General features: G+C 44.2%; 1 protein-coding gene and 1 pseudogene across 1 annotated transcript; both read left to right on the top strand.

The window, feature by feature from the left end:
- Positions 1-22,351: 22,351 nt before the first annotated feature.
- MC1R (melanocortin 1 receptor) lies at positions 22,352-61,237 on the top strand. Its single transcript, XM_056525975.1, has 2 exons — positions 22,352-22,851; positions 59,636-61,237. Exon 2 carries the CDS (start codon positions 59,647-59,649, stop codon positions 60,598-60,600), a length of 954 nt encoding a protein of 317 aa, XP_056381950.1. The 5' UTR covers positions 22,352-22,851; positions 59,636-59,646; the 3' UTR covers positions 60,601-61,237.
- LOC130277917 (U2 spliceosomal RNA) lies at positions 57,616-57,760 on the top strand (annotated as a pseudogene).
- Positions 61,238-72,089: the final 10,852 nt, after the last annotated feature.

Below are 72,089 nucleotides of genomic sequence, written 5' to 3'. Positions count from 1 at the left end.
TTATTATTTCTCCTCCATTTTATCCCCTTGTGTTATTATTCCACCTCCATCTTAATCCCCTTGTGTTATTATTCCCCCTCCATCTTAATCCCCTTGTCCAATTATTCCCCCTCCATCTTAATACCCTTGTACTATTATCCCCCCCCCTCCATCTTTATCCCCTTGTGCTATTATTCCCCCTCCCTCTGATCCCCTTGTGTTATTATTCATCCTCCATCTTTATCCCCCTTGTGTTATTATTCCTCCTCCATCTTTATCCCCTTGTACTATTATTCCTCCTCCATCTTTATCCCCTTGTACTATTATTCCTGCTCCATCTTTATCCCCTTGTGTTATTATTCCTCCTCCATCTTTATCCCTTTGTTATTATTCCTCCTCCATCTTTATCCCCTTGTGTTATTATTCCTCCTCCATCTTTATCCCCTTGTGTTATTATTCCTCCTCCATCTTTATCCCCTTGTGTTATTATTCCTCCTCCATCTTTATCCATTTGTTATTATTCCTCCTCCATCTTTATCCCCTTGTGTTATTATTCCTCCTCCATCTTTATCCCCTTGTGTTATTATTCCTTTTCCATCTTTATCCCCTTGTGTTATTATTCCTCCTCCATCCTTATCCCTTTGTGTTATTATTCCTCCTCCATCTTTATCCCCTTGTGTTATTATTCCTCCTCCATCTTTATCCCCTTGTGTTATTATTCCTCCTCCATCTTTATCCCCTTGCGCAATGATTCCCCCCTCCATCTTTATCCCCTTGTGTTATTATTCCCCCTCCATCTTTATCCCCTTGTGTTATTATTCCTCCTCCATTTTTATCCCCTTGTGTTATTATTTCTCCTCCATTTTATCCCCTTGTGTTATTATTCCACCTCCATCTTAATCCCCTTGTGCTATTATTCCCCCTCCATCTTAATCCCCTTGTGCCATTATTATCCAATATGGCAAAAGGGGATCAGAGGGAGGGGGAAATAATAGCACAAGGGGATTAAGATGGAGGGGGGTAATCAACCCTCCCCCTCCATATTAATCCCCTTGTGCCATCATTCCCCCTCCTCTGATCCCCTTTTGCCATATTGGACAATAATGGCAGGCACAAGGGGATTAATATGGAGGGGTGGGGGGTTGATTATCCCTCCCTCCATCTTAATCCCCATGTGTCATTATTCCTCCCTCTCTCTGATCCCCTTTTGCCATTTCCCCCCCTCCATATTAATCCCCTTCTGCCATTATTATCCGATATGGCAAAAGGGGATCATAGGAAGGGGGAATGGCTCAAGGGGATTAAGATGGAAGGGGAGAGGGATAATGGCGGAGGGGGGATGGGGAGTAATAAAGCACAAGGCATACATCCCCCCTCCGTCCCATATAGTCCCCCTCCGTCCCATACAGTCCCCCTCCGTGCCATACAGTTGTGTCTAACTTTTTGTTTTTCACAATTGAAAAAAGGAGAAAAAGACTGGCAACCACAAAAAATGCACGCCACCATATGTACAAATGAATATAAATATTACTTTATTAAAAAAACCACAAAGGGAGAGACCGTCTTAAAAACACTTAAAAACACAAATAAATGTTCAGAGAGAAGGGATGTAACCCTACCTCAACCCCCTAACCGACGCTAAATAGCGTGTCGGTGGAAAACTGTCCACAAGATCAATACAAATAAACCCTGCCAAGTCCACAAAAAATAAATACTGCAATATAAATAGCGAATAGATGTTATATAAGCAATGCCCTCACACAAAAAATACCAAGAATGTGACCAAAAGAGAAAGTGTATATATATATATATAATATTTAAATAATGATCCTGAACAATAATTAATGCAGTGCCACTATATACTTAACAACATAACACCAGAGTGCTGAAGGCACCGGAAAATATGTATATATGACAAGCCTATACTCCTAACCAAAGAAGAAATGTGTAGTATTTAAACAAAGAAAATAACTGAAAAAATATACTCAAGGACTTGGACCCATAGAAGAAATATAAGGGTGCACAGACATGGGACAGTTTCCACCGCAAGATAGGGGGACAGCTTGCTCCACGCATTCTGCCACCCACTACGGCGGCTTCCTCAGGAGTACATCCCCCCTCCGTCCCATATAGTCCCCCTCCGTTCCATACAGTCCCCCTCAGTGCCATACAGTTGTGTCTAACTTTTTGTTTTTATCATTTACCTGGCGTCCTGCGGTCCCCTGTGGCCTGTCCCTGGATGCAGCGCGCCATGTTCGGCGGGGCCGCACTGATGTGTGACCTCCTCCTGTGCAGCAGGTCCGCACAAGGTCAAGGGAGGTCACACGTCTCCCCAGCAACCACGCAGCTCACTCACAGTAGTGAGTAGCTTGGGCCGCGGCTACTGTACAGTGAGCTGTCGCCGTTCTCCGCTATGAGATGTCAAATACTGGCCAATGCATTGCCGGTATATGACAGCGCTTTTGCGTACCCCCTGACAGCCCCTGGCATACCCCTAGGGGTACACCTACCCCAGGTTGAGAACCCAGGCCTTAGGAGACCATCCGCCACCTCATCAGGAGCATGCCCAGGAATTGTAGGGAGGTCATACGGGCACGTGGAGGCCACACACACTACTGAGCCTCATTTTGACTTGTTTTAAGGACATTACATCAAAGTTGGATCAGCCTGTATTGTGGTTTTCCACTTTGATTTTGAGTGTGACTCCATATCCAGACCTCCATGGGTTGATAAATTAGATTTCTGTCACGATTCGGCTGGCTGGAGGTGGATCCTCTGTGCCAGAGAGGGATTGGCGTGGACCGTGTCGGTGGACCGGTTCTAAGTTGCTACTGGTATTCACCAGAGCCCGCCGCAAAGCGGGATGGTCTTGCAGCGGCGGTAGCAACCAGGTCGTATCCACCGGCAACGGCTCAACCTCTCTGACTGCTGAGATAAGCGCGGTACAAGGGAGTAGACAAGAGCAAGGTCGGACGTAGCAGAAGGTCAGGGCAGGCAGCAAGGATCGTAGTCAGGGGCAACGGCAGGAGGTGTGGAACACAGGCTAAGAACACACAAGGAAACGCTTTCACTGGCACAATGGCAACAAGATCCGGCGAGGGAGTGCAGGGGAAGTGAGGTATAAGTAGGGAAGTGCACAGGTGAAGGTACTGATTAAAACCTGATGCGCCAATCAGTGGCGCACCGGCCCTTTAAATCGCAAAGAGCTGGCGCGCGCGCCCTAAGAAGCGGGGCCGCGCACGCCGGGACAGCACAGACGGGGAACGGGTCTGGTAAGGGAATCGAGATGCGCATCGCGAGGGGGGCGCGTCCCGCATCGCAAATCGCATCCCAGCTGGGAACATTATCGCGGCGTACCCGGTCAGCAGGTCTGACCGGGGCGCTGTGAATAAGAGAACGCTGTGAGCGCTCCGGGGAGGAGCGGGGACCCGGAGCGCTCGGCGTAACTGTACCCCCCCCCCCCTTGGGTCTCCCCCTCTTCTTGGAACCTGAGAACCTGAGGATAAGACTCTTGTCCAGGATGTTGTCCTTAGGTTCCCATGATCTCTCCTCTGGGCCGCAATTCTCCCAGTCAACCAAAAATAATTTTTTACCTCTGACCGTCTTGGATGCCAGAATTTCCTTCACCGAAAAAATGTCAGAGGACCCGGAAACTGGAGTGGGAGAAACAACTTTGGGAGAGAAGCGGTTAAGTAAGGAGAGAGACATGGAAAGCATTGGGAATACGGAGAGAAGGAGGAAGAAGGAGTTTGTAAGAGACAGGGTTGATCTGGCACTTGACTTTGAAAGGACCAAGATAACGTGGTCCCAGTTTATAACTGGGGACACGAAAGCGGACATACTTGGCGGAGAGCCATACCTTGTCTCCGGGAGAAAAAATGGGGGGAATTCTTCTTTTCTTATCGGCATATTTTTTCATCCGGGATGAAGCCTGTAAAAGAGAATTTTGAGTCTCTTTCCATATGGTGGAGAGGTCCCGAGTCACTTCATCAACAGCGGGCAAACCAGAGGGCATGGGAGTGGGGAGGGGGGGAAGAGGGTGACGGCCGTACACCACGAAGAATGGGGATTTAGCAGAGGATTCGGAGACTCTGAAATTGTACGAGAATTCGGCCCATGGTAGAAGATCTGCCCAGTCATCCTGGCGGGAGGAAACAAAATGTCGCAAATAGTCACCCAGAACCTGATTAATTCTTTCTACTTGCCCATTGGATTGGGGATGATAAGAAGATGAGAAGTTTAATTTGATTTTGAGCTGATTACAGAGGGCCCTCCAGAATTTAGACACAAATTGAACGCCTCTATCCGAGACGATATGCGTGGGCAACCCGTGAAGGCGAAAAATGTGTATAAAAAATTGCTTCGCCAACTGAGGTGCCGAAGGAAGACCTGGAAGAGGGATAAAATGTGCCATCTTGGAGAATCGATCAACGACCACCCAAACAACTGTGTTGCCATGGGATAAAGGTAAGTCAGTAATAAAGTCCATACCAATCTGAGACCAAGGTCGTTCAGGAACAGGCAGAGGATGGAGGAGACCAGCAGGCTTCTGGCGAGGGGTCTTGTCCCAGGCACAGACTGTACAAGCCTGCACGAAATCAACAACATCAGTTTCCAGGGTAGGCCACCAATAAAATTGAGAAATGAGTTGGATGGATTTTTTGATGCCAGCATGGCCTGCGAGGTGAGAGGAGTGTCCCCACTTGAGAATCCTGAGGCGCTGGCGTGGAGAGACGAAGGTCTTCCCTGGAGGAGTTTGTCTGATGGAAGCTGGAGAAGTGGAGATCAGACAGTCCGGAGGAATAATGTGTTGCGGGGAAGCTTCCACTTCAGAGGCATCTGATGAACGAGAGAGGGCATCAGCCCTAATGTTCTTGTCAGCAGGGCGAAAATGAATTTCAAAGTTAAAACGGGCAAAGAACAACGACCACCTAGCCTGGCGAGGGTTCAGCCGTTGGGCAGACTGAAGATAAGAGAGATTCTTGTGGTCAGTGTATATAATAACTGGATATTTGGATCCCTCCAGCAGGTGCCTCCATTCCTCAAGCGACAATTTTATGGTCAGTAGTTCTCGATCACCAATGGAGTAGTTTTTCTCCGCCGGAGAGAAGGTCCTAGAAAAAAACCCACAAGTAACAGCATGCCCGGAAGAATTTTTTTGTAGGAGAACTGCTCCAGCTCACACCGAGGAGGCGTCTACCTCCAATGAGAAGGGTTTAGATGGGTCAGGTCTGGAGAGTACGGGAGCAGAAGAAAAGCCAGTCTTGAGATGTTTGAAGGCGTCTTCCGCTTGAGGAGGCCAGGACTTAGGGTTGGCGTTTTTCTTGGTTAGGGCCACGATAGGAGCCACAATAGTGGAAAAGTGTGGGATAAATTGTCTGTAATAATTGGCGAACCCCAAAAAACGTTGGATAGCACGGAGTCCGGAGGGGCGTGGCCAATCCAATACGGCAGATAGTTTATCTGGGTCCATTTGTAGTCCCTGGCCAGAGACTAAGTATCCTAGGAAGGGAAGAGACTGACATTCAAAGAGAGATTTTTCCATTTTGGCATATAATTGATTGTCCCGAAGTCTCTGAAGAACCATGCGGACATGCTGGCGGTGTTCTTCTAGGTTAGCAGAAAAAATCTGAATATCGTCTAGGTAAACCACAACACAGGTATATAGAAGATCACGAAAAATGTCATTTACAAAGTCTTGGAAGACGGCAGGGGCGTTGCAAAGGCCAAAGGGCATAACCAGATATTCAAAGTGTCCATCTCTGGTGTTAAATGCAGTCTTCCACTCGTCCCCCTCCCTGATGCGGATGAGATTATAAGCACCTCTTAAGTCCAGCTTGGTAAAGATGTGGGTGCCTCGTAGGTGGTCAAAGAGTTCCGAGATAAGAGGTAGGGGATAGCGGTTTTTTACAGTGATTTTATTAAGTCCGCGGTAATCAATGCAAGGGGGTAGGGAGCCGTCTTTTTTGGAAACGAAAAAAAATCCAGCTCCGGCAGGGGAGGAGGACTTGCGGATAAACCCCTTTTTTAAATTTTCTTGGATGTACTCCGACACGGCTTGAGTTTCCTGAGCAGACAGAGGATAGATTCTTCCCCGGGATGGAGTAGTACCAGGGAGGAGGTCAATAGGACAGTCATAAGGCCTGTGAGGAGGCAAAGTCTCTGCTTGTTTTTTGCAAAAAACATCAGCATAATCCAGATAGGTCTTGGGGAGACCAGATAACGGGGGAACCACAGGGTCTTGACTGACAGTACAGGGAGCAGGCTTAAGACAGTCCTTGTGGCAAGAAGTACCCCAGTTCTTGATTTCCCCAGTGGTCCAATCAAGGGTTGAGGAATGGCGTTGAAGCCACGGTAATCCAAAAGAATTTCTGAAGTGCAGTTAGAGAGGACCAGAAATTCAATTTTTTCGTGATGGGGTCCGATGCACATTAAGAGGGGTTCCGTGCGGTAACGCACAGTACAGTCCAATCTTTCATTATTAACAGAGTCGATGTAGAGGGGTCTGGCGAGACTGGTCACCGGGATGTTGAACCTGTTGATGAAAGAGGCCAAAATAAAATTTCCTGCAGATCCGGAATCCAGGAAGGCCATAGCTGAGAAGGAGAAGGTAGAAGAAGAAATCCGCACAGGCACAGTAAGACGTGGAGAAGCAGAGTTCACATCAAGAGCTGTCTCACCTTTGTGCGGAGTCAGCGTGCGTCTTTCCTGGCGTGGAGGTTGGATAGGACAATCCTTCAAATGTTCGGTACTGGCACAGTACAGGCAAAGGTTCTCCATGTGGCGTTGTGCCTCTCTTGAGGTGTCAAGCGAGACCGGTCAACTTGCATAGCCTCCACGGCGGAAGGCACAGGAACGGATTGCAGTGGACCAGAGGAGAGAGGAGCCGGGGAGAGAAACCACCTCGTGCGAACAAAGTCCATATCCTGGCGGAGCTCCTGACGCCTTTCGGAAAAACGCATGTCAATGCGGGTGGCAAGATGAATAAGTTCATGCAGGTTAGCAGGGATTTCTCGTGCGGCCAGCACATCTTTAATGTTACTGGATAGGCCTTTTTTAAAGGTCGCGCAGAGGGCCTCGTTATTCCAGGACAGTTCGGAGGCGAGAGTACGGAATTGGATGGCGTACTCGCCAACAGAAGAATTACCCTGGACCAGGTTCAGCAGGGCAGTCTCGGCAGAAGAGGCTCGGGCAGGTTCCTCAAAGACACTTCGAAAGAGTGTACAGAGGCAGTGACAGGATCATTGCGGTCCCAGAGCGGTGTGGCCCATGACAGGGCTTTCCCAGACAGAAGGCTGACTACGAAAGCCACCTTTGACCTTTCAGTTGGAAACTGGTCCGACATCATCTCCAAATGCAGGGAACATTGCGAAAGAAAACCACGGCAAAATTTAGAGTCCCCATCAAATTTATCCGGCAAAGATAATCGGAGGCTGGATGCGGCCACTCGCTGCGGAGGAGGTGCAGGAGCTGGCGGAGGAGATGATTGTTGAAGCTGTGGTAGTAGCTGCTGTAGCATCACGGTCAGTTGAGACAGCTGGTGGCCTTGTTGCGCTATCTGTTGCGACCGCTGGGCGACCACCGTGGTGAGGTCGGCGACAACTGGCAGCGGGACCTCAGCGGGATGCATGGCCGGATCTACTGTCACGATTCGGCTGGCTGGAGGTGGATCCTCTGTGCCAGAGAGGGATTGGCGTGGACCATGTCGGTGGACCGGTTCTAAGTTGCTACTGGTATTCACCAGAGCCCGCCGCAAAGCGGGATGGTCTTGCAGCGGCGGTAGCAACCAGGTCGTATCCACCGGCAACGGCTCAACCTCTCTGACTGCTGAGATAAGCGCGGTACAAGGGAGTAGACAAGAGCAAGGTCGGACGTAGCAGAAGGTCAGGGTAGGCAGCAAGGATCGTAGTCAGGGGCAACGGTAGGAGGTCTGGAACACAGGCTAAGAACACACAAGGAAACGCTTTCACTGGCACAATGGCAACAAGATCCGGCGAGGGAGTGCAGGGGAAGTGAGGTATAAGTAGGGAAGTGCACAGGTGAAGGTACTGATTAAAACCTGATGCGCCAATCAGTGGCGCACCGGCCCTTTAAATCGCAAAGACCCGGCGCGCGCGCGCCGGGACAGCACAGACGGGGAACGGGTCTGGTAAGGGAATCGAGATGCGCATCGCGAGCGGGCGCGTCCCGCATCGCGAATCGCATCCCGGCTGGGAACATTATCGCGGCGCACCCGGTCGGCAGGTCTGACCGGGGCGCTGTGAATAAGAGAACGCTGTGAGCGCTCCGGGGAGGAGCGGGGACCCGGAGCGCTCGGCGTAACAATTTCCATTGATAATTTTTGTATGATTTTGTTGTCAGCACATTCCACTATGTAAAGATGAAAGTATTTTATACATTCAGAACTAGGATGTGTTATCTTAGTGTTCCCTTTATTTTTTTGAGCAGTGTATATACCCAAGGCTACCTATTAACTCTCCCTGCTGGAAGCAGTGGTAAACTTAGTAGTTCAGGTTCTTTAATGTTAATCAATTCAGACACACATGAAACCCTTTGTTCAGAGGGAGGGAGAGGATGCACATGACATAAGCTAGTACATCAATAACCAGTATGGGGCTTTAACATCCAGTACCTGCAAGAATAGGAATGTCCACACAGCAAGGGCCTGATATTCTCTATTAGTCATGCAGAATTCTAGAAGCTATACATTGAATGTATTACTGTTTATGGGTGAACTATAATCAAGACAAAAATAACACAGTGGAAGTTAGATTTTTTTCTCTGTATAACTGCATGAAGTGACAATACCCATTTACAATCCACATATGGAAAGTTTATATTTATTGTGTGTTTATATTTTTTTTAGGAAAAAAGCTAATCTGTAGGCTTCATTTTTGCACTACATAGATCAGAATATCAGCACCTTGTGCCACAGTGTAGGGTCTATACTAAAATGAAACTAACAGAAAACACATCTAACTTCTTTTGTGGATTCATCCTTACCATTCATTTTATCACTGGCCATCCATTTAAATGGCTGTTGGGTGCAGTTGGGTCATTTGGTCCACTGTGGTAAGTTGTTGCTAAAATACCAAACAAGCCCCCTGACCCTTGATCAACCATATGTGGCCCACCACTGTGCGATCTTTAGGAGTTCTGTTTCAGAAATACTTGAACCATTCCTCTGGGCCCCAATAGTTTGCCTGTAGTTAAAGACACTAAGGTCACGACATTTACCCAACAGTCTTTATACTTTTTATCTTTCTCTTTAAATTTTCAATAAATCAAGACTATATTTCCACAGGCAAATGGATAAAATAAGCTGTTGCTCTAAGCCCACTATAAATAATTACCTATTTTAGTCTTCTTGTATCCTGTGAAGACAGAAGCCTCTTGTTTTAACTACAGTCTTCTATTTTAAGTGAACAGTAAACTTAAGAAGTCCAAGATACAATGTATAAATGGAAAAATGTGATCAGTAGGAGGTCGCTGTCACGATGCCGGCTGGCAGGAGGTGGATCCTCTGTGCCAGAGAGGGATTGGCGAGGACCGTGCTAGTGGACCGGTTCTAAGTCACTACTGGTTTTCACCAGAGCCCGCCGCAAAGCGGGATGGTCTTGCTGCGGCGGTAGTGACCAGGTCGTATCCACTAGCAACGGCTCAACCTCCTTGACTGCTGAAGATAGGCGCGGTACAAGGGAGTAGACAGAAGCAAGGTCGGACGTAGCAGAAGGTCGGGGGCAGGCGGCAAGGTTCGTAGTCAGGGTGGATAGCAAAAGTTCTGGTACACAGGCTTTGGACACACAAAACGCTTTCACTGGCACAAGGCAACAAGATCCGGCAAGGGAGTGCAAGGGAGGAGATCAGATATAGCCAGGGAGCAGGTGGAAGCCAAATAAGCTAATTGGGCCAGGCACCAATCATTGGTGCACTGGCCCTTTAAGTCTCAGGGAGCTGGCGCGCGCGCGCTCTAGAGAGCGGAGCCGCACGCGCCAGCACATGACAGCAGGGGACGGGAACGGGTAAGTGACCTGGGATGCGATTCGCGAGCGGGCGCGTCCCGCTGTGCGAATCGCATCCCCGACGGCCATGACAGTGCAGCGCTCCCGGTCAGCGGGACCGACCGGGGCGCTGCGGAGAGAGAGACGCCGTACGCGCTCCGGGGAGGAGCGGGGACCCGGAGCGCTAGGCGTAACAGTACCCCCCCCCCCTTAGGTCTCCCCTTCTCTTTGTCCGGTAACTGCCTCCGCTGGGATGAGGACACCGGGAAAGGATGGAGGGATTCCTCAACGGCAGGCAGTACAGCAGGAGTGGGAATGGGGAGGGAGGGCAGAGGGCGAGGCCTGGCACGGGGCAGTGTGACACCAGGACGAGGGCCATGAGGAGGCACCGAGGCTTGCCTGACTGGACTGGGAGGGGGGGAGAGGCACTTCTTATGGCAGGCAGAGTCCATAAAGACCTTAGGGAGACCGGATACAGGGGGAACCACAGGGTCACGGCAGGGAGTACTGGGAACCGGTTTAAGGCAGTCCTTGAAGCAAGAGGTACCCCAGCTCTTGATCTCCCCTGTGGACCAATCCAGGGTTGGGGAATGGTGTTGAAGCCAGGGTAGTCCAAGGAGAATTTCGGAAGTGCAATTGGAGAGGACCAAAAACTAAATTTTTTCGTGATGAGTTCCGATGCACATTAGGAGGGGCTCCGTGCGGTAACGCACGGTGCAATCCAACCTGGCTCCGTTGACCGCGGAAATGTGGAATGGCTTGACGAGACGGGTCACCGGGATGCGGAATTTATTCACCAAGGACTCCCGAATAAAATTCCCAGTGGCACCAGAGTCCAGGCAGGCCACGGCTGAGAGGGAAGAGCTGGCTGAAGGAGAAATCCGTACAGGCACCGTGAGACGTGGAGAAGCCGACTTAGCATCAAGAGACGCCACACCCACGAGAGCTGGGTGCGAGCGTGCGTTTCCCAGACGTGGAGGACGGATAGGGCAATCCACCAAAAAATGTTCGGTACTGGCACAGTACAGACAAAGATTCTCTTCCTTACGGCGATTCCTCTCTTCCAGGGTCAGGCGAGACCGATCCACTTGCATGGCCTCCTCGGCGGGAGGCCTAGGCGCAGATTGCAATGGAGACTGTGGGAGAGGTGTCCAGAGATCTAAGTCTTTTTCCTGGCGGAGCTCTTGATGCCTCTCAGAAAAACGCATGTCAATGCGAGTGGCTAGATGAATGAGTTCATGCAGGTTAGCAGGAGTTTCTCGTGCGGCCAGAACATCTTTAATGTTGCTGGATAGGCCTTTTTTAAAGGTCGCGCAGAGGGCCTCATTATTCCAGGATAGTTCAGAAGCAAGAGTACGGAATTGTATGGCGTACTCGCCAACGGAAGAATTACCCTGGACCAGGTTCAGCAGGGCAGTCTCAGCAGAAGAGGCTCGGGCAGGTTCCTCAAAGACACTTCGAATTTCCGAGAAGAAGGAGTGTACAGAGGCAGTAACGGGGTCATTACGGTCCCAGAGCGGTGTGGCCCATGACAGGGCTTTTCCAGACAGAAGGCTGACTACGAAAGCCACCTTAGACCTTTCAGTAGGAAACTGGTCCGACATCATCTCCAAGTGCAGGGAACATTGCGAAAGAAAGCCACGGCAAAACTTAGAGTCCCCATTAAATTTGTCCGGCAAGGACAGGCGGAGGCTAGGAGTGGCCACTCGCTGCGGAAGGGGTGCAGGAGCTGGCGGAGGAGATGGTTGCTGCTGTAGCAGAGGCAGAAGTTGCGACTGAAGTTGCTGCACCATGGTGGACACTTCTGACAGCTGGTGGGTTAGATGGGCGATCTGTCGGGATTGCTGGGCGACCACCGTGGTGATATTAGAGATATAAGGCAGAGGGACCTCAGCGGGATCCATGGCCGGATCTACTGTCACGATGCCGGCTGGCAGGAGGTGGATCCTCTGTGCCAGAGAGGGATTGGCGAGGACCGTGCTAGTGGACCGGTTCTAAGTCACTACTGGTTTTCACCAGAGCCCGCCGCAAAGCGGGATGGTCTTGCTGCGGCGGTAGTGACCAGGTCGTATCCACTAGCAACGGCTCAACCTCTCTGACTGCTGAAGATAGGCGCGGTACAAGGGAGTAGACAGAAGCAAGGTCGGACGTAGCAGAAGGTCGGGGGCAGGCGGCAAGGTTCGTAGTCAGGGTGGATAGCAGAAGTTCTGGTACACAGGCTTTGGACACACAAAACGCTTTCACTGGCACAAGGCAACAAGATCCGGCAAGGGAGTGCAAGGGAGGAGATCAGATATAGCCAGGGAGCAGGTGGAAGCCAATTAAGCTAATTGGGCCAGGCACCAATCATTGGTGCACTGGCCCTTTAAGTCTCAGGGAGCTGGCGCGCGCGCGCCCTAGAGAGCGGAGCCGCGCGCACCAGCACATGACAGCAGGGGACGGGAACGGGTAAGTGACCTGGGATGCGATTCGCGAGCGGGCGCGTCCCGCTGTGCGAATCGCATCCCCGACGGCCATGACAGTGCAGCGCTCCCGGTCAGCGGGACCGACCGGGGCGCTGCGGAGAGAGAGACGCCGTACGCGCTCCGGGAGGAGCGGGGACCCGGAGCGCTAGGCGTAACAGTCGCAGTCTTCAGATCTCCCCTGATCAAACATTCATGGAGCCATTACAGCATTGACCGCTATTTGCTGCTAAGAGCTGCAGACACTGTTGGACAGCTTTAAAGGGATTATCCAGGAATAAGAAAACAGGGATAATTTCTTTCAATGACCGCTCCCTGTCTTTCTCCAGTTTGGGTGTGGTTCTGCAGCTCAGTTGCATTGAAGTGAATGGAACCAAGTTGTAATACCACACCCAACCTAGAGACAGACAGGGAGCAGTCTTTGAAATAAATTATACCTGTTTTTTTATTCCTGCATAACCCCTTTAAGGGTATAGAAGCAAACTCTACCTTTCCTTGAGCTGATGGTGGTTGCCAAAGTTATAAAATTTCCTTTTTATTCCTCAGTCAAGTGTCAAGGAGCTGGTACCAGGTTGCTGAAGTGCCATAGTTTGACACACCTCTTAGCTTGCCCTCACCATATTAACTGAGGAATGCCCCAACTGAGGAGTGCCCACTCCAAACGGCAAGGAGAGAAAGAGACAGCACTGTTCTTTATTCTCTCTTCTTGCCTGCTTGATTTCTGCTGTGGCTATGTACAGTGCAGCTCTTTGATCTGATGGGAAAGTCTGGTGTATACAGTACATGATCTGTATATATTTGTATGTATATATATATATATATATATATATATATATATATATATATATATATACACAACAACCAAGTAGACGCAGCAGCACTCCAGCGTAGTGAAAATAGTGACTTTTATTTATCACCAAGATGCAATAGCGACGTTTCAACCACCTCACGTGGCCGTCCTCAAGCCTTGAGCTTGAGGACGGCCACGTGAGGTGGTTGAAACGTCGCTATTGCATCTTGGTGATAAATAAAAGTCACTATTTTCACTACGCTGGAGTGCTGCTGCGTCAACTTGGTTTCTGTATCTAATTGGGGCTCGAGGACCAGGGCCCATCCACAGCCTGCACCCACTGCACCTATTCCTGTTTGAGAGTGCTGCTCCACCTGCTTTTCTATATATATATATATATATATATATATATATATATATATATATATATATACATATATTTGTGGTCGTTGCTACATGACTGAAATGCGTAAAACCCTAATACTAACCTAACAACCAACTGTAACCAATAATCTATCAACCTCAACTAAGCAGTTTGGAGTGTGCCATAACTGCGGCATAAAGAATATGCCTGGAAAAGAGGGCATACCCTGTGGTAAGAGTGATGGAATGAAAAGAAGGGGGGGCGGGTGGGAGCGAAGAACCCACGGCGTCATTGAAGGGAGGAGAGCCGTGAGTTTTATAGTCATCCCGCTCCTCCCACAATTACAGGCCAGCTGCGCAGGCCTTTCCATTTGTGGTCGTTGCTACATGACTGAAATGCGTAAAACCCTAATACTAACCTAACAACCAACTGTAACCAATAATCTATCAACCTCAACTAAGCAGTTTGGAGTGTGCCATAACTGCGGCGTAAAGAATATGCCTGGAAAAGAGGGCAAAACCCGGATTTAAACAAACATTTGTTTATTGCGGATTACAACACAAGAGACTGGAATGCGCTAGCCATTTCTTTGCGAGGGTTAGGGAAATACTGCATGTAGCATCCGCATTTCCAACATCCTAATTACATGATTACGTGGGCTGGGACCCCGTGCTTAGAATTGGCTGTAGCTGCGCCAATACGGAAGGAGTGACCGGATAATGAAGTCGGGACTCCTCCCAGCGACCTGACCGAAATGCGTAAATGTTTGATGAACTGAGAAGTAGTTAGCGGGTTGAACCTGAAATGGAGTAAAAGGTCGTCAGCTGATAGGTTACACAGGCATTCAACAATTCACGGAGGACTGTGACAGGACACCATTTGTGCACGGTGGGGAAAACCGAACAACCACAGTTTGACCCGGTGACGAGGTCTTGGTCTGACTGAGGGACAGCTGGAAATGATCAGAGACATGTGACAGCTGACTGACCTTAGGAAAGGGCGCGTTAATGGTCCGAGTTGTACACTCACCCGGTCTGAGAAACCCATAACAGGCAAGGTACATGGCCGCTTTTAATGTGAGGCTATCACGGATACCCAATGGTGTGGAGTCTAACAAGTCGGACAACTGCCTGAACACGTTGCCTGTGATTGGTTGTCTGACTGGGCTGCGAGGGACTTCCTTCTCAAGGATGCCCTTCAGAGCGGACTTCACCAAGCGAGAAGAGAGTAATGAGTAACTACGGGTATTGGTCAAGGATAAATGGTGTTGGATACCGGCTAGATAACTCTTAATAGTATTGTGGGATAAATGCAGTGTGGAATGGCAAAACCCGACATATGCTAATAGGAAGGGAACTGAAATCTTGTCGCCCTCGGCGTGCTTGGATCTGGATTTGGAAAACGAGTTCCACGCCGTACCATAAATTTTTGCGTATTTGCGGACAAGGCATCTGCTGCAATATACTGGACTCCTTCAACGTGAGCACATGTGAAAGTAAATGTATGTAGTAGGGACAGCCAAACTAACCGTCTAGCCAAGCTCATTTATCTATAACATAGCTGACCGTCTAACACCAGGACAGAGAGAGAGTATCCGAAGACTTGACGGATGAGAATTGTATACGTGACTGGACCTAGACAAGTATGTGCCCGGTGACAAGAGCGAAACGTTATACAAGTACCTTAACAACCTAGAACACCCTGAAAAGCATCTTTAGGAACGAGACTACACGGAGAAAGGAGCGCATCGACAACGCAAGCAATCACAACCTGAAAGCGTGTCAGGTTCATGAGGTGATTACTTGGACAACAATAATCAACTCTTTAAACCAGGACAGAGGGAAAGTATCCGAAGACGTGTTGGACGAGAATCGTATGCGTAACCGGGCCTAGACGAGTATGCGCCCGGTGACAAGTGCGAAACGTTATACAAGTATCATATCAACCTAGAACACCATGAAGCACATTTTTGGGACATGACTACACATAGAAAGGAGCGCATCGACAACGCAAGCAATCACAACCTGAAAGCGTGTCAAGTTCATGAGGTGATTACTTGGAGAACAATGTACGACACTTTAAACCAGAACAGAGGGAAAGTATGCGAAGACGTGTCGGACGAGAATCGTATGCGTAACCGGGACTAAACGAGTATGCGCCCGGTGACAAATGCGAAACGTTAAACGAGTACCATATCAACCTAGAACACCATGAAGCACATTTTTGGGACATGACTACACATAGAAAGGAGCGCATCGACAACGCAAGCAATCACGACCTGAAAGCGTGTCAGGTTCATGAGGTGATTACTTGGACAACAATAAGAAACTCTTTAAACCAGGAGAGAGGGAAAGTATGCGAAGACGTGTCGGACGAGAATTATATGCGTAACTGAGTCTAGATAAGTGTGTGCCCAGTGGTAAGTGCGAAAGTTCATACGAGTACCATTACAACCCAAAACATCGTGAATTCCGTTTTTGAGAACGTGACTAAATCATAAAAGAGGTGCACCGACGACACAAGTAAACACAACCTGAAGACGTGTCAGGTTCATGAGGTGATTACTTGGATACTAAAACAAATCTTATCACCTACGTGTGGCGTTATTGCTGTTCTGAAGGTGTGTCAGTAACAACCGTGCAACGTACTCCCTGCAGGCGTGGGAGGCATGATGGGTATACATCACCTATGTGTGGCGTGTCAGTCATAACAATTATGCGACGTACCCTTTCTGTAACATGACAGGCTTAACAGGTAAATACCACCTATGCGTAGTGTCAGTGTCGTTCAGAAGGCATGTCAGTACCAACGATAATGAGACTTACCCCGTCTGCAACGGTTTACTGGGTCAGCCCCGCCTGTGCGTCGTGTAATAGTCGTTCTGAATATGTGTCAGCAGCGACAACTGCTATGTATCACCCTGCCTATATAAAGATGCGTGCAGAACGACTACGTGTGAAACTGTCGTGAACCGCTAAGCATGGCTATACCACCAACTTGATGAACCTATACTCGGGCCAACCATAAACGCGTATAGGCCACCAGTGAATGCCTGAAGCTAACCACGACCTGATGGCAGAGAATATGCCGGCAAGTAGTAACTATTATAACCACATACCTGCGTACAGGGCCACACCCCATGTGCTGTATGAGCATGTGCGCTGCACAAAACTGCGGGCGTACGAACTTCACAAATAGCGCAAGTGCATGTACAGAACCCATGCCACGAGTGCACACGCAGCCTGATTCCCGCGTGCACCCGAGTAATATAACCCTCCAAACACGCGTGATACAGGTCCTGCGAGCGGGTGTGCAGCACAAACCTTATGAGTGCATGCTCAGTAGTAATTCTATGAGCGTGGGCCATGTAATACTATAAACGTGCGTACAGTGTGACTCGTATGAGCGTGTACAAAGTATGAATCCTATGAGTGTGTACAACATGACTCCTACAAGAGTGTGTGTAGTATGAACCCTGCAGGCGAGTACAAGCGTGTATACCACGTAAACCTACGAGCAAGTGTACAGAATGGATGCTACATTGATATGCACCGCATGAACTTTATGAATTATGCAAGCGAGTGTACCGTATAAAAGCTACCGCGAATGTACTGCATAATCCTAACGCGTGTAAAGTAAGAATCCAACAAGCGTGTGTACAGTGTGTACTGTGTACAGCATGAATCTTATAAGTGTGTACGCAGCATAATGCTACAAGTATGTATAAGCGTGTGTATAGAGTAAATGCTACAAGCATGCACCCCCGAACTATGCGCAAGTGTGAGTGCAGTATGAATGCTACAAGCAAGCGTACAGCATGAACCCTAAGGGTGAATGTACAATATAATCCTACAAGCGAGTGTACAGTATGAAACCTGTAGGCAAGTAAACGGTATAAACTCTACAAGTGTGTACTGTATGAATCTTACAAGCGTGTGTGCAGTATAAACCTTACAAAGGGGGTGTACAGTATGACCCTAAAAGCGTGTGTACGGTATAAAACTACAAGCGCGTAGAGAACGAATGAACCCTATAAGCGTGTGTGGCGTATAAATGTTACCGGCATGAATCCTACCAACGTGTATGGGTACCAGGATGTGTACAGCATGAACCCTACGGCATGATTCCTATAAGTGAGAATCGTAGCTTCACAACAGCTGGAGGCACACCGCCCGGAAACACAGAAATATAAATAAATGAAAAGTAAACTGTGAGGAAGTTAGTTAAGAGACAAAGATTGGAAGTGAGCGCAGCTGTTGGTGTAGCGTGCCTTACACTGACCAGATTGGCAGCTGTGGGGGTGAAGCATAAGGCCACAGGGTGGGGCGGAGCGGTGAGTCCAATTGAGTGTAAAGGTGTGCGAGTCTCAGTATACCGGAGACACATATAGATCCTCCCAGCAGCACAGAACTAAAAAATGTGATAATGAAATATATGTGCAGGAGGCTGTTCACATAGAGCGGTAATGATATGCATGTGCAGGAGACTGTTCACATAGTGCGGTGATGATAAACATGTGCAAGAAGCCTAACACATAGTGCGGTAATCATATACATGTGCAAGAAGCCTAACACATAGTGCGGTAATCATATACATGTGCAAGAAGCCTAACACATAGTGCGGTAATCATATACATGTGCAAGAAGCCTAACACATAGTGCGGTAATGATATACATGTGCAAGAAGCCTAACACATAGCGCGGTAATCATATACATGTGCAAGAAGCCTAACACATAGCGCGGTAATCATATACATGTGCAAGAAGCCTAACACATAGTGCGGTAATCATACACATGTGCAAGAAGCCTAACACATAGCGCGGTAATGATATACATGTGCAAGAAGCCTAACACATAGTGCAGTAATGATATACATGTGCAGGAGACTGTTCACATAATGCAGCAATCAAATACATATGCAAGAAGCCTAACACATAATGCGGTAATGATATGCATGTGCAGGAGACTGTTCACACAATGCAGTAATCATAGTGCAGTAATGATATACATGTGCAGGAGACTGTTCACACAATGCAGCAATCAAATACATATGCAAGAAGCCTAACACATAATGCGGTAATGATATGCATGTGCAGGAGACTGTTCACACAATGCAGTAATCATATACATGCGTAGCAAGCCGTTCACATGGCGCGGCAATGATATGCACGTGCAAGAGGCTGTTCACATAACAAAGTAATCGTATGCATGTGCAGCAAGCCGTTCACATAGTGCGGTAATGATATGCACGTGCAGGAGGCCGTTCACATAGTGCGGTAATGATATACACGTGCAGGAGGCTGAACACATAATAAAGCAAGCCATAAGAAAACACATACATGCGCAGCAAGCCGTACACCTAGTGCGGTAATGATATGCTCGTGCAGGAGGCTGTTCGCATAACAAAGTAGCCATATACATGCGCAGCAAGCCGTATGTAATCATATGCAGCTGAAAACTGTAAAATGCTACCGGCGAATGCCGAATGCCGATATATAATACAATAACCTGGGGCCGGGCTGACCAAGGGTTTCCCTGAACTCCGGCTCACCTCCGGAGTCCGGGAACCGCCAGCGTTACCCCCGGTCAGCCACAGCCACTTACCACCACCATGCCGGCTGAAGCGAGGTTCCTGTCAGCTGACTTGTGCAGTCAGCTGACCGGTGGGAACGTGACTCCACTTCCTGCCGACATCACGTGACAACCCTCAAGCAAAGAACCCACGGCGTCATTGAAGGGAGGAGAGCCGTGAGTTTTATAGTCATCCCGCTCCTCCCACAATTACAGGCCAGCTGCGCAGGCCTTTCCATATATATTTATATATATTTATACAGGAAAAATCACTGCAGCATGCACAATTGAAGTGAATGGAGTGTAGCTTTATTCCATGTGTTAGAATAAAACTACATTCCATACACTTTAGTTGTGGTGCTGTGGTGATTTTTCCTATTTGTATACATATGTGGCCCTGGAATTGGGACATCTCACCTATAGCACCGAATGCTACTGCTCCCTTGTGTAAAAGTGCTGTTTCTTCTCTCCCTGTTAATATATCATTTTGCAACAGCTGGAGTCTACACCCCTCAAGGAACGTAACAAGAGTTACACTGAGTACTTACACCTCACAGGTTTTTTGAACAATGGGCCGTAAAATTTAAATAATAAGACTTTTAACACTGAATTGCTGGTGTTACCCCTTGCTACGGCCGGCGATATGCTAAGCGCAGTATGACTCATCGTCCCCAAGAAGCAGACCGGCTCCGGAGTATCGGGAAACTGATAGCAGCGGAACGGGGGAACATCGGAAAATGAGTTAAAGTTTGTTTTGTTACTTTTTGCAGCCTGGCACAGGGGATTATGAAAAATTTCCACTACAGATCTCCTTTAATTAGATCTTCTTAGATCTGTGATGTTTAGACCTCGGATGTAGGAGTAACGAGTGGTTATTTGTCTATGTATATTCTACACTTTGTTTCAAAAGAAAAAGGAAAAAAAATTAGAATAAAAACGAAAAAAGTGGAGAATTCGACAAATGGTAAGTCCCTTTTTTAGCTTGTCTAAACCTTAAAGGACATCTGCAGCGTGATTAACACTTATCCCCTATCCCCAGGATAGGGGATAAGTGTTTGATCGCGGGGGGTCCGACCGCTGGGACCCTCTGTGATCTCCTGTACGGGGCCACGGCTGTCCCGTGCAGGGGGCGTGTCGGCCGCAGCATGACGTTTCGGCCGGCACGCCTCCTCCATACATCTCTATGGGAGAGGCGGGGAGGCAGCGTTTGTGCCTCGCCGCTTCCCCCAATAGAACTGTATTGGGATGGGGAGGAGATGGGGCGTCACCGTTGACCTCTAGGTCGACGCTACGCGCCTTAGCGTTCACTATGAGCGCTAATGGCGGCGCCCCGTTAGGGAGATCGCGGGGGGTTCCAGCGGTAGGACCCCCCGCGATCAAACACTTATCCCCTATCTTGTAGATAGGGGATAAGTGTATATTGCGCTGCAGTTGTCCTTTAAGCCATAACAAAAATGCTCTTAGCCCTTGGAATTTTTAGAAGAATAGCTGGGAAGGTTGTTATTATGGATGACTCTGTGATCTGTAGCCTATTTTAAACTTCTATTGATGGGAGGAGATCTGTTGTTCACCATGAATGACTTGTCAACTACAGAACCCATCAACGAAATCCAACATAAAATATCAACGTTTCTACAAATTAATGCCATAGGTTGTCATTTGTCAGGCTTATTTGTGTCAGGAAAAGGTTTTGATGGTTGGCAAAAATTGTTTAATTTGGATGCCTTATTATCCAATCAAAATATCTACTGTATGGCCACCTTTACTCTAATAAGACTGAAATCTAACCTCTGAACCTGGCGTTAACAGAGAACAGATAAAATATAGCTTATTGTTACAAAAAAGGATATTTGGTCTGCTAAGGATATTTTCGTATTTAGTTAGAGTTAATACTCCCCTCATGCTTTAAAGTATACATGTCACATCCCACAAAACCTAAGAAAAAAAAAGTTATATGTTACTCAGTACCCAATCCTGATCGTGCAAATATAAATTTTTATGGGTCTAGGACCTATATTTCTCTCACAAATACCTTCTATCTGTTGCTCACTTGGTTTGTCATTCTGTGTTTTAGAGGGGACGAGTTCTCACTCTGCATGACTCCTCTTCCTCCCTTGTACTGGGTCTCTTCATCCAATCACTGCAAACCAACTCTGTAGCCCTTCCTCCCTGCTGCAGTCTGAAAGGGCAGGAGTGATCACAGAGGAGTACTAGTTCAGCCCTCACTTACTGAACTTTGTCCATGCCTGTGGACAAAGATGATGCAGCAGCCAGACAGGATTTTGTTCCGGATGGGGTGTTTTTATATAAGCCATGATTTCTACAAAAAGGAAATTAAATTTATTTATGAAGTATATTAGTAAGGTTAATGTTTTGCCAGGATGTACAACATGTAAGAAGTTTTTTAATCTGACAGTGCCCATTTAAGTCCCACTGCCCATAGAATGTACACACTTATTCCATAAAATAGGAAGAGAAGATTAAGTCATTCAAGGACACATTAACAATGAGTTTAGAAAATGACATGCAAAAAAGAATACAAAAATGGTATCCATGGCAAGGAACATACAGTACATTAATAAGTATGTGCTTCATGCTTAGGTGGTAAATGAAAGGGGTATCACTAGGTAGATTCTCAGGCAACTTCTCTATCTACGTTGTGCATGTCTGGGGTCCAAATTAAGATTGGTAGAGACAGGTAAGTGAGCAAGCATGAAAATTTCACAACTTGAAGTGAAATATCATCCGATGCTTAGACAAATCTGATGCTTAGCCAAACCATGCTAAACTCCAGTTATTGCAGCTCAAGGATCTATCAATAGGCAAATAAACAGTTTTTGGTAAAACAGTGAAGTACATTGTGGAACCGTAAACACTTGGTAATTCTATTATACAATAAACAGTGATCTGTTACAAAGCTGTGATCAGTAAACACAGAGACCTACTGTCATAAATTCTGAACGCAACAAAATGTAATCTATAAATACCCAGAAGTTCATTAGAATGTGTTTATATATATATATATATATATATATATATATATATATATATGATAAAAAAAATACAGATGACCCAGTTGCTTGTTCTTTTAATTTAAGAGTGGTGGATTCTTGTTGAATGATTTTGATGGTTTCATAACCTTTGACTGCCTCTGGCCGCCCCAGTCATGTGTGCCTGTCCTGGCATTCTAGGAGGGGCTCAGAAGATGCCTTAAAGGATACACTCTTTGTCCTCCTCTCATCTAGACAAAAAAATCTTTCTCAGTAGTCGACAGTGTGTGGATTAAGATATTAAGACGAGAAAGAGCCAAAAGGTACGTGGAGTGAATGAATCCTGCTGGGAGTACTCTCAAGGCACAGCCTGTGTCCTCCACCACCATCTGGACTTGCTGTCAACGAGAGAAGGTTGGAGATTTTATCTACTGTGAGTCTACCCAAGCAGAAGGATATTATCCTGGTATGTCAGAAGCACAGTGGGATACTGCCCTGCGCACAAGCGATTGCCCACAGAGCAGAACTATAAAAAAACTGTTGCAATTGACAGGGCATTGAAATGTACAAGAGGAACCAAAAGAACTGAAAGCATTGATTCCCGACACATTAAGGGAGATATTACTTGGACGGGTGCAAGAAGGAGAAGCCAACACTGATTTTTACTACCAAGGCCTTTTAGTCCCTATACAAGGTAATAGAACTTATTTGGCACTGCTGGCATTTGCACAATACAAAACATTATGGTATCTGAGGACGTTTGGAAGTAATATGGTCATTTTTAGATCATTAAGGTATTATCCAAAGATATTATCTTTGATGGGGACCATTTAAAACAACATGGGTGTAATGCAACTATCTAATATTAAACTGACTTTGGGACACAAGTGGGAAGACTTTTCAAAACCTTTACAAAATAATAGTGGAACAGTTCCCTATAGAAACCAGTTACATTCCAGCTATTGTTTCTCAGATGACTTTTGTAAAATGATAGCAGTGACTTGAATGGTTGCTAAGAGCACTTTTCCTTTACATCAGTTTTGATATCTCTCCTTCAATATGGCACAAACATAGTTGTGTCATTAATTGTTTGGAATCAATAAAATATCATTATTCCTTAGGTTCTATTAGACTTTGTATATACAACTCTATGTATACAGACCACTAAGCAGCCCCAACTTTGTGATCTTAAGTTTTCTATAAAGTAAGTCCATATGGCAGCCTATGCAGATCAGATACATTCCTCATTGTACATTTTGAATCCATATAGGCTGTCGATATGTTACAAAGGACCTAACTTGAACATACAGCATGCTACATTATAAGGTTTGAGTGATGTGAGAGAAGTTGATGCCTTCAGTAGATGTGGTTGGTAAAGCCACAGCAAGTGAATTTAAGCATGTACAGTATATTTGAACATATACAGTATATTTGCTTAGATAAAAGGAAATAATATAAGAGCAGATTAGATGAGTAATATTGTATTTTTGTACTAAAATGTTATGTTTCACTGTGAGCCCAATATTTAGAAGGTATGAGTGAATTAAGACAATTTTGGCTTCAATTCGAGCTTTCAATAGGCAATGGACACAGAAAAACAATGACTGCAGCTGAATTTCTATTATTTCCCATAGAGGACTTTGCAATGAAGTTGTAAATGTGATATTGTAAATACCTGATCACTTTGACTGTTTATTGACTGTACTTATCCCTATGATTTAAGGGGATATGACAGATTACCACAATACTGTTATACATTTTACAAACCAATTGTATACAAGTGGATTTTATCTGTCACTTTTCTTATGAATTTGAATATATGTATACATTGTTCTGTGTGTCACACTGATATAAGTGATGTCAGTGGCATTCTACTCAAAGAACAGTAAAGCACTTGGTAAAATGACACTTACTAATCTTACACTGCACACTAGAAGTGGTTGTAGCCATATAATAATCATTAATGATCTGGTTATTAACCACAGTTGTTAGGCTGGGTTCACTCGCTGTGCAGTAATGCGGCCAAAACTGTTCTGTCACGCAGGGTATCATGGTTTGCAAATTGTCAGTGATAAGCGATGTCATTGTTATTAGCTATTAGCTAAACCGCGTGGCTATAAATAATCAATCTTATTGTAGATGTGGTCAATTAGAAAACTGCATTGACTTGCTAGTCAGCGTGTTTTCAGCTGTACAACAGGGCCCCCACATTGTAGCTCACAACATGTAAACCGAGCCTAACAAGTGAAAACACATGAGCTGTTGGTCACATGTGTCCGGAATGTGGCAGCTAACCAGTGCACCATTTTGCCAGAACACTTGTGTGCCAATTGCCTGCTACATTTCACCTGTGTGTGGCAGACAGCTTGTGTGTTTTTTTACCCCAATGATGTTCATTATGTCTATGGGATTTGAATGATCTGCCTGTAAGTCACTATTATAACATTTACTTCTTTGTCTCAGAGCGATGGAACTGCTGCTATATGAGGAGTGTATTAGTTAACTGTATAAACAAGTTGGTTATTCATCTGTATGTATTGTTATCAGGGCTGGTGTAAGGATTTTTGCCACCCTAGGCAAAAGCTAATCCCCCCCCCCCTTGGCTCCACCCTTTGACACGCCCTACCTTACTACTGGGGTGACAAACTGTAACAAACCCCCTCCTTATGTAATCACCCTACTACTATGGTTACATACTGTAACAAAGCCCCTCACCATGTAATCTCCTCACTATTGGGGTGACACACTGTAACAAACCTCCTCCTTATGTAATCTCCTTACTACTGGGGTGACACACTGTAACAAACCTCCTCCTTATGTAATCTCCTTACTACTGGGGTGACACACTGTAACAAACACCCACCTTATGTAATCACCCTACTACTGGGGTGACACACTATAACAAACCTTCTCCTCATGTAATCTCCTTACTACTAGGGTGACACTGTAACAAATCATCTCCTTACTACTGGGGTGACACAATGTAACAAACCTCCTCCTCATGTAATCTCCTTACTACTGAGGTGACACACTGTAACAAACCTCCTCCTCATGTAGTCTCCTTACTACTAGGGTGACACACTGTAACAAACCTCCTCCTCATGTAATTTCCTTACTACTGGGGTGATACACTGTAACAAACCTCCTCATGTAATTTCCTTACTATTGGGGTGATACACTGTAACAAACCTCCTCCTCATGTAATCTCCTTACTACTGAGGTGACACACTGTAACAAACCTCCTCCTCATGTAGTCTCCTTCCTACTGGGGTGACGCACTGTAACAAACCTCATCCTCATGTAATTTCCTTACTATTGGGTGATACACTGTAACAAACCTACTCCTCGTGTAATCTCCTTACTACTGGGGTGACACACTGTAGCAAACCTCCTCCTTATGTAATCTCCTTACTACTGGGGTGACACACTGTAACAAACCCCCTCATCATGTAATCACCTTACTAATGGGGTGACACACTGTAAAAAACCTCCTCCTCATGTAATATCTTTACTATTGGGGTGACACAATGTAACAAACCTCCTCCTCATATAATCTCCTTACTACTGAGGTGACACACTGTAACAAACCTCCTCCTCATGTAGACTCCTTACTACTAGGGTGACACACTATAACAAACCTCCTCCTCATGTAATTTCCTTACTACTGGGGTGATACACTGTAACATACCTCCTCCTCATGTAATCTCCTTACTGCTGAGGTGACACACAGTAGCAAACCTCCTCCTCATGTAATCTCCTTACTACTGGGGTGACACACTGTAACAAACCTCCTCCTCATGTAATCTCCTCACTACTGAGGTGACATACAGTAGCAAACCCCCTCCTCATGTAATCTCCTTACTACTGGGGTGACACACTGTAACAAATCTCCTCCTCATGTAATCTCCTTACTACTGGGGTGACACACTGTAACAAACCTCCTCCTCATGTAATCTCCTTACTACTGGGTTAACACACTGTAAGAAACCTCCTCCTCATGTAATCTCCTTACTACTGGGGTGGTGACATACTGTGGTAGGGTAGTTACAGTATAGGTACCTATCGGAGGGTAGTATATTGCTATGGACACCTATGTATAATCCAACACGATACATGCTACCATCCTATAGGGGTCCATTGCTATATACAGAAGGCATACACCTTGTTGAATAAGATAATGGTTTACACAGTTTAAATCATATTTGCTGACATTTTAGAAGAGACATTCTGAAAGAGGGTTTGTAAAGTGGTGCATGACATCCTATTACTATTGTCCATAACAATTACCCAACCTGTGGTATTTATATTCCAAATAATATTAAAAATAGCCCTTACACCAGACAACCTAAACATATACAGAATCCATATCAGATTCACTAAAGAAATACGGAACTTACGGAGCGTCTAGTGTTCCTTCTATCTCTGAAGTAATAAAGAGCCGAAATCAGAGTCGCCCATAAAGGTGTTATCCCATGTTATACCCCCCAGACTGTCGGCATTAAAACAGTAAACCTCTACTTACCTCCTGTTGCTACCCTTGTGCCTCTGGTATTGATGCCCGTCGTGTGGTCTTCTTCCTGGTGCCAGGGTTCAATACATCACATTGCCGCTCAGCCAACCAGTGGCCAAGGCGGTACATCACTATGGCTGGCAATTAGCTAGGCGGCGGTCTGAACAGCGGGAGGTAAGTAGAGGACTATTGTTTTATACACTACACCTCTGTTTCCCAACCAGGGTGCCTCCAGCTGTTGCAAAACTACAACTCCCAGCAGGCCCGGACAGCCAAAGGTTGTGTGTCTGGAGGCACCTTGGTTGGCAAACACTGCACTACACAGTGGCCATAGTTCTGACCACCCCTACTTCATGTCATAAACAGAGCATTTACATATCTATTTACACACTGCACCGATACAAATGTATATACACAAATCATCACATACCCACATTTATAAAAGCAAATACATATACTGCACCACAGAATCACAAACTGCTCAGACAATACTCCAATCTCCCATTGGCATTTTGTCTTACTTGCCTGGATTCCTGTATCTTAAAGCTTGTGGGAGTCAGCAGGGGATGGGGGTAAAAGCCATTGCTCCTGTAATGTACAAAGAATAGAGCAGGCCAGACTTCAGAGGTCATTAAAGGGGTACTCCGGTGAAAAACTTTTTTTTTTTTTAAATCAACTGGTGCCAGATAGATAAAGAGATTTGTAAATTACGTCTATTAAAAAAATCTTAATCCTTACTGTAGTTATTAACTGCGGAATACTACAGTGGAAATTATTTTCTTTTTGAAACACAGAGCTCTCTGCTGACATCATGACCACAGTGCTCTCTGCCATTTTAGGAACTGTCCAGAACAGCAAATGTTTGCTATGGGGATTTCCTTTTATTCTGGACAGTTCCTAAAATGGAGATGTCAGCAGAGAGCACTGTGCTCGTGATGTCAGCAGACAGCTCTGTGTTTCAAATGGAAAAGAATTTCCACTGTAATATTCAGCTGCTAATAAGTACAGGAAGGATTAAGATTTTTTAATAGAAGTAATTTACAAATCTGTTTAACTTCCTGGCACCAGATAATAAAAAATAAAAAAATAAAAGGTTTTCACCGGAGTACTTCTTTAATTAGCATGAATACAAAAAACACAACAAAAATTGGGTTACTGTACACATCAAAATATATTAACTTAAAAGTTATATGGTATGATCCAGTTGCTAATAGTAACGCACTCAAGGAGCAAATAAACCCAAATAACTACAGCTAGTATGAACTCCCATACATATTAGGACAACAAAAGAAAATGGAGTCACTTTATAGAAATATACAAAATCCAAAATTTATTAAATCACATATACTTAAAAAACATTGGAGGCATAACACACTCAATGGGGGATAGAAAACAAAAAACACCAAGGTGTCACCCTGTTCCCACGGGACCGTGCATTGTTTAAGTATGTATTTACTACTTTAGGGCTGTTTTTCTTTTTCTTTGTAGCTCTCCACTATATATATATATATATATATATATATATATATATATATATATATATATATATATATTATGTGTTACTACTTTTAGTGAACGGGGTATAGTGTGACACCTTGGTGTTTTTTGTTTTCTATCCCCCATTGAGTGTGTTATGCCTCCAATGTGTTTTTAAGTATATGTGATTTAATACATTTTGGATTTTGTATATTTCTATAAAGTGACTCCATTTTCTTTTGTTGTACCCCTTTAACCCCTTAAGGACTCAGGATTTTTCAGTTTTTGCACTTTCGTTTTTTCCTCCTTACCTTTTAAAAATCATAACCCTTTAAATTTTCCACCTAAAAATCCATATTATGGCTTATTTTTTGCGTCGCTAATTCTACTTTGCAGTGACATTAGTAATTTTACCCAAAAATGCACGGCGAAACGGAAAAAAAATCATTGTGCGACAAAATCGAAGAAAAAACGCCATTTTGTAACTTTTGGGGGCTTCCGTTTCTACGCAGTGCATATTTCGGTAAAAATTACACCTTATCATTATTCTTTAGGTCCATACGGTTAAAATGATACCCTACTTTTATAGGTTTGATTTTGTCGCACTTCTGGAAAAAATCATAACTACATGCAGGAAAATGTATACGTTTAAAAATCTTCTGACCCCTATAACTTTTTTATTTTTCCACGTACAGGGCGGTATGAGGACTCATTTTTTGCGCCGTGATCTGAAGTTTTTATCGGTATGATTTTTGTTTTGTTCGGACTTTTTGATCACTTTTTATAAATTTTTTAATGGTATGAAAAGTGACCAAAAATGCGCTTTTTTTGACTTTGGAATTTTTTTGCGCGTACGCCATTGACCGTGCGGTTTAATTAATGATATATTTTTATAGTTCGGACATTTACGCACGCGGCGATACCACATATGTTTAGTTTTCTTTTTTTTTACACTGTTTTATTTTTTTTATGGGAAAAGGGGGGTGATTCAAACTTTTATTAGGGAAGGGGTTAAATGACCTTTATTAACACTTTTTTTTTACTTTTTTTTGCAGTGTTATAGGTCCCATAGGGACCTATAACACTGCACACACTGATCTCCTATGCTGATCACTGGCGTGTATTAACATGCCTGTGATCAGTGTTATCGGCGCTTGACTGCTCCTGCCTGGATCTCAGGCACGGAGCAGTCATTCGCCGATCGGACACCCAGGAGGCAGGTAAGGGCCCTCCCGGTGTCCTGCAAGCTGTTCGGGATGCCACGATTTCACCGCGGCGGTCCCGAACAGCCCGACTGAGCAGCCGGGTCACTTTCACTTTCACTTTAGATGCGGCGGTCAGCTTTGACCGACGCTTCTAAAGGGTTAATACCGCACATCGCCGCGATCGGCGATGTGTGGCATTAGCCGCGGGTCCTGGCCGTTGATGAGCGCCGGGACCGACGCCATATGATGCGGGATCGCGGCGCGATCCCTCTCCATATCGTGGGAGCCGGCGCAGGACGTAAATATACGTCCTGCGTCGTTAAGGGGTTAACTATGACGGGACCTCTGTACAGCAGCCGACATAGATGTTTTCAGCTCAGCTGACAGTCCTGTGCTGATAGGTGCCATAGGGACTACTGGAGCATATAGTCAGTAGCTTCTCACCAGTTAGGCTGCATTCACACCAAATTTTTGCAATTCAGTTTCCGTATCAGGTTTTTGATGAAAAACTGATTCCTCAAAACCGGACTGAGGCTGCATTCACATCTCGTTTTTGCAATACGGTTCCTGTATTCGGCTTCAGTGAAAAAAAACGTATGGAACTGTATTGCAAACCGTATGTATAGACATTTCATAGAAAACCGTATGCCAACCGTGGCATCCGGTTCTGTACGTTTTGCATCACTTACGGTTTTATCCGTTTTTTCCCGTACACAGAACCGTAGTCTACTACGGTTTTATGTCTGGGTGAGAAACCGGATACAACCGGATACAATACGTTTTTTTTAAATGGTGGTCTATGGAAACCGTACTAAACGGTGTCCGGTTTGCACAATACGGTTTTGCAGTTTGCACATGCGCAGTGCACGCCAAAAGTTCTTTCCACAAATAGAACAAGAAGAACTTTAATTAAGGACAAACAAAAAAAGTATCCGTTTTTTTCCCCAAAAAATTATTAAACCGCATGCAACCGGACATCCGTTTTCAAACTGTATACGGTTTAAAAGCGTAGAGAGGTCTATACGGTTGTACACGGCTGTATACGGTTCGGTCCAGTTTTGAGACATACTTTTTTTTTTACAAAAAACCTGATACGGGAACCGTATTGCAAAAACGAGATGTGAATGCAGCCTAAACTGTGTCAAAATGTGTGTACAAATTTTAATCTGTTTATGGTTAAAAACTGTATACGGTTTAGAAAATTAGGTCCGGTTGCATCTTTTTTTTTTTTTTTAAACGTATACGTTTAACTTTTCACTCCATTATGAATAAAGTTTCACTTATTTGATTGAAATTCCAAGAAAAAAACACTGGGCAAAGCCAAAAACCGTATGGTGCAAACCGGATGTAACCATACACACATACGGTTCTGTACGGTTTCCATTGACTAAAAAAAAATAAAAATGTATATGGTTTAATACGGTTTTTCACCTGGACCAAAAACCATGGTAGGCTACGGTTTTGGGTACGGGAAAAAAACTGACAAAACCGTACAGGATGCCAAACGGACACAACCTGATGCATCTTTTGGCATACGGTTTTCAATGGAGAGTCAATTCATACGGTTTTCAATACGATGCCATGCGGTTTTCACTTTGAAAACATATACGGGAACTGTATTGCAAAAGCATGGTGTGAATGCAGCCTTAGTGATATCATAGCTGTGCGCCCTCCTGTCAGTCACCTCTGCCCTGCTGCTGCCGGATTTTCAGACAGTTATCAGGCAGCAGAACTTAGGTCACTTCATTATGCTGACTTTGACTCACCTCACCATGCACCCACAGGCCTCTGCTGCTCAGTGCTGCTAGCCTGTAGGTGTTCTCCCAAAGAGAAGTGAAGTCCTCCTCCTGGGTCCTGACTGACTTGTAACTCCTCAGTCAGACTCAGACTAGGATCCACTGCTTGCTCTACTCTGCCACATGTCACGGTCACGCAAGGGACATCGCTGCTGCTTTGTCACATGACTTTAGAAAAGCAGACAGCACGCAGCAGGTAATTTAACCCTGCACTGCCTGGCTCCTCTAGACGTCTGACAGGAGCGCAGCACTATCACATCAGTAATAATTATTGTGTATGTGATGTGATGCGCTCCTGACGTATAGAGGAGCCAGCGCAGCACAAAAAATACTGTGCAACAGGCAGCGCCCTCCTCATGGGGGCACTATAGGCAGTGGCCTACTCTACCTATGGCTAGAGCCGGCCCTGATTGTTAGGGTGCGTTCACACTGAGGAATAGGAGAGGAATCCTCCCGTAAAAATTCTGCCGTGGAATTTACGTGTTTTTTTTCGAGTGACATTTGCGTGGAATTCTGCACAGATTTTCCACGAGGAATATAGGAGGTAACAAGGTTTTTTTCTTTTATGCTGGACTACAAACAGCAATTGGAATTTCCCTTTTTATTTTTATTTTTTTTCCATGCAGAATTTTCATGCGAATTTCGCACAAATTCCATGCGGAAGTGATTTCAAGAAGAATTTTTTTTTTAGCATTGACTTCAATGGAATTCTGCTTGCGTATTCTGCAAGAAGAAGGAACATGCTCTTCTAGCGGAACGGAATTCCGCGGCAGAATTCTGCGAGCGGAATTTACGCAGTGTGGACAGGGCAGAGTAAAACACATTGTAGTCAAAGGCAAAACAGATGTTAATTATTTCTAAGCTGAGAATTTAAGAGGAATTACTCGAGTAAATTCCTCTTGAATTACTCAGTGTGAACGCACCCTTCTTCACCTGTATGTTTTTTTTTCCAATTAACTAGTTACTAATTACTTCTATTAAAAAATCTTAATCCTTCCAGTACTTATCTGCTGCTGTATACTATAGAGGAAGTTCTTTTCTTGTTTAATTTCTTTTGTCTGACCACAGTGCTCTCTGCTGACACCTCTGTCCATGTCAGGAACTGTCCAGAGCAGGATAAGTTTGCTATGGGGATTTGCTCCTGCTCCGGACAGTTGTGGCACGGACAGAGCTGTCAACAGAGAGCACCGTGGTAAGACAGAAAATAACAACTTAACTTCCTCTGGAGCATTAAAGGAGTATTCAGCCGAAAACATCTTTGGATAGGGGATAAGATGTTAAATCGCGGGGGTCCCGCCTGGTTTAACTTTCTGGAACCAGTTGATTTGAGAAAAAAAAGTTTTCCACCGTAGTGCCCCTTTAAGTATACACTCACTGGCCACTTTATTAGGTACACCTTGCTAGTACCGGGTTGGACCACATTTTGGCCTCAGAACTGCCTTTATTTTTCTTGGCATACTATTTACAATGTGCTGGAAACATTCCTCTGAGATTTTGGTCCATATGGACATGAGGCATCATACAGTTACTACAGATTTGTTGGCTGCACATCCAGGATGTGAATCTCCTGTTCCGCCACATCTCAAAGGTTCTCTATGGAATTGGGATTAGGTGACACTAGAGGTCATTAAAGTACAGGTCATTGTCATGTAATGAGATGATGTGAGTTTTGTGACATGGTGCATTATCCTGCTGGAAGTAGCCATCAGAAGATGTGTACATTGTGGTCATAAAAGGATGGACATGGTCAGCAACAATACTCAGGTAGGCTGTCACATTTACATGATGTTCAATTGGTACTAAGGAGCCCAAAGTGTGCGAAGAAAATGTCTCCCTCATCCATAACACCACCACTATGCTTTCAAGTTGTCTTCTAATGCCAGCCACTGGATATTTTCTCCTTTCTAGACCATTCTCTGTACCCCTTTGTATGGTTGTGAATAACAATCCAAGTAGTTCAGCAGTTTCTAAAATATTCAGACGAGCCTTTCTGGTACCAACAACCAAGCCACGTTCAAAGTCACTTAAATCCCCTTTCTTCCTCATTCTGATGCTTGGTTTCGAACTTCAGCAAGTCATCTTGACCATGTCTACATGCCTAAATGCATTGAGGTGCTGTCATGTCATTGGCTGATTATCGATTTTTGTTAACAAGCAATTAAACAGATGTAAAGTGGCCAGTGAGTGTATGCATTGCAGTAGGAATATAACAAAACTTCTACATCAATATATCGTCTAGGACAGTATCAAAATGCCTGTGCATTATATATCTAGACAAGATTAAATATAAACAGACATAATTGTACAACCTCTTATTTGTGACTGTGTACATATATGTATGTATTAAAGGGGTAGTCCAGTGGTGAAAAACGTATCCCCTATCATAAGGATAGGGGATAAGTTTGAGATCGCGGGGGGGTCCGACCACTGGGGCCCCCTGCGATCTCTCTGTACGGGGCCCTGTCTCTCCGCCCAGATAGCGGGTGTCGACCCCCGCACAAAGCGGCGGCCAACACGCCCCCTCAATACATCTCTATGGCAGAGCCGGAGATTGCCGAAGGCAGCGCTTCGGCTCTGCCATAGAGTTGTATTGAGGGGGCGTGTCGGCCACCGCCTCGTGCGGAGGTCAACACGCCCCCTTCCCGCGGGCTGTCGGGGCTCCGTACAGAAGATCGCAGGGGGCCCTAGCGGTCGGACCCCCCGTGATCTGCAACTTATCCCCTATCCTTAGGATAGGGGATAAGTTGCTCAACACTGAGTCACCACTGGACTACTCCTTTAAGATTGCCAGAGGTGTGCTTTGGCCGACTGTGTAGGTACGCCTAAAGAGGATAGCATACCCAGTAAAACGAAAATAAAATGAAAACTCTCATCAAAAAAAGGGTCTGGGCGGGTGGGACAACTTGAGCACAGTAAACAAAGCCATGTGGGGTTACATATGCTAGGACTACAAGATAGGTTAGTGTAAATTATTATAGGCCCAATGCACAAGTATTAAAACCGAAAACCAAGAACCAATGCTTTACGTTAATCTCCCACTTATTATACAAATATATACATACATGTACACACACACACTTATGGCCACCCTCCCCCGAACCAAGCTGGGGCGCTAGCCACATGATTGTAATCCCAACGGTTGCCTCAATGGTAACTATGTAGGCTAAGATCTGGGACCAAAAAGATGATTAATTACTTAGAATAAATGTTGCCCTACAAAATAGCTGTAACCTGGTGAGTTTTAAGAAATGAGGATCGACTTGAATTCCAGAGCAAAAGTTGATCCTTGCAAGATACAGCCATGTAGCCTATATGATCCTTTAGGGTAAAGTGACAAAATATTAACTGCTAGGATGTACTTGATATTAGTTGTCTTACTGGGAAACTGGCATTGGAAACTGTATAATGGACCATGCGACTTGATACCAGACAATATTGGTAAATCGAAATCTAACCTCATAAATACAACTCCATTATCACAATGAACTATACCCAGCATGATCATGGTAAAGTGTAACGCTGGTGTAGTTTGATTATTTATGTTGGTATCCAATGATGAAATACCTGTGACGAACAGGGGTACATTGGTATCCTACATACAATGTTGCAAATCATGCATAAGCCTGCATAAACAAGATATTTGAAGAACATGACATACACAACAAGAGGCATTGCTTGCCATTAAAGCAGTACCCTCGGATGCATGCACACAAATGCGTAGACAACTGTCAATGTTCCCAGACAAACACACTGCCCCTCATTTACTATTGCAAACCCGACATGGTTTGTCGGGTTGTGCGCCAGATTCTGTCGCATTGCGCCAGAATTGAAAAAACCCTGATTAACTCTCCATTTTGCTAAGAAAACCCCAAAAGGGGCGTGGCTGCCCGGGAAGGGGCATGGTCTCCAAAAGGGGCGTGTTCCAGACATTTTCACAAAAACCCAACATATTTACTAAGGTTTCCACATAAAATATGGTGGATTTGAGCTGAGGAAAACCAGACAGATGAGAGCATGTGTAAAAAAAGCAATATGTAGGGAAAGTGCAAAATGTAGGGAAACCTTAGTAAATACCGGGGAAAATAAATTGTAGGGAATTAAAACCCACAAAGAAACCTACATTCCACTCTTAGTAAATAAGGGCCACTGTGCAATTGAAGGTACAGCATGACAAGAATAGTGATGTCCATACAACTAAACAACTTGGTGATTAACACAAGTAAGATAAAGTTGTGATGACAGTGACATGAGACTAGACCAGGGAAATCTGCCTCTAACAAGGCTGTGTAACGTACAAGGAACAGACATGGGCACAAACAATACAAATCATAGTGCTACGACTTTCTAGATGTGAACCAACCTTACCTATCACAAGATGATGATACTACTGATAATAAAATACCTAGGTGACGAAAACATAATAAATGTTATTACGATGGTGAGATGAGGTTTTGTGGATTAACGAGAGTAATCTGCATCTGACAACCTTGTATGGATGAAGAACCAGAAAAAAGCTTAAGGCAATTTAATAAGATATAAATGCATGTATATGTAGCATAATAGCTGTGCAAGAGATGAACCTAAATGCTACCCATTCAAAACTAAGAAGGACAAGGGCTGCAATCTATACCTGCAGAATAATGATGTACTAATGTCAATACAAATATTCCTAAAAACACCTGACACTGCTGTAATGATGTTAAATTAATAAACAGATGTGGTTCATCAGTAATAAACCAAGATGGAAAGGTGGTAGAAGCCATCAGTTAATATTGTGCGACCCATCCTTCTGCTGTCAAACTATCTGTTGCCCCTGTATTTGTCATGCTGCCCCTAGTTATAGTAGTGTGTGGCGGCCGGGCTGACAGACACTTAAAGGAGATGTCCGGTACGGATTATTCCTATTCCATCCTGCCCAGGCTGCAAAAAAAAAAAGAGAAAATAAACTTTTACTTACCTCATGCCTTTGAGAAAGCCAGTTACTGGTGAAACGTTAGGATAGAGGATTAATTGTTTTTAAATCGCCATTAGTGTCAAGTACTAAAAGAACCAGCAATTAATATAGGTGCTGCTACAGTAGTGATAGCCTCGGCTGAGGCATCACAGTGAACTCCTTGCAAGGAGATAACAAAGCAGCATCATAGTAATAGTCTCACTAAAGAGACATTACAGTCAATACATTAAAGAAAATAAAAATTACACAGTGGACGTTACTGTAAACCACAAGTGACCACTGAGCACTATCTTTTAATCCTTAGAATTAAAAGTTAAGTTTTATTTAAATAGTTTGGGGGGGGGGGGGGGGGGGTTCATTAGTTAGGGTTACTCTGAAGGGTTTTACCCTAAAGGAGTGGTTCTATAAGCTATTGTCCCTGAGACCCTCTGGGGATTTTTTGGTATATTGGAACTTGAAGATGTGACATAGTGTCATGCGGTAATAACTCAATTATGAATTATGGTCATAAAAATATTAAAGGAGAACTCCGGAATATAAAATTGTCACCCATACTGCCCTCAGTCAAAAAATAAAGATGTACATACCTTCCTCCGCTCCCCCGGGGCCTCCGGTAACCTGCTCCGGTCTCCGCCGTGATCCACTTCCTGTTTGCCGGTGGTCGGATGAATCATACTGCGCTCAGCCAATCACCAGCCGCAACGAAGTCAGACTCGGTCGGCGATAGGCTGAGCGGCAGTGTGAAAACGCTTCAGGACACAAAATTCTTCACTACACCGGCACCTGCAGCCGGGGCTGAAAACATCACACTGTCGCTCAGCCTATCGCCGGCCGAGTCGGTAGTTCACTGCGGCCGGTGATTGGCTGAGCGCAGTAAGACTCTCCGACCACCGGCAACTAGGAAGAGGATCACGGCGGAGGCCGGAGCTGGTTACCGAAGGCCCCGGGGGAGCGGAGGAAGGTATGTACATCTTTATTTTTTTACTGCCGGCACTATGGGGGACAATTTTTATGTTCTGAGTTCTCCTTTAATTATGAAAGTTTGAAAATTTATGAAAATTATCAAAAATATCAAAATTATGACCTAGTGAATTGTAGACAAAGCCAATCAATACAATTCACATCTGAATCTGACTATTTCCTCAGATATCAACAAATTCTTTTTATGACGGGAGGACATTAACGCTTAAGGATGTAGTTTTGCAATCTACAATAATAAATAGGTATTATAAAATTATGCAGATTTATTGGTTATAAGGTTATAAACATAAATCAGTAACAAACACAATGATATATGCAAATGAATATCAATTAGATATGTTAGTAATCATTATAAGCTTAATTGACTACATATAGTAGAACAATACATGTGAGTAGTAACTTGTTACAATATAACAAGAGCTACTAGGTTAGAAATATCATACAAAAAAAAGGGTATAGAGACATATAGAGACATATAGTAAGACATCCCGTCCACAGCGCAGCATTTGTATGGCAGCACCAACATCCAAATCAAAGAAAGATATGCCAGCGTGGAAATATGCAGAGTCTCGTTTATTAAGAATAAAATCAGATCATTGATTAAGATCATTGCTGTAACTTACTCAGTTCATTTGTGTATTTATGTAAATAAGATTAACGCCCACAGGATGTGATGTCATTATGTTCACCTTATTTAAACTGCTCACTTTGTAACTTACACTGCTTGATGATGGACACGTGAGGTGGCCGAAACGTCTCTGTACACTTTGGTGATAATAAAGCCACCATTCAGCGTACTTTTTGGAGTGAAGCCGTGTTTCTATTTTGCTATGTCTATAATTAGATATGCCCATTTTTATCATGAGGTTTCCTCTGGACAGAGTCATATGTAACCTTTTTCTTAGACAAAGAAAGATATGCGAAAGATAAGAGTCCTGTTTATTAAGAATAAAAACAGCAACACAGGTAAGTGAACAAAGGCATGATGCGTTTCAGGCATGGACCGCCATTAGTCATATGACTGATGATATGACTAAGGGCGGTCCACGCCTGAAACGCGTCATGCCTTTGTTCCCTTACCTGTGTTGCTGTTTTTATTCTTAATAAACGGGACTCTTATCTTTCGCATATCGCAGAGACGTTTCGGCCACCTCACGTGTCCATCATCAAGCAGTGTAAGTTACAAAGTGAGCAGGTTAAATAAGGTGAACATAATGACATCACATCCTGTGGGCGTTAATCTTATTTACATAAATACACAAATGAACTGAGTAAGTTACAGCAATGATCTTAATCACACCATACATTTAAGGAGATCGATATTGCTGTAAAAAATGTGTTCAATCAACAAAACATATAATACAGTGCTTCATACAGTTGCATGTGTTCTTGTGTAAAGTGCAAGCATATCAAATACATATTCCTCTGTACCTCCGGATCGGGTCAGGAGCAGGCAGGTCAGATCCCATCCACTTGCGAGGTTAGGTAGTAGTTCGATTCTACAAAGAAGTTTTATTTGCACCATAAATGAACAATGTCGCCACAGCAAGCGCACTTCCAGTACGTGCGGCGGTGGGGCGGTGACATGTCATCCAAGCACATGCGACCCAGTGTCTGTCTGGATAGGTCAGCTTCTCGCGCTTGCGCACCGGCATTCCGAGAGGCAAGACCTCCATTTTTATTGCTGGAAACAGGATCTTTTAGGGCTTTATGATATGGGCAAATTGGTGCAAATTCCCAGCAGGCTATTTTGTGCCAAACTCCCGATGTATTGTCCCCAAGCACTCAAGGACACACTCCGGAGTATACCAATCCCTATATTCGCTCTCCGCTACAGAGAGCAAACAATATGGAAAGGGAACAAGCCCCTGATTTGGAATTGCACACAATGCAGCAGTATACAGGCCCGTCCTTCTTATCCAAAAAGCATGCAATGTATGAGTGTCACCTTGTCTCCAGGAAATAAATATTTTTACAAAAAATTATATGAAAAAATACGTAAGGGAAAATGTGCAAAATTAAGGGAATCGGCTAAAAAATATAATAGAGGTATGGTCTTGAAAGAATATCCTTTCTCAGACAGTGGAAGGGGATCTTGTCCAGTTCCCGACCCGAATCTAGAGGCAAACAAAGAGAAAAAAGAGAAGAATTTTTTTTAGGAAAGGACAAAATATACATAACACAACACAAACCAGTTGGATCTACTATCTTCACAGCTCAAGCATTACATATATCGTGTGTGATCATAAAATCCACGTTCAAACCCCTTGATTTGAGGCTCTCGAGATTAAAAATCCAGCTGAGTTGTTTCTTTTTAATCAGACTCTAATCAGAATCTTTTCAGGGGGGGAACATGGTCCACCAGCATAAACTTAAGATCCCTTTTACTATGGCCCATCTCAGTAAAGTGTTTGGGGACAGGGAGATCTTGTTTTTTCTTCCTTATTGTGTAGTGGTGCTGGTTCATCCGCGTTTTGACGTCTAGCGTTGTCTCGCCCACATACAGTTTGTGGCATGGGCACCACAGGACATAGATCACGTGATCGCTTGTGCATTTAAGTTAAAATGGAATTTTATACTGGGCCCCTGTCCCTGGTTGTCGAAAGCACTTCCCCTTCTCCATGTAGGTGCAGTTCACACATGTTCTACATGGATAGGAGCCTTTACTTTCGACAGTAAGGAATTTCTGGGGGCGTTTTCTCAAAGACACATCGGCCCTGACCAATTGATCTTTAAGATTTTTAGGGCGTCTGTGCGCCATCAAGGGAGGTGAATGGAATTCTGGCACCTGGGGATATTCTTTACTCAGGAGGCATGGGGACAATACATTGGGAGTTTAGCACAAAATAGCCTGCTGAGAATTTGCACCAATTTTGCCCATATAATAAAGCCCTAAAAGATCCTGTTTCCAGCAATAAAAATGGAGGTCTTGCCTCTCGGAATGCCAGTGCGCAAGCGTGAGAAGCTGACCTATCCAGACAGACACCGAGACCTGTGCTATGGTCTGCCCACACTCAAGATGACGCGGAAGCCCACACTGAGTGTGTACGCATGCGCTTGGATGACAGGTCACCGCCCCACCACCACGTGTACCAGAAGTGCACTTGCCGTGGTGACATTTTTCATCTGTGGTGCAAATAAAACTTCTTTGTAGAATCAAACTACTACCTAAACTCGCAAGGGGATGGGATCTGACCTGCCTGCTCCTGATCCGGAGGTACAGAGGAATATGTATTTGATATGCTTGCCCTTTACCCAAGAACACATGCAATTGTATGAAGCACTGTATTATATGTTTTGTTGATTGAACACATTTTTTACAGCAATATGGATCTCCTTAAATATATAGTGTGATTGAGATCATTGCTGTAACTTACTCAGTTCATTTGTGTATTTATGTAAATGAGATTAACGCCCACAGGATGTGATGTCATTATGTTCACCTTATTTAAACAGCTCACTTTGTAACTTACACTGCTTGATGATGGCCACATGGCCGAAACGTCGCTGTACACTTTGGTGATAATAAAGCCACCATTCAGCGTACTTTTTGGAGTGCTGCTGTGTTTGTATTTTGCTGTATCCAGAGGGACCTAGGACCAGGGTCCAACCACAGCTTGCGCCCACTCACCAGCGTTTGTGTGCTGCTCCATCTATCAAGTAATTATAGACATATCAATATGGAATGCTTAATACACTCCCTTTCCCCCTTCTAACTAGCTACAAATCACATGACTCCATATATGGGCAAATCCATCTAAGGATATAAACATGGAAGAAATTTTATATACTTCCGCCCCATTCTGGACTATTTTATACATGACTTTGTTAAGACTATTTAGACTGATAGCAGAGATATGATCTTGCTCTATATTTTAGCAGGAAGAACTTGAAGCAAGTTTTCTGTGTGGGAAATTTACTTATAACAATATATAAATATTCTATCAATATATAAAGCAATCGTTCAATGCTTTCTTATAGATCTGGAAAATAGACTATTCTGCAGTTAAAATCTATAATACAGAACATCCTAAGACTATAATCTCAATATGGAGATAATTATTTAATTTAATTAATTTATTCGCCAATCTAAATGGTATATTCCATCCACATTATCCAAGTTAGTCTTAATTAAATGGAATACCATTTTGTGTCTCTTACCAAGTCTATGTAAGAACCTCATTTCTAGTCCTGGGCAAGCTGAATGGTCCATCATTGCATAGTCAGGGATAGCCATAGTCTGTACTGTGTGATCAGTCCGGCGTGCTGGGATCTACCATATCATGGCTTTCATGGTTTTCATTCTGTGGACCTCTTTCAGTGGCAGACTTCTTTGTCTGTCTGTCTTTCCTCTAGCTCTAGGCGTGTCCCTAGGTCTCTTCTTTGTGTCTATGTGTGTTCTGTCTGTCTAACATGTGGATTATTTAATTGGAATTCCCCAATGAATATAGGTTGGGCGTGTACATATGGTAATGACTATGACATCACTATAATACCCAGAATGCATTTCGGGTTGGTGTAATGACAACTAACCATACGCTAAGGGGTGCTATTGCATAAGCAATTAGCATCATTACCATTAAGGGTTAACTGCCCAAAGTTGGTTTCAAACCCACATTCCACACATGACGTATGGACCCCTAAATCAGAAGTATGGGGATTAAGTGTGACACATATAAATAATCAAAACATGGTTTCTCCAGACATAGAGTCACCAATTAGACATTTCCAACACTATCAAATTTATGAGAAAGATAATAATACAATGGATGATTCTCCAACACAGATGTGTGAATGTCTATCTGTCCAGTCAAATGGGTAATTAATTGTCAGTGTTAGCCATAAATATCTAAAGAGACAACAAGTATTCTTCTTCCAGACTGGCACTTGTAGAGAAGAACTTTAGAATACACTGTGGACTATTTAGAACATGCTACATGGCGGACACATCATGTTATTATTCTATTAAACATAGTGATTCATTTTTTTGGCCTACAATAAGTACGTCAATAGACACATAGAATATCTCGGCAGATAAGAACCATCCGGCTCTACCAGTCTGCCTAATATTCTGAAAACTATCAATACTCCCTGGTCCTATCTTTTATGAAGGATAGCCTTATGCCTATACCTATCTTACATGAAGGATAGCCTTATGCCTTTCCCATGCATGCTTAAAGCGTACCTGTCAAATCCCACAAAAAACTGTTATATGTTACTCAGTACCTCATCCTGATCATGCACATGTAATTTTTATTTCTCTATCATCCATATTTTACAAAAAATACCATATTACAGCTGCTCAATGTCAAATCTTGTCAAAGGAAGGGGGTGTGTTCCTCTTTTGCCTGCACTGTGATGACTTCTCCCCCTCCCTCACTCTGCTGACTCACTGGTCTGGGAAGCAAGCCTGACAGCCTTGCTCTGTAACCCTTTCCTCTCAGGATTTATTCTGCACACACACACACACACACACACACACACACAGACACACACAATGATTATTGGAGATTGCATGCACTCTACAACCAAAGACAATATGGTGAGTGTATAACTTAGATCTACCTATGTCATTCATGTATTAGACACAAAACAACAAAATGTATAATCCCCATAATCACTTATCAATGACACTGTAATCATGGTGCCAAGGGTATCTATTGTAATATACAGTATAGCTCCAACTGACCTATTTGACACAAAGAAAAGGAGCAATAGCTACTGAAAAAATATTCTCTTTATTAAGATCATGCTAAAATACAGGAAAAATAGAAAATTCTAAAACATGCAAGGAGCAGCGTAGCTAAACACCCTTAGGTCACAAGGTATATATTATTAACCATATCAAAAAGATTGCATGGGAGTGATAAAAAGTCAGTATAAATCTAATAATTATAAAACTTCAATAAGGTGCACTGAGGGTCTGGGACAACAGTCCTAATCCTATCCTAGTGGTACAAGACTCTCTATTAATACAAATGCGCATACAGTCATAGCATCACTTGATCATAAATATCATACACTGACACTGCCTGCCCCAACGTACGTTTCGTCTGGCTGGACTTTATCAAGGGACGTGCAATAACTATTACCATCTCCGCTATTTATGTGATGCTGAACTGAAGCTGTGTCTATCGGCGCATGTACTGGGTCCCGGAACAGTCTCTCGCCCCCATCCGCCCATGTCATTCATGTGTGTCATCCTTAGGCAGTCCTGTAATGCTGGGACTTGTAGTTTTTGAATAGTTGAAGGTACAGTGTTTGGATAACTCTTTTTACAGCAGTGTTGCCTTCAGCTGTGTGCCTACAGCTTTTGCAAAACTACAACTCCCAACATGCCCAGAAATCCTTTGACTGTCCAGGCATGCATGTCTTACAGCAGTGTTGCTGCAGGCTGTGTTCCTCCTGCAGCCATGTCAGCCATCTCGTGTCCATGATCCTTGGACACGCTCATGCTGCTGTGGGAATCATCAGTGTCCCTGGAGGTATGGGGGCCCCTAGTGGTGGGATTTTTGGAGGCAGTTTTCTTTAATAAAATGTGATTTTTTTTTAAAAGAAGTATATTAGAAAAACTATTGTTTTACCAAGATGTACAACATATAAAAAGTTTTATATCTAACAGTGCCCATGTAAACTCCTTCACTGTATTTGCAGCTACCACTTCTACAGGAAGGCTATCCCATGCATCCACTACTCTCTCAGCAAAGTAAAACTTCCTAATATTAATGCATAAAACATTGCCCCTCTTAATTAAAACTATGTGCTCTTGTGGTAGTTTTTCTTCTTATAAAATATGTGAGCACATGAGAAATGTAACAGTCATGATATCAAGACAGGCTGCAACGTGACAGACCTGGGCAGAAGAGAAAACGTAAGAATGAAGATAACAGCATGGAAATGTAATAAGTCTGAGTATGTGACAAACATAACAGCAATTCTAATGTATTGTGGCTACCTAGAGAGGTTACATGGGAATGATTGTTATGACATGTGGTATACAATAATGTCTTCCGGAAGAACATAACACTCGAAACTACTCACGCTGCTAGACAAACTCTCTGTGAACAGGCCTGGCAGAAGACTGCCCCTTTTCTTCAGTACTCCTGGCTTAGCCCAATGCTCCCGTTCTGCCAGTACCAGCAGCTACTACTGGCTGATTTGAACCAACCTAAAGACTGGACCAGCCTCATTACATGAAACCTGTAACAAAATAATATTGCGACTGCCTGAAGATATCACAACCTAAAATGATAGAACACAAGATAGAATGAAGAAAACATTACAGTAGTAATACTGTGATTGCCTAATGGTGCCAGGCCTGAAAAGTTAAGAAGTGTATAATAATGACAATATAACTACTCATCAACTCTTTTAAGCAGAATGTAATACTGAAATGTGGCCACTAGGGATCTGCAGGGTGCTGAGCACAGGGCTTCGCTCCATTGAATTCTGTGCTTTGCTCTGACCTACCCCTCCCAGCGAAAATGTACATGAGAATACCAGTGTATAATCAGAGCTGTATATAGCTCCTTTTCTGCCCGAGCTGAGAACAGAAGATTGCGCCCCCACTTCTCCCCATTTCGGCTAAAGTCCCCCCATGGAATATTTTTTTCCTCGTGCGCACCCCTACTGAATAATTTTTTTTTATTTGTGTTTGGGGCTTCACACTCATGCTCGGGATTACAACGGTAACGCCCCTCCGGAGCGCTCGCGGCGTTACTCCTCTGCTTGCAGCGCTCCGGTCTGCGAGTCGGACCGGGAGCGCTGCTCTATGTCCCTCGGCGAGGATGCGATCCCCACGGCGGAACGTGCCCGCCCACGGGTCACATCCCGTGTCTCTTACCGGCCCCGTCCTTCTGCTCAGTCCCGGCGCGCGCGGCCCCGCTCTCTAGGGCGCAGGGTCTCTCAGATTTGTAGGGCCAGTGCACCATTAATTGGTGCCTGGCCCAATTAGTTCCTAAGCACTTCCCACTCCATAAAAACCCACTTCCCCTTCATGTCCCTGCCGAATCTTGTTGCCTTGTGCCCTGAGAAAGCGTTTCTGTGTGTTCCATTGCCTGTGTATCCAGACCCTTGCCGTTGCCCCTGACTACGAACTATTGCTGCCTGCCCAGACCTTCTGCTACGTCCGACCTTGCTCTTGCCTTGCCCTTGTGTACCGCGCTTGTCTCGGCTGTCAGTGAGGTTGAGTCGCTATCGGGTGGAACGACCTGGGGGTTACCTGCAGCTGCAAGTCCATCCCGCTTTGCGGCGGGCTCTGGTGAAAACCAGTAACCCCTTAGATTCTATTCCCCTGGTACAGCCCACGCCATCTCCTCACTAGTGTTGCTCGCGAATATTCGCAATTCGAATTTTATTCTCGAATATCGCATATTCGTGAATTCGCGAATATTCGCGAATATAGCGCTATATATTCGTAATTACGAATATTCGTTTTTTTTTTTGTTTTTTTTTTCACAGTACACATCACAGTGATCATCCCTCTCTGCTTCCAGCTTGTGTGGTGTAAAGAAGGCTCTAATACTACTGTGTGAGACCGGTGTGCGAATGTTCGCACATGCGAACATTTGCATATGCTAATTTTCGCATATGCGAATTTTCGCTTATGCTAATGTTTTTTAATATGTAAATTTTCGTATAGGTTAATTTTCGCACACGCGAATATTCGCATATGCGAAAATAAACGAGATTATTACGAATATGCGAATATTCGCGAATATTCGTCCATATATTCGCGAATATTCGCGAATTCGAATATGGCCTATGCCGCTCAACACTACTCCTCACTGACATAGAGGATCCACCACCCGTGTCCTCTCCGCATACCAGTCCGGATCCTGACAGTAGATCCAGCCATGGATCCCGCTGAGGTTCCCCTGCCTAGTGTCGCTGACCTAACCTCCGTGGTCGCCCAGCAATCACAGCAGATCGCGCAACAAGGACAACAGCTGACTCAGCTGACCACTATGCTGCAACAGCTTCTGCCGCAACAACAGCAACCACCTCCTCCGCCAGCTCCTGCACCTCCTCCGCAGCGAGTGGCTGCTCCCACTTTCCGCCTGTCTCTTCCAGTCAAGTTTGATGGGGACTCTAAACTGTGCCATGGATTCCTGTCCCAGTGTTCCCTACACTGTGAGATGATGTCGGACTAATTTCCTACAGAACGGTCTAAGGTGGCGTTCATGGTCAGCCCCCTGTCTGGAAAGGCCTTGTCATGGGCCACACCGCTTTGGGACCGCAACGAACCTGCCACTGCTACAATCCAGTCCTTCTTCTCAGAAGTACATAGTGTTTTTGAGGAGCCAGCCCGGGCTTCCTCTGCCGAGACTGCTTTACTGAATCTTGTCCAAGGGAGTTCTTCTGTGGGCGAATACGCCATCCTGTTCCACACCCTCGCCTCTGAGCTTTCCTGGAATAATGAGGCCCTCTGCAAGACCTTCAAGAAAGGCTTATCCAGTCACATCAAAGATGTCCTGGCCGCACAAGAAATTCCTGCTAACCTGTCTGAACTCATCCATTTGGCCACCCGCATCTACATGCGTTTCTTGGAAAGACGCCAGGAGCTTCATCAGGAAAAGGATCTTGTTCACACCAGGCGGTTTTCCTCCCAGGCTCCTCTCCTCCAACGTCCTTTGCAATCTGTTCCTGTGCCTCCTGCCGAGGAGGCTATGCAAGTGGATCGGTCTCGACAAGAGAGGACTGGCCGTAGGAATGAAAACCTGTGTCTATACTGTGCAAGCACCGAACATTTCCTAAGACTGTCCTATTCGTCCTTCGCGTCTGAGAAACACACCCACTCACCTAGTCAACGTAGGAGAGTCGTTGCTAGGAGTGAATTCTACCTCTCCACGACTGACTTTACCTGTGCGGATTGCTATACCCGCTAATGCTACTTACTTCTCCATTGTGGCCTTATTGGACTCGGGTTCAGCAGAAAGTTTCATTGAAGCCTCCCTAGTAAACAGATTCAACATTCCAGTTACCCGTCTCATCAAGCCTCTCTTCATTTCATCCGTCAATGGAGAGAGACTGGCCTGCAACGTGCGTTACCGCACTGAACCGCTACTCATGACTGTTGGAGTTCACCATCATGAACATATTGAATTTTTTGTGCTACCCAACTGCACTTCTGAAATTCTTCTTGGCTTGCCCTGGCTCCAACGTCATTTGCCTAGCCTCAACTGGGTCACCGGCGACATTAAGAGCTGGGGATCTTCTTGCCACAAGTGATGTCTTCACCCAGTTTCTTCCTGCCAAGTCTCCATGGCTACTCCTTTGCCAGGTCTTCCTAAGGCCTATCAGGACTTTTCGGACGTCTTTTGTAAAAAGCAGGCAGAGGTCTTACCACCACATAGACCCTATGACTGTCCTATCGACCTGCTCCCTGGTACCACACCGCCCCGTGTTAGGATTTACCCACTTTCTACCCCGGAAACCCAAGCTATGTCTGAGTACATACAGGAAAACCTCAAAAGAGGTTTTGTCCGGAAATCTTCTTCCCCGGCTGGAGCTGGATTTTTCTTTGTCGCTAAAAAAGATGGATCTCTCCGCCCTTGTATTGATTACCGCAGTCTCAATAAAATTACCGTAAAAAATCAGTATCCTCTGCCACTCATCTCCGAATTCTTCGACCGACTGCGAGGTGCTAAGATTTTTACCAAACTAGATCTAAGGGGCGCATATAACCTCATCCGTATTCGAGCAGGCGATAAATGGAAGACCGCCTTCAATACCAGAGATGGTCACTTTGAATACCTAGTTATGCCATTTGGTCTATGCAACGCCCCAGCAGTCTTTCAGGACTTTGTTAATGAAATTTTTCGGGATATGCTGTACTCTTGTGTGGTTGTCTATCTTGACGACATCCTCATTTTTTTCCTACAACCTAGAGGAACATCGCCTTCATGTTCGTCAAGTGCTCCAGCGACTACGCCAAAATTAACTTTACGCCAAAATCGAGAAGTGTCTGTTCGAACGCAGCAGTCTTACCTTCTTGGGTTACATTGTGTCCGGACAAGGTCTTCAAATGGACCCTGATAAACTTTCTGCGGTAATGGACTGGCCTCGTCCCACTGGCCTACGAGCAATCCAAAGATATCTCGGATTTGCAAATTACTATAGTGTTGAGCGGCATAGGCCATATTCGAATTCGCGAATATTCGCGAATATTCACGAATATATGGACGAATATTTGTCATATATTCGCGAATATTCGCATATTTTCGTTTTATTTTCGCATATGTGAAAATTCACGATTGCGAAAATTAATATATGTGAAAATTAGCATATACAAAATTAGCATAAGGGAAATTTCGCGTATGCGAAAAGTAGCATATGCAAATTTTCGCATATGCGAAAATTCGCACACCAGTCTCACACAGTAGTATTAGAGCCTTCTTTACACCACACAAGCTGGAAGCAGAGAGGGGTGATCACTGTGATGTGTACTGTGAAAAAAAAAAATAATAATAAAAAAAAAAAAAAAGAATATTCGTAATTACGAATATATAGTGCTATATTCGCGAATATTCACGAATTCGCGAATATGCGATATTCGCGAATAAAATTCGCATTGCGAATATTCGCGAGCAACACTAAATTACTACCGTCAATTCATTCCCCACTTCTCCACCATCGTTGCTCCTATTGTAGCACTGACTAAGAAAAATGCTAATCCGAAATCCTGGCCGCCTCAGGCGGAGGAAGCCTTTAACCACCTCAAAGCCGCCTTCTCCTCTGCTCCAGTCTTGTCCAGACCTGATCCTCAGAAGCCCTTCTTCCTCGAGGTTGACGCCTCCTCCGTTGGAGCCGGAGCTGTTCTCCTACAAAAATGCGCTAAAGGAAAAAATGTCACTTGCAGATTTTTCTCCAAAACCTTTTCAACTCCAGAAAAAATTAATCCATCGGAGACCGTGAACTGTTGGCGATTAAGTTGGCACTTGAGGAGTGGAGACATCTTTTGGAAGGATCCCTTCACCCCATCACCATTTATACAGATCACAAAAAATTGTCTTATCTCCAATCCGCCCAGCGGCTAAATCTTTGCCAGGCTAGGTGGTCGTTGTTTTTTGCCCGTTTCAACTTTCAGATCCGTTTTCGTCCCGCAGTCAAGAATATCAGAGCTGATGCTCTATCTCACACCACCGATGCCTCTGAAGCCGAGACCCTTCCTAAGCACAGCATTCCCCCTGAGTGCTTGATCTCTTCTGCTCCTGCTTCTCTGGTACCTGTCCCTCCAGGAAAGACTTATGTTCCTCCCAGTCTTCGCCTCCGGATCCTCAAATGGGGCCATTCCTCCCTTCTGGCTGGTCACGCTGGAATAAAAAAGACTTTACAGTCGATTGCCAGACACTATTTGTGGTCCTCCTTGGAAAAGGATGTGACCGATTTCATACGAGCCTGTACAGTATGTGCACGTGACAAGACCCCTCGTCAGAAACCTTCAGGTCTTCTCCATCCGCTGCCGATGCCTGAACAGCCTTGGTCCCACATAGCCATGGACTTCATCACTGATCTTCCGAAATCCCATGACAACACGGTCATCTGGGTGGTCATTGATCGTTTTTCCAAAATGGCTCACTTTACTCTGCTTCCAGGCCTTCCTTCTGCGCCACAGTTGGCGAAGCAATTTTTTTTGCAGATCTTTCGTCTTCACGGGCTTCCCACGCATATCGTCTCAGATAGAGGCGTTCAATTTGTGTCTAAATTTTGGAGAGCTCTCTGCAATCAATTAAAGATCAAATTAAATTTCTCGTCCTCCTACCACCCGCAGTGCAATGGACAAGTAGAGAGAGTAAACCAGATCCTTGGTGACTACCTGTGACATTTTGTTTCCTCCCGTCAAGATGATTGGGTCCACCTGTTACCCTGGGCTTAATTCTCGTACAATTTCAAAAACTCTGAGTCATCCGCCAAGTCTCCGTTCTTTGTGGTGTACGGCAGTCACCCTCTTCCCCCCTCCCCACTTCATCTGGAGTTCCTGCCCTGGACTTCTCTTCTATCTGGAAGGAAACTCAAAAGTCACTCTCACTGGCCTCTTCTCGCATGAAGAAACATGCGGATAAGAAGAGAAGAACTCCTCCTGTCTTTGCCCCTGGTGACAAAGTGTGGCTCTCTGCCAAATATATTCGGTTTCGTGTCCCTAGCTACAAGTTGGGTCCTCGTTACCTCGGACCATATAGAGTCAAAAGTCAGATCAACTCAGTCTCCTACAAGCTCCATCTGCCTCCTTCTCTTCATATTCCTAACTCCTTTCATGTATCCCTTCTCAAACCTCTCATTCTTAACCGCTTTTCCCCCAAGGTCACCGTTCCTGCTCCTGTCACTGGGTCCTCTGACGTCTTCTCGGTAAAAGAAATCCTCGCCTCCAAGGTCGTCAGAGGTAAAAAAAAATTCTCGTTGATTGGGAGAATTGTGGCCCCGAAGAGAGGTCTTGGGAGCCCGAGGACAAGGAACTCATCCATAGGTTCCTGGGCTCCAAAAAGAGGGGGAGACCAAAGGGAGGGGGGGGGGGTACTGTAATGCCGGCATTACTCCTCTGCTTGCAGCGCTCCGGTCTGCGAGTCGGACCGGGAGCGCTGCTCTATGTCCCTCGATGGGGATGCAATCCCCGTGGCAGGACGTGCCCGCCCACGGGTTACATCCCGTGTCTCTTACCGGCCCGTCCTTCTGCTCAGTCCCGCCCAGGGTCTCTCAGGTTTAAAGGGCCAGTGCACCATTAATTGGTGCCTGGCCCAATTAGTTCCTAAGCACTTCCCACTCCATAAAAACCCACTTCCCCTTCCTGTCCCTGCCAGATCTTGTTGCCTTGTGCCCTGAGAAAGCGTTTATGTGTGTTCCATTGCCTGTGTATCCAGACCCTTGCCGTTGCCCCTGACTACGAACTATTGCTGCCTGTTCAGACCTTCTGCTACATCCAACCTTGCTCTTGCCTTGCCCTTGTGTACCGCGCCTGTCTCGGCTTTCAGTGAGGTTAAGTCGCTATCGGGTGGAACGACCTGGGGGTTACCTGCCGCTGCAAGTCCATCCCGCTTTGCGGCAGGCTCTGGTGAAAACCAGTAACCCCTTAGATTCCGTTCCCCTGGTACGGCACACGTCATCTCCTCACTGACACAGAGGATCCACCACCCGTGTCCTCTCCGCATACCAGTCCGGATACTGACACCTACCTGTTATGGAAGTCATTTAAACTTAAAAAAGCGGTCAGATTTGTGCCCAATAACCGCGAAGGAGGGCACGCCTTTAGTGGGCAAAAAGACAAACTGGTAGGAAATTAACAGAATGTATAATCATAAACCAGTACCCCAACCCTAACACAAAATCCAAATTTAACTTAAGACAGAAAATATAGAAACTGCAAACTAGCTGGCCTAGAAACGATGCCGAGAACTGAAGCGCTGTGGTGGTCATGCCCACTCTATAATAAATGGGCTGGCACTTAAACAGGATCCAGCAGACATACTAGCTGATATATGCCTCTTTATCATACTTGTTTATGACATCATGGCAAGAGTGAAAATGAATAGAAACCTGCATAATATGAGGCTAACCAAGTCCCTGCTATTAAGTGGCAAAATAAAATTGTTAGCAAAATGACACACAACAACCACTACCCGACAGGCCTTTGGTGACAGCCTTGTGGTGTCGTATCGCCTGTAAATCAAAACTACACCCTCTTACCTGAAGATTAAGCCATACCTCAAACAACCCGGCTCCCGACTCAAAACTGGTCTCAGGAGTGGCGTCCCACTGCGAGTGACCGATCCCTTCATCGTTATCATGCCTTTTTACATGACATGTCTTTGCGTAACCATCGCGCCTGAAGACGTGACAGGTCTTTGCGTAACCATCATACCTGCAGACACGACAGCCCTATGCGTGAACCATCATGCCCTCAGGCTAGACAGGTCTTCCGTACCATTGTGAATAAATCTACACAGCAAGTCCACCAGGTGTGTGCTTCGTTCCTTTCTCTTTCCATGCTTCGTAATGTTATTGCTCAGAAGACGTGTCAGTAACAATAACCTGTGTGGTGCCTCCCCCTGCAGACATGGCAGGCATAATGGGTAAAGCACCACCTATGTGTCGTAATGTTATTGCTCTGAAGACGTTTAAGTAACAATAAGCTGCGTGGTGCATCCCCCTGCAGACATGGCAGGCATAATGGGTAAAGAACCACCTATGTGTCGTAATGTTATTGCTCTGAAGACGTGTCAGTAACAATAAGCTGCATGGTTCATCCCCCTGCAGACGTGGCAGGCATAACAGGTAAACAACCACCTATGTATAATAATGTTATTGCTCTGAAGACGTGTCAGTAAAAATAACCTGGGTGGTTCCTCCCCCTGCAGACGTGGCAGGCATAATGGGTAAACAACCACCTATGTGTCGTAAAGTTATTGCTCTGAAGACGTGTCAGTGACAACAACTATGCAGTGTATCCCTCTTCAGATGAAGCAGTTAATGGGTATACCACCACCTATGTGTCGTGGTGTTGTTGCTCAGAAGAATGTGTCAGTAACAACAACTACAGAGTGTATCCCCCTGCAGGCGTGGCAGGTGTGAAGGGTATACAACCGCCTATGTGTCATGGTGTTGGTGCTCTGAAGACATGTCCATGACAAACAACTATGCAGTGCATCCCCTGCAGACGTGCCTGGAGAGAATGCTATGCAGTTATGTACCATGAATACTATGAGCATATAACATAGTATAAATGCTATGAGCATATGTGCCGTAAAACGCAATCAACGTGTGTACCGAGATGCGTGGTAGTACCGTATAAGCTATGACTGTATGTCCAGTATAAGTACGTATAACTACGAGGGTCTGTGCTGTATACTGCAATAAGCATATGCACATTATAAATTATGTGAATGTACACAGAGCATAGATGCTGATCACTGTGCATAGTAATACTATGAGCGTGTATGAACGTCCAAACAGCACAAAACGCCATAGGTGCACGAACACAGGATGCCATAAGTGCACATGCTGCCCCAATGCCATGAGCATGTGAACACAAAGCCAAGAGCGCATGCGCAGCACCAAACCACCAAGGATGCATGTGCAGCATAAATACTATGAACGTGTGAACAGAGAGAGCGTATGAGCCGTATAAATGCAAAGAACATGTGAACAGTATAAATTTTATGAGCATTAGAACAGTATAATGTCAAAAACGAATGAACAGTATAAATACCACGAGCGTATGACAGTGCGAAAGCTATGAAAGTATGACAGTATAAATACCATGAGAAAATGGACAGTATGAATGCCATGAGCTTAAGGACCGCAACGTCACAAACGTATGAAACAGTATGATACTATAAGCGTGTGAACCGTCTAAAAGCCCTGAGCGTGTAACCAAAAAAAAACCATGAGCGTGTGAACAACATAACTGCCATGAACATATGAACAGTATAATTGTCATGGGCAGTATAAATGCCATGAACAGTATGAAATACCATGAGCATATGAACAGTATTCAAGCCTTGAACATATGAACCAGTATGAATACGAAGAAACGTGTGAAGCATGTGGCTGCCATGAACGTAACACTGGATAGAATGAACGTATGAACAAATGAACAACATGAATGACATGAGTTTGTGGACAGTATAAAACGCTATGATTGTATGGGAGTACAAAATACCATGAGTTGAAACAGAATAAATGAGTTTGCCAAGTATGACTGCTATGGCTGCATGGCCAGATAAATACTGCAAACGTATGTACCGTATAAATATTATAAGCGAATAAACCGGAGAAATACTATGAGCGATTAGGATCATATTCCTCACACAGCTTTAAAAGGGTACTCCGTCCCTAGACATCTTATAGGGGATAAGATGGATAGGGGCGGAGTACCCTTAAAATTATGTCTGATCACAAGGAGTTCGGGCCACTGGGATTCCCCCACAATCTCCAGCCCGGCACCCTGGCGTTCTGAACATTTATGTTCAGAAAGCCGGCTGTGCTTGGCTGCTGGGAGCCGTGCTCATCATGCCCCGTCCATTAAGGTCTATTAGAGGTACACCGAAATGGAAATTTCAGAACCGAAACGAAACCGAAATAAAAAAAATGTCCGGCCGAAACCGATACCGAAACCGAAAATGACTTCTCCCCGTCTTCTGGTAAAATGCAGCGCTCAGCTCATTAGATTAGATTCCCCTACATTAGATTGCCAGCTCCCCCACATTAGGTCGGGAGTTCCCCAACAATAGTAGGCAGCTCCCCCACAATAGTAGCAGTTCCCCCACAATAGTAGGCAGCTCCCCCACATTAGGTCATCATTTCCCCCACAATAGTAGGCAGGTTCCCCACAATAGTAGGCAGTTCCCCCACAATATTAGGCAGCTCCCCCAACAATATTAGGCAGCTCCCCCCACATTTGTAGGCAGCTCCCCCCACATTAGGTCAGCAGTTCCCCCACAATAGTAGGCAGTTCCCCCACAATATTAGGCAGCTCCCCCCAACAATATTAGGCAGCTCCCCCCACATTTGTAGGCAGCTCCCCCCCACAATAGTAGGCAGTTCCCCCACAATATTAAGCAGCTCCCCCCAACAATATTAGGAAGCTCCCCCCACATTCATAGGCAGCTCCCCCCACATTTGTAGGCAGCTCCCTCCCCCCACAATTTTAGGCAGCTCCCCCCCCCCACAATATTAGGCAGCTCCCCCCCACAATATTAGGCAGCTCCCCCCCACAATATTAGGCAGCTCCCCCCACATATGTAGGCAGTTCCCCCACAATAGTAGGCAGCTTCCCCCCACCCCACAGACATACAGCTTCCAGCCATATACAGTGTATGGCTGGAGGCTGTATGTCTGTACTGCTGCCCCCACAGTGATCTGGTCACCGCTCCTCCGGCCCGGGGTCACATCTACTGCTATGGCCGGAGGAGCGGTGACCGGAACACTGAAGATGTAAGGTCACTTACCAGGCCCCGGCCAGCACGCGTTTTCCTGCGACGATCCTGCGGTCCTCCTGCGTCTCTATGGTTGTACACACGGGACGTCAGTGACGTCCCGTGCGTACAACCATAGAGGCGGAGAAGCAAAGGACCGAAGGAGGATCGCAGGAGGACGCAGGGGAATGGTGAGTGACCGGCGGACATCCTTATGTCCCGAAAAGATTTTTCGGGACACAGGGATGTCCGGGATAGGAATACTTCTTTTTATGTGCCCGGGCCGGTTCCCGTGTGTGGCTGCAGGTGGGGGCCGGCCAGAGCATATAAAAACTAAAACTGTATACTAAAAACTAGGGGGCCTCCAGCTGTTGTGAAACTACAACTCCCAGCATGCCGGACAGACTTTGCCGTAGTTTCACAACAGCTGGAGGCCCCCTGGTTTTTAGTATACAGTATTAGTTTTTATATGCTCTGGCCGGCCCCCGCCTGCAGCCACACACGGGAGCCGGCCCGGGCACATAAAAAGAAGTATTCCTATCCCGGAGAGCGCGCCCCCCCCCCCCCCCAGATGTTGCGGCCGGCCCCCCCTGCACCCCCCACGCTACGCCTCTGGCACTGGCAGTGTTTGTAACTTGTGCTGTGGGCGGGCAGGGGAGGTGGGTCATTATCTGCAAATTTTTTGTTGTTTCGGCATTTCCCCAAAATAGCAATTTTAGGCCGATATATCGGTGCATCCCTAATGTCTATGGGACAAAATTCGGCAAAATTCGCTCTGTGCATGCGGATTACTGGGGTGCCAGGCTGGAGATCCTGGGCCTTTCCATCGTCCAGACCCCAAACGATCAGACATCTTATCCCCTATCCTTTGAATTTTCTATATAGTGTAGATAATACCATTATATGTATATTTATTATATTCTTTGCTTAAAAAGTTGTCAATCCTCCTGCTGTGGGAGCCGGGAGCATGTCACAGAACCTCACTGCACAGACCCCTGCTTGTACAGAACTTGTCCACCCCCACTTTCTGTATTTGGTCTCTTTACAGAGATACACAGGCAATAGCAGCAGGGACATACATATACACATTTTGTTAACCGATAATTATTACAAATATACATATGATGTTATTTTCTACATATGTACTATTCTACATGTACGTACTATTAGATACTTACATGTCATAGATACATCTTCTGTGTATGCTGGCTGTTAGTGTTATACCTGTTTGCATTTGTTGTGCATTTTACATTATGCTGGTTGCAGCTGTACATATCATCAGATACTTACCTGTCATATATACATCTTCTATGTATGCTGGCTGTTAGTATGATCCCTTTATACATCTGTTGTGCACCCTGAATAATACTGGTTGCAGTCTTACATATTACCAAATACTTACCTGCCATATATTCATCTTCTATGTGTGCTGGCTGTTAGTATTATATAATTCATTATATTCTTGGCCACCATATGTTTGGCACTGGAGCCACAGCGGTACGATCCTTGGTAAGTCAAATAATCGGGTCTAATGCTACTGTTTTGATAATAATTAATGTATAGTGTTTCAAGATATTATATTTGGTATTGCACTGTACTATCTGGTCAATATGTTAGCTAGCTGGCCACTAAGTTAGACAGCCTTATCACTTAGCAAGCTAGCCAGGGCAACTTAGGCACACATAGGTGCTAGGATAGGTTATGCATAGGCTTTAGGACTTAGACTATCATCTTATATAGGGCATAATAGGTCAATGCTCCCACCCCAACCCTCCTGTGCCTACCCCAATTCACCTCCTGAGCCACTTGGTGTAGGGAATAGTCATGAGGTCGTATACTTTTGCACCAATATTATGAGTGTACCTATCGTGTTTTTTACTTGATCGGTGGTACTATTTTTTATTTTGTTTTCTTGTTGTTCACCATTTATTGTATTTTGAGGGGATGTGTTACCTCTTTTTAAGAGTAATTAATAAATATTGGTTTAAGTCTTTTGTTCTGTGATTCAGAATCGGCCTGTAGGTAGTTTGCCCCCTGTAGGTAGCCACCCTGTACATAGGACCTCCCTGCATGTAGCATAACCTGTAGGCAATCCCCCTGATCCCTCTGTAGGTAGGACCACCCATAGGTAGCACCCTTTGCAGGTAATTTTCCCCCTGTAAGTAGAACGCCCAGTAAAAAGGATCTCTCTGCAGGTAGTTTTCCCCCTGTACGTAGGACCCCTGGTAGGTAGTTTGCCACCCCCCACCCCCTGTTGTAGGTAGGATCACCTTTAGGTCACACCTCCTGCAAGTTGTTTGCCCCCCCTGAAGGTAAAACTTCCCTGCAGGTAGCTTGCCCCTTACTGTAAGACACTTACTTTCATAGTTTATGCTGTGTCCTTTTCTATGTAAAACACCATATCTTGGCATCCTATGGGCAAGCATGTGACCATACATGTCACTGCTTCCTCCATAGAGTTACACGCAGGCAGGGTGGAGGAGGCAGAGTGACATGTAGGATCACATGCTCCACCATAGGATGCCATGATATGGAAGGGAAAGACCGCACTTGGGAAAACAGGGGAGAAGAGCAGAGATAAAGTTTTACACAGAACGGGCCACAAACAGAATGAACTATTTATGTAACTCGCTTCTTGGCCTTTTGGCTAAGATCAAGTGTAGTATCTGTTCTAATGAGCTGTTGTCCCACATGTGAGGATGAATTGCTGCATAGAGGAACAGGTGTACCAGGGCGATCCAGGGCTTGTGCCACGACACCAGCTCAACAGCTGCCCCAATGAAATCTGTTTCCTCCCGGTCGAGTCATTAGGCCGGGGGTGTAGAGCCGAGGTACTTATGTGCCTCGGGGAGTGGTGACCCAGGTGTGCCAAAACTCACTGGGTGAATGGGACCCACTGAGTTGAAGCACTGCGCCATTAGTCTTCACCTCTCTGAACACCTAGAGAGAGAGAGTTCAGAGAAGAGCTACTAAACTAGTACATGGATTGCAGGATAAAACTTACCAGGAAAGGTTAAAGGACCGTAACATGTATAGCTTGGAAGAAAGAAGAGACAGAGAGTATATGATAGAAACTTTTACATAAAGGGAATCAAAACCGGTAAAGGAGGAGAGCATATTTAAAAGAATAGCCTTCCTGCAGAAGTGGTAGCTGCAAATACAGTGAAGGAATTTAAACATGCATGGGATAAGCATATGGCTATCCTTCATATAAGATAGGGCCAGGGGCTATTGATAGGATTCAGATTTTTTGGCAGACTAGATGGGCCAAATGGTTCTTCTCTTCTGACACATCCTATGTTTCTACCTTTGGCACTCACCCTTGGTATTCCGGCCTTCTGGCTAGGATCAGAGACATTTTTATGGATCCAACCAGATGACCGGGCAGTAACTCCCTGCAACATTCACTTATTTATTTGTATGTCATTTTTTTTCACTGTGCCACATTTGTTGTGTCTATGTTCACTAGTACAGTTGTCCCTCAAGTTACAATACTAATTGGTTCCAGGATGACCATTGTATGTTGAAACATTACTCTATGGAAACCTGGTAATTGGTTCTGATGCCACCAAAATGTCATCCAAATATAGGAAAAAGTGAGGATTAAACAAACACATATAGATAAAGCAAGTCCTTACATTTAAAAATAAGAAAGGGCTGCTGGGAGCTGCAAATCACTGTCTATGTAGAGGACAGGAGCTTCTTCAGGGTCCTGTACAGTACACGCAATGTCCTAAAAAAGTAAAATGGAGCAGCCCTTACTTGGTGTCCAAAGGAGCAGCTAACTGTGGCATAAGTTAAAGGGGTACTCCAGTGGAAAACCTTTTTTTTTTTTTTTTTTTTTTTTTTTTAAATCAACTGGTACCAGACAGTTAAACAGATTTGTAAATTACTTCTATTGAAAAAATCTTAATCCTTCCAGTACTTATTAGCTGCTGAATACTACAGAGGAAATTATTTTATTTTTGGAACACAGTGCTCTCTGCTGACATCACGAGCACAGTGCTCTCTGCTGACATCTCTGTCCATTTTAGAAACTGTTCAGAGCAGCATATGTTTGCTATGGGGATTTTCTCCTACTCTGGACAGTTTGTTGGGTGGCCTTTCTCCTTTCGGAGAAGGGCTTGCAATGGACCACATCCACATGCTCGCTTGTAATTTTTCTTGCACTTATGTTCCTCGGCTCTTAATTAAAAAAAAAAAGAACTATGTATGTAAGTGCCATCAGCTTGTGGCACACTTACAGATATATTGTGGCACTCCAGTTAAAAAAATTAAAATAAACTGGTTAAGAGGGATAGAGGGAGATGGCTGTCGGTCAAACAAATGTTCTGCCAACAGACATTAAAAGTGTATGGCCAGCTTGGCTAGCATCATGGTGCACCATTCATGTGGCTTTCAACCAATACCTAATGTACCTCACAACAATAGCTCCTTAATTTACAGATTACAGACTTATGATCAATGCCATAGAGAGGTAAGTAAAGGGCTGCCTTATCACAGAGGGCCATTATAAATAGTAAAGAGTACAAAAACGTTAGAAAATCTAAAAGGGGGTTGGGGATGTCTGCCAAGTAATGTCTTATGTTTACTGTGAACAAGCAGACATATTTGTGACTTGCCTAACCTCTGTTATTTATTCCCCAGACCCCTTCAGTATGACCCCTTTGACAAGTCTGCAGTTAGATATCAACATCACAAACTTCACTCTTCAAGGCGCCTTAGAGGTAAAGTCTAATGAAACCGTCATTCATATTGAGGTCCCTAAAGGGGTCTTCTTGTTCCTGTGCTTTCTCAGCCTGCTGGAGAACATCTTGGTGGTTGTGGCTATTGCAAAAAATCACAACCTTCACTCTCCTATGTACTATTTTATCTGCTGCCTGGCTGCGTCAGATATGTTGGTCAGTATCAGCAACTTAATAGAGACTGTAATCATGATCCTTCTTCTCCATGGCATCATAGAACATAATATACCCATGGTCAAAATGATGGATAACATTGTCGATACGATGATTCTCTGCTCTTTAGTGACGTCTCTTTCATTTCTTGGAGCTATTGCTGTGGACCGCTATGTCACAATCTTTTACGCTTTGAGATACCATAATATTATAACCCAGCATAGGGTGATCTGCGTCATTACTGGGATCTGGATGGCCAGCATAGCTTGCAGCATTACATTCATAGTGTTTTCACACAGCAGTGTCGTAATTTGGTGTCTTATTGTTTTTTTTATCTTTATGTTGGTCTTAATGTTGGGTCTCTACATCCACATGTTTGTTCTAGCAAGAAAACATTCCCAGATTATTATGTCTCAACAAAAAGGAGCACGAAGGGGATTCTCACCACATCAAGCAGCTGCCAAACTCAGAGGAGCTATAACATTAACTATGCTGCTTGGTATCTTCTTTCTGTGCTGGGGACCCTTTTTCCTCCACCTCACCCTATATGTGTCCTGTCCAAAGCACCCTTTCTGCCTCGAATACTTCAAATATTTCAACATCAACTTTGTTCTTATGATATTTAACTCTATTATTGACCCTATTATCTATGCCTTTCGAAGTCAAGAGCTGAGAAAAACCCTGAAGGACATTGTATTGTGTTGTTCCCAGTGACAGTACAAGGGGATGGGGGAACGAAGAAGCCAAACGAACATATGAATGTCCGGTCAGAGTACCCTCCTTTATCCAAAATTCTACTTTTGACATATGGGATGTAAATAACATGAACCTCAAACGTTATTCAGGTATGGACAGAGATAAAGCTACTACCAATAAACTACTCATGGTTAGCAATAAATTTTGGTCTGTCTAATCTGTTTTCAAAAGAACTTTTTAGCCCAGATGATGCCAGTTACTAAGCTATGAGAGAGGAGAGTCCCCTGTGTATAAGAACAATCTGAGTATTGATATGGCCCATTGATCAGTCTGATCATATTTTAGAGTGGGAGGGACCATCTAAATCACCTGTATGATAGTGTGACAGTCACATAATGTCAAAAATCATAATAAAGTCCTGTAGCTTTTACTTGCTGCTTACTATAAAATTGAAATAAATAGGAGCATGATTAGATTGTGAGCCCCAGTGGGGACAGTGAGTGATGATGACAAACTACGCTGCAGGAAATGTTGGCTATATATATAGATAGATATATAGATATAAAAATACATTTATTTGAAGAAATGATTGTTTTATAGTTATTAAATACGTAAAACCATATTTTGAACTAAGATTGTATTGTATTGTATATTTGCGTTTCAGTATGCCAAATAGGCAATGGCATACACAGATTATTGGGTTTTGATTTTAGGAAACTTCTAATAAATACAGTTTTAAAAAGGGCACTGTTTACTAAATCCATCCATGACATTACTTACAGCCCCACTATTCTTACGAGTTGCACTATATGGTTATATGCTCTCTCTTCGTGTCTCCTCAACCCTATCTTCTATACAGCTACTGCTTTAACTATTTTAAGATCATTATTACTCTCTTCGGATTTTTCAACCTGGATAAAGTTGGGGTTATGACACTCCAGGATATAAGCGTGGGTAATACATTATTGACCTTTCAAGAGATACAGGATAGATTCCCTATTCCTACTCAAGACTTTTTTAAGTTTCTACAATTAAGGCATTTATTGGCTTCCCTTACATGGTCAGATAGAACTTCTCCAATGTCACATTATACATATTATTTAGACCCATATAGGGGTTAAAAAAGATATTTCAGTGTCATATCAATCCCTTATACCCAATATTCTTTTAAAGTTCAGTGGCTCAAAGATTTAGGTACCGAAATATCAGAAGATCAGTGGTACTTGAACTATATTCTACCTTTTCAGTTGTTTCATTGCTCAAATCATTGAGAGTCTTCTCGTAAACTGTTCAACCGATGGTATCAAACACCTGACCGAATAAAACATATGTATCCACAGACAACATCTGTATGTTGGAGATGTGTAGAGCAAATAGGGAATTTTTTACATATTTGGTGGGAATGTCCTTGTATTTTCCCATTTTGAAAGATGGTCTATAATTTTCTTTATTCTATAGTGTTTGTGGATCTCCCTTGGAGCCCTGGATTTGCGTTATTGTCCTTAGACTTAACTAGATATGCAATGAATAGTCGGGTTATTATCATTCATGTCCTTACTAATGCATGTTTTGTGGAAATCGAAAGAATGACCTGATTTGCTCGCTCTTAAACTCAGAGTACAGAATGTATTTCTAATGGAAAAACTCATTGCGAGAAGGGAAGTCGGAGAGGTTTGAACAACATTGGCAGGAATGGATACAATTCAAAAGTCTGTAAAATAGTGTATAGGTGATATATTAGAATAGTTCCTGAAGATCCAAGTACTGTACATTGTACATTGTTTATGATAATATTAAGGTTCTACAATAGTGAGGGTTGATAATTTTATTTATGGATCTTTTTACTTAAAAACTACTTAAAAATTGGTAAAGATGGTTAAGCAAGGAAATACACGCATAAAATATATATATATATATATATATATATATATATATATATATGCTTTTTCCTTTCTTTAAATTCTTTCCTTTTTATATCTTTCCTTAATTTTATATATAATTAAGGGTTAGAATTATTATGTTTAGGATGGGTTTGGTTAAGGAATATCTTTACCTTTTCTTTCTCGTGTAATTGTTAAGATAATAATGGACTGATGCAGTCCTGTTAATGTATGATTTTTCCTTGCCTGTTAATGCATATAAAAAAAACAATAATAAAAAATTTAAAAAAATCTGCACTAATGGAAGGGTATAAAGGACATATTTAGCTTTATACAGGGAAGACAGGCATTAAGTTAATTAGACCCCCAAATAGGAAAGACATGAGGAGGAATCCAAAATTAAGAGAGATAAGGCGTTGGACAAAAATGTGGATAGTACAATATAGAACCTCAGACTTGGAAGCATTCACTCGCAACCCTGACTGCTGTGCAAACCCATCCAGTAAGCGGAATAGATTAGGTAAGGAGGTAAGTGGATTAGTGAGAGTCAGCAATAAGTAATCTGCAAAAAGACTAGTCTTATACACGGAAGACCCAACAGTCGCCCCCTGAATATCAGGGTGAGTCATGATAAGCTCTGCAAGATGCTCCATCACCAGAGCAAATAGCGCCTGAGGCAAAGGACACCCCTGACAGGTCCCCTCCTTACGGAGATAGGCACAGGAGCAGAGGAGGACATAGAGGGATAAAGGTGCTTCAATACGTGGACCAGAAAAGTCAAACTTAGACAAAACTGCACACAAATAAGGCCATGATACGCAATCAAAGACCTTTTCAATGTCCAAGGCCAAAACAACCAAGGGTGTTTTAGTGGAAGTAGATCATTGAATGAGATTCAATATGTTACAGATATTATCCGGGTCTGAATCTATCTGTTTTTGTTGGTATTTCTCTTTTTTTTGACAGCACAAATATTATTCCTTGCTGAGCTTTGCCAACACATATACTGAACCCTTTGTCATATGGTTGATGGTTTTCTTCAGTGCTTAATGTTCCATATGTATACACCAATGGAGCAGCAGATCCAGGATGAATATCGCTATGGCAGTGTGAGAATGTTGCCCACCTGGAAGCTCATATTAAAGATCTGGAGAAGCAAAATTCGACACTGAGGATTATTGACAATCTTGAAATGGAATGGTGCTTACAGAGCAGTTAGTAGGGTAGACATGGAGGGTGCCAGGAGGACCAAGAAAGGAGCTGGATCAATATAGTAAGAGGGACTGGGAAGGGTGCTAAGAAAAGTAAAGTCACTTCTGCTTCTGAGCTCCCAAGCTCAATTGCCAAGTTGGGTGATGATGCGAAGGCCTCAGTATTAGAAATGGCAACCCAAGTCAATATTGGTCTGCCTAACAGCCAGAAGAACAGTCCAACTAGTAATATGGGGGATGGTAATGTCGGTAGGCCAAGAAAGCTTGTTGTTGTAGAGGAATCTATAATCAGGAAAACAGAATAATTTGTTGCTAAGACTGCCTCAACCGAATAGTGCCAGGGTTCAGCATGTGGTAAAACAGGTAAATAAATTGCTGTTGTGGTCCATGTGGAAACTAACAAAAGAATATATGGTAGGTGGAAGTCTCTAAAAAAGGTTTTTTAAAGAACTAGGTGCCAAGCTGAAGGGAAGGACCTCCAAGGTCGTATTCTCTAGAATAGTGACTTACCTGGCGTTCTTGTTGCGTGGACCAGCGATCCCGAATAAAACTTCTTGCTGTTTCTGTGAGTGCCGTCTGCGATCTCTTCTTTCAAATTCTCTAGAATAGACCTGTGCCATGTGCAGAAAAAAAAGCAGAAGCTTAGGGAGCATGGCTTAACCTGTTAGGGATGAAGGGCGCATGCATACGCCCTTGCGTCCTGGTACTTAAGGACGAAGGGCGTATCCATAAGCCCATGTTAATTTCGGTCCCCGCCGCGCGCCGGGTGGGGACCGGATCGGGGTGACTGCTGATATCGATCAGCAGGCAGCCCGCGCAAATGCCCAGGGGGTCATCAGACCCCCCCATGTCGGCGATCGGCACAAATCCAGCTTGTTGTAGTTTTGAAACAGCTGGAGGTTTGCAACCCCCCCCCCCCCCATATGAATGTACAGGGTACATTCACACAGGCAGGTTTACAGTAAGTTTCCTGCTTCAAGTTTGTGCTGCGGCTAATTTTTAGCCACAGCGCAAACTCCTAGTAGGAAACTCACCGTAACACGCCAGTGTGAATGTACCCTAAAAACACTACACTACACTAACACGTAATAAAGGGCAAAACACTACATATACACCCCCTTACACGTCCCCCCAATAAAAATGAAAAACATTGTACGGCAGTGTTTCCAAAACGGAGCCTCCAGCTGTTGCAAAACAACAACTCCCAGCATTTCTGGACAGCCACTGACTTTCCAGGCATGCTGGGAGTTTAGCAACAGCTGGAGGCACCCTGTTTGGGAATACCCCTATGTCCACCCTTATGCAATCCCTAATTTAGTCCTCAAATGCGCATGGCGCTCTCTCATTTCGGAGCCCTGTCGTATTTCAAGGAAACAGTTTAGGGCCACATATGGGGTATTTCCATACTCGGGAGAAATTACACTATTATACAAATTTTGGGGGTCTTTTTCTCCTTTCACCCCTTATGAAAAGGAAAAGTTGGGGGCTCCACCAGCCTATTAGTGTAAAAAAATAAAAAATTTACACTAACATGCTGGTGTTGCCCCATACTTTTTATTTTCACAAGCAGTAAAAGGAAAAAAAGACCCCCAAAATTTGTAATGCAATTTCTCCTGAGTACAGAAATACCCCATATGTGGGCGTAAAATGCTCTGCGGGCGCACAACAAGGCTCAGGAGTGAGAGCGCACCATGTACTTTTGAGGCCTAAATTTGTGATTTGCACAGGGGTGGCAGATTTTACAGCGGTTCTGACATAAACACAAAAACATAAATACCCACATGTGACCCCATTTTAGAAACTACACCCCTCATGGAACGTGACAAGGGGTATAGTGAGCCTTAACACCCGACATTTGGATGGGAAAATGAAAAAAAAAAAAAAATAAATTCACTAAAATGCTGGTGTTACCCTAAATTTTTCATTTTCACAAGGGAAAATAGGAAAAAAGACCCCCAAAATTTGTAACCCCATTTCTTCTGAGTAAGAAAATACCCCATATGTGGATGTAAAATGGGCGTTCAAAGTTGATCGCCGCGTCTAAAATGAAAGTAAAAGCTTCCCCGCAGCTCAGTCGGGCTGATCTGGACCATTGTGGTGAAATAGCGATGTCAGCCACCTTTTCCCATAAAAAAAAAAAAAAAACGGTGTAAATAAAAATAAACATATTTGGTATCGTCGCGTGAGGAAATGCTCGAACTATAAAAATATATTGTTAATTAAACCATACGGTCAATGGCGTATGTGCAGAAAAATTTCAAAATAGCATATTTTTGGGCACTTTTTATATAATGAAAAAAAGAATAAAAAGCGATCAAAAAGTCCGATCAATATAAAAATGGTACTGATTAAAACTTCAGATCACGCCGCAAAAAATGGGCTCTCATACTGTCCCGTAAGTGGAAAAATAAAAAAGTTATAGGGGTCAAAAGATGACAATTTTAACCACTTAGGGACCACGGGCATACAGGTACGCCTTCGCTCCCTGGTACTTAAGGACCACGGGCGTACTTGTACGCCCGCGGGAATTTCGGTCCCAGCCGGGCGGGGACCAGACCGGTGTGACTGCTGATATCGATCAGCAGGCACCCCGCGCAAATGCCCGGGGGGGTCATTAAACACCCCCATGTCAGCGATCGGCGCAAATCGCAGGTGAATTCACACTTGCGATTTGCGCCGATTCTGGGTCATACGGGTCTATGGTGACCCGGTGACCCGAAATATAAGGGGGATCGCGGTTGTCCAAGACACCAACGATCCCCCTGAAAGGACAGGAGTGAGGTGGCAGGGGTGCCACCCCTCCTATCCCTGCTATTGGACGTCAAGAAGCAACAACCAATAGCAAAAACTTTCAGTTTCCCCGTTCTGCCCACCCACAATAGGAGGGACAGACGGAAAACCGACAGGGACCGGGCGCTGAAAGTCCACTTACCCATCGGTGGTGGCAGCGGGCAGCGATCGGTGGTGGCAGCAGGTGGCAGAAGAGGACGGCTATGCGGCTCCCTGGATCCTATGGAAGCCGGTGAGTTGCCTAGCAACATCTGGAGGGCTACAGTCTGAGACCACTATACAGTGGTCTCTAAACTGTAGTCCTCCAGATGTTGCAAAACTACAACTCCCAGCATGCTTTGTGGGCATGCTGGGATTTGTAGTTTTGCAACAGCTGGAGGGCTGCAGTTTGGAGATCACGTTTCAGTAATCTATAAACTGTAGTCCTCCAAATCTTGCAAAACTACAACTCCTAGCATGTCCACACAGCTGTTTTCTGTGTGGGCATGCTGGGATTTGTAGTTTTGCAACATCTGGAGGGCCACAGTTTGGAGATCACTGTGGCCCTCCAGATGTTGCAAAACTGCAAATCCCAGCATGCCCAAACAGCAAACATGCATGCTGGGAGTTGTGGTTGCGTACCTCCAACTGTTGCATAACTACATCTCCCAGCATGCCCTTCGGCGATCAGTACATGCTGGGAGTTGAAGTTTTGTAACAGCTGGAGGTACACTGGTTGCAAAATACTGAATCAGATAACAGAACCTAACTAAAGGGTTTTCCAACCAGTGTGCCTCCAGCTGTTGCAAAAGTACAACTCCCAGCATGCACGTTCTGTCAGTAAATGCTGGGAGTTGTAGTTTTGAAACAGCTGGAGGTTCCCCCCCCCCCCCCCCCCCATGTGAATATACAAGGTACATTCACACTGGCAGCTTTACAGTAAGTCTCCTGCTTCAAGTTTGAGCTGTGGCAAATATTTCGCAAACTCCTAGCGGGAAGCTCACCGTAACCTGCCAGTGCGAATGTATCCTAAAAACACTACACTACACTAACACAAAATAAAAGATAAAACACTACATATACACCCCCTTACACTGTCTCCCCCGATAAAAATGAAAAAGTATGTCACGGCAGTGTTTCCAAAACTGAGCCTCCAGCTGTTGCAAAACAACAACTCAAAGCATTTCCGGACAGCCACTGACTGTCCAGGCATGCTGGGAGTTTAGAAACAGCTGTAGGCACCCTGTTTGGGAATCACTGGCATAGAATACCCCTATGTCCACCCCTATGCAATCCCTAATTTTGTCCTCAAACGCGCATGGCGCTATCTCACTTCGGAGCCCTGTCGTATTTCAAGAAAACAGTTTAGGGCCACATATGGGGTATTTCCGTACTCGGGAGAAATTGCACTACAAATTTTGGGGGCTTTTTCTCCTTTTACCCCTTATGAAAAGGAAAAGTTGGGGTCTACATCAGCCTGTTAGTGTAAAAAAATTAAAATGTTTACACTAACATGCTAGTGTTGCCCCATACTTTTAATAATTTTCACAAGCGGTAAAAGCAAAAAAAGACCCCCAAAATTTATAACTCAATTTCTCCTCAGTACGGAAATACCCCATATGTGGGCGTAAAATGCTCTGCGGACGCACAACAAGGCTCAGGAGTGAGAGCGCACTATGTACATTTGAGGCCTAAATTGGTGATTTGCACAGGGGTGGCTGATTTTACAGTGGTTCTGATATAAACGCAAAAAAATAAATACCCACATGTGACCCCATTTTGGAAACTACACCCCTCATGGAATGTAACAAGGGGTATAGTGAGCCTTAACACCCCACAGGTGTTTGAAGAATTTTCATTAAAGTTGGATGTGAAAATGAAAAAAAAAAAATTTCACTAAAATGCTGGTGTTACCCTAAATTTTTCATTTTCACAAGGGAAAATAGGAAAAAGACCCCCAAAAGTTGTAACCCCATTTCTTCTGAGTAAAAGCATACCCCATATGTGGATGTAAAGTGCTCTGCAGGTGCACTACAATGCTCAGAAGAGAGGTATTTGGATAGAGAATGTGTCCAAAATTGAAGGCCATGCGTGTTAACAAAGCCCCAATAGTGCCAGAACAATAGACGCCCCCACATGTGACCCCATTTTGGAAACTACACCCCTCACATAATGTAATAAGGGGTGCAGTGAGCATTTACGCCCCACAGCTGTCTGACAGATTTTTGGAACAGTGGTCCGTGAAAATGAAAAATGTAAATTTTCATTTGCACAGCCCACTGTTCCAAAGATCTGTCAAATGCCAGTGGGGTGTAAATACTCACTGCACCCCTTATAAAATTCTGTGAGGGGTGTAGTTTCCAAAATGGGGTCACATGTGGGGGGGGTCCACTGTTCTGGCACCACGGGGGGCTTTGTAAACACACATGGCCCCTGACTTCCATTCCAAACAAAATCACTCTCCAAAAGCTCAATAGCGCTCCTTCTCTTCTGAGCATTATAGTGTGCCAGCAGAATACTTGACATCCACACATGGGGTATTTCCATACTCAGAAGAAATGGGGTTACAAATTTTGGGGGTAATTTTCTCCTATTACCCCTTGTAAAAATGTAAAATTTGGGGGGAAAGCAGCATTTAAGTGAAAAAAAAATTCATTTACACATCCAACTTTAACGAAAAGTTGTCAAACACCTGTGGGGTGTTAAGGCTCATTGTACCGCTTGTTACTTTCCTTGAGGGGTGTAGTTTCCAAAAGAGTATGCCATGTGTTTTTTTTGTTGTTGTTTTTTTTTGCTGTCCTGGCACCATAGGGGCTTCCTAAATGTGACATACCCCCCAAAAATCATTTCAGAAAAACTCACTCTCCAAAATCCCATTGTAGCTCCTTCCCTTCTGAGCCCTCTACTGCACCCGCTGAACACTTGACATATAAATATTAGATATTTCCTTACTCGAGAGAAATTGGGTTACACATTTTTGGAAGATTTCTCTCCTTTTACCCCTTGTAAAAATTCAAAAACTGGATTTACAAGAACATGCGAGTGTAAAAAATGAAGATTTTGAAATTTCTCCTTCAATTTGCTGCTATTCCTGTGAAACACCTAAAGGGTTAACACACTTATTGAATGTCATTTTGAATACTTTGAGGGGTGCAGTTATATAATGGGGTAATTTGTGGGGTATTTCTAATATGAAGGCCCTTCAAATCCACTTCAAAACTGAACTGGTCCCTGAAAAATTCTGATTTTGAAAATTTTGTGAAAAATGGGAAAATTGCTGCTATACTTTGAAGCCCTCTGATGTCTTCAAAAAGCAAAAACATGTCAACTTTATGATGCAATCATAAAGTAGACATGTTGTATATGTGAATCAATATATAATTTATTTGGAATCTCCATTTTCCTGATAAGCAGAGAGCTTCAAATTAAAAAAAATGCTAAATTTTAAAAAAATTTCATCAAATTTTTTAATTTTTCACCAAGAAATGATGCAAGTATTGATGAAATGTTACCACTAACATAAAGTAGAATATATCTCGAAAAAAAAATCTCAGAATCAGACAGAAAGGTAAAAGCATTCCAGAATTATTTATGTTTAAAGTGACAATGGTCAGATGTGCAAAAAACGCTCTGGTCCTTAACCCCTTAAGGACTGAGCCCTTTTTCACCTTAAGGACTCAGCCATTTTTTGCAATTCTGACCACTGTCACTTTAAACATTAATAACTCTGGAATGCTTTTAGTTATCAATCTGATTCCGAGATTGTTTTTTCGTGACATATTCTACTTTAACATAGTGGTAAAATTTTGTGGTAACTTGCATCCTTTCTTGGTGAAAAATCCGAAAATTTGATGAAAAATTTGAAAATTTTGCATTTTTCTAACTTTGAAGCTCTCTGCTTGTAAGAAAAATGGATATTCAAAATAATTTTTTTTTTATTCACATATGCAATATGACTACTTTATGTTTGCATCATAAAATTGACGTGTTTTTACTTTTGGAAGACACCAGAGGGCTTCAAAGTTCAGCAGCAATTTTCCAATTTTTCACAAAATTTTTAAACTCGCTTTTTTCAGGGACCAGTTCAGGCTTGAAGTGGATTTGAAGGGTCTTCATATTAGAAATACCCCATAAAAGACCCCATTATAAAAACTGCACCCCCCAAAGTATTCAAAATGACATTCAGTCAGCGTTTTAACCCTTTAGGTGTTTCACAGGAATAGCAGCAAAGTGAAGGAGAAAATTCACAATCTTCATTTTTTACACTCGCATGTTTTTGTATTTGTATTTGAAACCCAATTTTTCTCGAGTAAGGACATACCTCATATGTCTATGTTAATTGTTCGGCGGGCGCAGTAGAGGGCTCAGAAGGGAAGGAGCGACAAATGGTTTTTGGGGGGCATGTCACATTTAGGAAGCCCCTATGGTGCCAGAACAGCAAAAAAAAAAACACATGGCATACCATTTTGGAAACTAGACCCCTCGGGGAACATAACAAGGGGTAAAGTAAACCTTAATACCCCACAGGTGATTCACGACTTTTGCATATGTAAAAAAAATATATAATTTTTCCCTAAAATGCTTGGTTTCCCAAAAGTTTTACATTTTTAAAAAGGGTAATAGCAGAAAATACCCCCCAAAACTTGAAGCACAATTTCTCCCGATTCAGAAAACACCCCATACGGGGGTGAAAAGTGCTCTGCTGGCGCACTACAGGTCTCAGCAGAGAAGGAGTCACATTTGGCTTTTTTGAAGGAAATTTTGCTCTGGGGGCATGCCGCATTTAGGAAGCCCCTATGGTGCCAGGACAGCAAAAAAAAACACATGGCATACCATTTTGGAAACTAGACCCCTTGGGGAACGTAACAAGGGGTAAAGTGAACCTTAATACCCCACAGGGTTTCACAACTTTTGCATATGTAAAAAAAAAAATATTAACCTAAAATGCTTGGTTTCCCAAAAAATTTACATTTTTACAAAGGGTTAAAGCAGAAAATACCCCCCAAAATTTGAAGCCCAATTTCTCCCGATTCAGAAAACACCCCATATGGGGGTGAAAAGTGCTCTGCTGGCGCACTACAGGTCTCAGAAGAGAAGGAGTCACATTTGGCTTTTTGAAGGAAATTTTGCTCTGGGGGCATGCCGCATTTAGGAAGCCCCTATGGTGCCAGGACAGCAAAAAACCCCACATGGCATACCATTTTGGAAACTAGACCCCTTGGGGAACGTAACAAGGGGTAAAGTGAACCTTAATACCCCACAGGGGTTTCACAACTTTTGCATATGTAAAAAAAAAAATTTAACCTAAAATGCTTGGTTTCCCAAAAGATTTACATTTTTACAAAGGGTTAAAGCAGAAAATACCCCCCAAAATTTGAAGCCCAATTTCTCCCGATTCAGAAAACACCCCATATGGGGGTGAAAAGTGCTCTGCTGGCGCACTACAGGTCTCAGAAGAGAAGGAGTCACATTTGGCTTTTTGAAAGCAAATTTTGCTCTGGGGGCATGCCGCATTTAGGAAGCCCCTATGGTGCCAGAACAGCAAAAAAAAAAAAAAACACATGGCATACCATTTTGGAAACTAGACCCCTCGGGGAAGGTAACAAGGGGTTAAGTGAACCTTAATACCCCACAGGTGTTTCACGAC

This window comes from Hyla sarda, chromosome 6 (assembly GCF_029499605.1).
Source record: "Hyla sarda isolate aHylSar1 chromosome 6, aHylSar1.hap1, whole genome shotgun sequence".
In the NCBI taxonomy this organism is placed as follows: Eukaryota; Metazoa; Chordata; class Amphibia; order Anura; family Hylidae; genus Hyla; species Hyla sarda.
Note: the sequence above shows the minus strand (reverse complement) of the source record. Positions and strands in the feature narration are given on the sequence as shown.

Coding starts and splice junctions, on each gene's coding strand:
- MC1R (XM_056525975.1), top strand. CDS start 59,647: ATGACCCCTTTGACAAGTCTGCAGTTAGATATCAACATCACAAACTTC.